Raw genomic sequence first — 72,089 nt, 5'->3', positions numbered from 1 at the left:
TTATAACTATATTAGGAAATATATTTCACACTTAGCAGTTAATTACGTAAAAGGCACGTCGTAAAACTCCCACTCTAATACGTTGTCGTATCTACATTTGATGCAATTAAATGTATTCGTGATATATATAAATTCATTTTACGTGTTGCCCGGAATTATTCCACGGTGTTGTCTTGTTGTTTATGGGGATAATTCAAATGGAAATTGTTTTTACAGAGGGAATAACATACGGATACTAAACGTTTTATATTATACGAACAAAAAATCTAAGACGATTTATCTCAGCAACAAAAAAAATGTCAATTTTCATCAAATTTTGTCTTTTGTTTTGTTAAATCTGCTTCCCTGCTGAAATATAAAATAGGTGTTTCTAGAAAATGTTACAGGTCTTAGTGCTGAATCTAGATTAGGATATAGGTCTATATATATTAGAAAAGCCAACAAATCATACCATGGGCCATTTTAGTGCCAACTGTTAAATGTTCTTGTGTAATTTTTGGGTATAGAATCCAAAATAGCTGTTAGATTTCAACTATTGGATCTACTTTGAGAGATTTAGGTTATGTTCTTGATAATTAAAACGTTGAAGCATTGTTAAATTTGCTTCAAACTCTTCTGGCAGTACCGGAAGACTGCTGAAATATAAAATAGGTGTTTCTAGAAAATGATACAGGTCTTAGAGCTAAATCTAGATTAGGATATAGGTCTATATTTACTAGAAAAGCCAACAAATTATAGCACAGGCCATTTTGGTGCCAACTGTTAACTGAACCTGTGTAATTTTTGGGTTTAGAATCCAAAATAGCTGTTAGATTTCAACTATTGGATCTACTTTGAGAGATTTAGGTTATGTTCTTGATAATTAAAACGTTGAAGCATTGTTAAATTTGCTTCAAACTCTTCTGGCAGTACCGGAAGACTGCTGAAATATAAAATAGGTGTTTCTAGAAAATGTTGAAGGTCTTAGTGTTGAATTTAGATTAGGATATAGGTCTATATATACTAGAAAAGTCTAAAAATTATAGCACAGGCCATTTTGGTGCCAACTGTTAACTGAACCTGTATAATTTTTGGGTATAGAATCCAAAATAGCTGTTAGATTTCAACTATCGGGTCTACATTGAGAGATTCAGATTATGTTCTTGCTAATTAAAACGTTGAGGCATTGTTAAATCTGCTTCAAATTCTTTTGGCAGTACAGAAAGACTGCTGAAATATAAAATAGTTGTTTCTAGAAAATGATACAGGTCTTAGAGCTGAATCTAGATTAGGATACAGGTCTATATATACTAGAAAAGCCAACAAATTATAGCACAGGCTATTTTGGTGCCAACTGTTAACTGAACCTGTGTAATTTTTGGGTTTAGAATCCAAAATAGCTGTTAGATTTCAACTATTGGATCTACTTTGAGAGATTTAGGTTATGTTCTTGCTAATTAAAACGCTGAGGCATTGTTAAATCTGCTTCAAAGTCTTCTGGCAGTACAGGAAGACTGCTGAAATATAAAATAGTTGTTTCTAGAAAATGATACAGGTCTTAGAGCTGAATCTAGATTAGGATATAGGTCTATATATACTAGAAAAGCCAACAAATTATAGCACAGGCCACTTTGGTGCCAACTGTTAACTGAACCTGTGTAATTTTTGGGTTTAGAATCCAAAATAGCTGTTAGATTTCAACTATTGGATCTACTTTGAGAGATTTAGGTTATGTTCTTGATAATTAAAACGTTGAGGCATTGTTAAATCTGCTTCAAAGTCTTCTGGCAGTACAGGAAGACTGCTGAAATATAAAATAGTTGTTTCTAGAAAATGATACAGGTCTTAGAGCTGAATCTAGATTAGGATATAGGTCTATATATACTAGAAAAGCCAACAAATTATAGCACAGGCTATTTTGGTGCCAACTGTTAACTGAACCTGTGTAATTTTTGGGTATAGAATCCAAAATAGCTGTTAGATTTCAACTATTGGATCTACTTTGAGAGATTTAGGTTATGTTCTTGATAATTAAAACGTTGAAGCATTGTTAAATTTGCTTCAAACTCTTCTGGCAGTACCGGAAGACTGCTGAAATATAAAATAGGTGTTTCTAGAAAATGTTGAAGGTCTTAGTGTTGAATTTAGATTAGGATATAGGTCTATATATACTAGAAAAGTCTAAAAATTATAGCACAGGCCATTTTGGTGCCAACTGTTAACTGAACCTGTATAATTTTTGGGTATAGAATCCAAAATAGCTGTTAGATTTCAACTATCGGATCTACATTGAGAGATTCAGATTATGTTCTTGCTAATTAAAACGTTGAGGCATTGTTAAATCTGCTTCAAATTCTTTTGGCAGTACAGAAAGACTGCTGAAATATAAAATAGTTGTTTCTAGAAAATGATACAGGTCTTAGAGCTGAATCTAGATTAGGATACAGGTCTATATATACTAGAAAAGCCAACAAATTATAGCACAGGCTATTTTGGTGCCAACTGTTAACTGAACCTGTGTAATTTTTGGGTTTAGAATCCAAAATGGCTGTTAGATTTCAACTATTGGATCTACTTTGAGAGATTTAGGTTATGTTCTTGCTAATTAAAACGCTGAGGCATTGTTAAATCTGCTTCAAAGTCTTCTGGCAGTACAGGAAGACTGCTGAAATATAAAATAGTTGTTTCTAGAAAATGATACAGGTCTTAGAGCTGAATCTAGATTAGGATATAGGTCTATATATACTAGAAAAGCCAACAAATTATAGCACAGGCCACTTTGGTGCCAACTGTTAACTGAACCTGTGTAATTTTTGGGTTTAGAATCCAAAATAGCTGTTAGATTTCAACTATTGGATCTACTTTGAGAGATTTAGGTTATGTTCTTGATAATTAAAACGTTGAGGCATTGTTAAATCTGCTTCAAAGTCTTCTGGCAGTACAGGAAGACTGCTGAAATATAAAATAGTTGTTTCTAGAAAATGATACAGGTCTTAGAGCTGAATCTAGATTAGGATATAGGTCTATATATACTAGAAAAGCCAACAAATTATAGCACAGGCTATTTTGGTGCCAACTGTTAACTGAACCTGTGTAATTTTTGGGTATAGAATCCAAAATAGCTGTTAGATTTCAACTATTGGATCTACTTTGAGAGATTTAGGTTATGTTCTTGATAATTAAAACGTTGAAGCATTGTTAAATTTGCTTCAAACTCTTCTGGCAGTACCGGAAGACTGCTGAAATATAAAATAGGTGTTTCTAGAAAATGTTGAAGGTCTTAGTGTTGAATTTAGATTAGGATATAGGTCTATATATACTAGAAAAGTCTAAAAATTATAGCACAGGCCATTTTGGTGCCAACTGTTAACTGAACCTGTATAATTTTTGGGTATAGAATCCAAAATAGCTGTTAGATTTCAACTATCGGATCTACATTGAGAGATTCAGATTATGTTCTTGCTAATTAAAACGTTGAGGCATTGTTAAATCTGCTTCAAATTCTTTTGGCAGTACAGAAAGACTGCTGAAATATAAAATAGTTGTTTCTAGAAAATGATACAGGTCTTAGAGCTGAATCTAGATTAGGATACAGGTCTATATATACTAGAAAAGCCAACAAATTATAGCACAGGCTATTTTGGTGCCAACTGTTAACTGAACCTGTGTAATTTTTGGGTTTAGAATCCAAAATGGCTGTTAGATTTCAACTATTGGATCTACTTTGAGAGATTTAGGTTATGTTCTTGCTAATTAAAACGCTGAGGCATTGTTAAATCTGCTTCAAAGTCTTCTGGCAGTACAGGAAGACTGCTGAAATATAAAATAGTTGTTTCTAGAAAATGATACAGGTCTTAGAGCTGAATCTAGATTAGGATATAGGTCTATATATACTAGAAAAGCCAACAAATTATAGCACAGGCCACTTTGGTGCCAACTGTTAACTGAACCTGTGTAATTTTTGGGTTTAGAATCCAAAATAGCTGTTAGATTTCAACTATTGGATCTACTTTGAGAGATTTAGGTTATGTTCTTGATAATTAAAACGTTGAGGCATTGTTAAATCTGCTTCAAAGTCTTCTGGCAGTACAGGAAGACTGCTGAAATATAAAATAGTTGTTTCTAGAAAATGATACAGGTCTTAGAGCTGAATCTAGATTAGGATATAGGTCTATATATACTAGAAAAGCCAACAAATTATAGCACAGGCTATTTTGGTGCCAACTGTTAACTGAACCTGTGTAATTTTTGGGTATAGAATCCAAAATAGCTGTTAGATTTCAACTATTGGATCTACTTTGAGAGATTTAGGTTATGTTCTTGATAATTAAAACGTTGAAGCATTGTTAAATTTGCTTCAAACTCTTCTGGCAGTACCGGAAGACTGCTGAAATATAAAATAGGTGTTTCTAGAAAATGTTGAAGGTCTTAGTGTTGAATTTAGATTAGGATATAGGTCTATATATACTAGAAAAGTCTAAAAATTATAGCACAGGCCATTTTGGTGCCAACTGTTAACTGAACCTGTATAATTTTTGGGTATAGAATCCAAAATAGCTGTTAGATTTCAACTATCGGATCTACATTGAGAGATTCAGATTATGTTCTTGCTAATTAAAACGTTGAGGCATTGTTAAATCTGCTTCAAATTCTTTTGGCAGTACAGAAAGACTGCTGAAATATAAAATAGTTGTTTCTAGAAAATGATACAGGTCTTAGAGCTGAATCTAGATTAGGATACAGGTCTATATATACTAGAAAAGCCAACAAATTATAGCACAGGCTATTTTGGTGCCAACTGTTAACTGAACCTGTGTAATTTTTGGGTTTAGAATCCAAAATGGCTGTTAGATTTCAACTATTGGATCTACTTTGAGAGATTTAGGTTATGTTCTTGCTAATTAAAACGCTGAGGCATTGTTAAATCTGCTTCAAAGTCTTCTGGCAGTACAGGAAGACTGCTGAAATATAAAATAGTTGTTTCTAGAAAATGATACAGGTCTTAGAGCTGAATCTAGATTAGGATATAGGTCTATATATACTAGAAAAGCCAACAAATTATAGCACAGGCCACTTTGGTGCCAACTGTTAACTGAACCTGTGTAATTTTTGGGTTTAGAATCCAAAATAGCTGTTAGATTTCAACTATTGGATCTACTTTGAGAGATTTAGGTTATGTTCTTGATAATTAAAATGTTGAGGCATTGTTAAATCTGCTTCAAAGTCTTCTGGCAGTACAGGAAGACTGCTGAAATATAAAATAGTTGTTTCTAGAAAATGATACAGGTCTTAGAGCTGAATCTAGATTAGGATATAGGTCTATATATACTAGAAAAGCCAACAAATTATAGCACAGGCTATTTTGGTGCCAACTGTTAACTGAACCTGTGTAATTTTTGGGTATAGAATCCAAAATAGCTGTTAGATTTCAACTATTGGATCTACTTTGAGAGATTTAGGTTATGTTCTTGCTAATTAAAACGTTGAGGCATTGTTAAATCTGCTTCAAACTCTTCTGGCAGTACAGGAAGACTGCTGAAATATAAAATAGGTGTTTCTAGAAAATGATACAGGTCTTAGAGCTGAATCTAGATTAAGGTATAGGTCTATATATAATAGAAAAGCTATTTTCACATAGTCACCAATAGATTTTCTCATTTCCTAAGACAGGTAAGGCTGCAGATATAAAGTTAGTTGAATTATGAGCAATTCTCAGTATATGTAGCTAATTAGATTTTAATTTTAGGTATCAAATTTCTATTTAAACTTCAAAAGGTATCACCAGTAAAACATCAGTTCTTTGTCTTTGCCTCTTTTCCACAATTTCTCCCCTCACAATTTCCCTCACCGCCATGCAAAACACCCCCAGCCAAAGGCCATCAAGATTTCAAATAAAAATCCGAAACGTTTCCGAAGGTTTTAATAATAAAGGCCCATAACGCAGTAAAACTAAAAAACATAAACCGACATTAGGTATGCGGTGCGCCGACCAAATCGCCATTCAAAGTGCTTATTTTCCGGGCGCAACACACGCTCGAGGTGAGTCGAAAGTTGGGCCGCCGTTACTCCGGGGACGGGCCGTAAAGCGTATAAAACAAATTTCGTAAAATGACGAATCCGGCGTCGGATGTTGTGCATCTCATCAGGGGGGCGGTGATATGTTTCAATCATCGGCGGGTTTACATCGTCGTGCATCTGTCAAATACAAACACACCCCGAATGTCACTTCGGATATTGAATCTAGTTAAATATGTAGGTTTTTGTGCGTACTTTTTTTTGTAATACTTATTACACGATGGCAAAATTTCGAGTAATGTAAATCCAATTTAATAAAATATTTTCAAGTAATACGACATGGGCACTTTACTGAATTTTATTGGTAAAGTTGACATTTATGGTCAATATATTGGGCCACAAAATTTTTATCTAATATCATATCTTGTGCTTTGGCTACAGATACATCATAATTTAATATTTCGGAAGTAAATACGACCGCATAAAAACCAACACGTTCATATGGGCATCAATTTTATTGGTGCAATCGTTATACGTTTTTTAAATTCGCCATAATGCCTTTCTGCAAATTAAACTTGAGATTTTGACAATAATATTATGAACGTATTTATCAACGTGTATTTTTTGTAAATAACAGTACTACAGAGAATTTTCTTAACATCAAAGTTCAAAGTTAAGTCCATTAATATATAAATTATTAAACTATTCGAATATTTTATTCTATTATTTGAATAATCAATTTTGTATTCGAAAGAAACTTTGTTAATATGTGAACTGGAGTATAAAATTCAGAAATAAAAATATTTAAAAATTCATTGAATTTTCATTTATTCTAAGATTTATTCAAATGAATGAATAATTATTTAAATAATCAAATGGTATTTGAAGATTTATACAAACGAATGAATATTAAAACATTTGAATAATTTTCCTGTAATAAATTATTGTATTAATACTTAAACTATATAGTATTATATTATTCGAATAATCAAATTGTTATTCAATTCTCAGATATTCAAAAGAAACTTTGTTAATATATGGAGTGGAGTATAAAATTCAGAAACAAAAATATTTAAATATATAATGACTGAATATTCAAATTATTGAATTTTCAAATATTCTAAGATTTATTCAAATGAATGAATATATAAATATTCATTCATTTATTTAAATAAAATAATCAAATGGTATTTCAAGATTTATTCAAATGAATGAATATTAAAATTCTTAAATATTTTTATATTCCTGCAATATATTATTGTGTTAATATTTAAACTAAATAGTATTAAACTATTTGAGTATTCTATTATTCGAATAATCAAATTTGTATTCGAATTCTCAGATATTCAAAAAAATTTTAGTTAATATGTGGACTGGAGTGTAAAATTCAGAAATAAAAATATTTAAATATTTAATGACTGAATATTCCAATTATTGAATTTTCAAATATTCTAAGATTTATTCAAATGAATGAATATTTATTTAAATAAACAAAGTTTATTTGAAGATTTATTCAATTGAATGAATAGTAAAACATTTTATATTTCTGGAAAAAAATATTGTATTAACACTTAAACTAAATAGTATTAAACTATTTGAGTATTCTATTATTCGAATAATCAAATTTGTATTCGAATTCTCAGATATTCAAAAAAACTTATATAATATGTGGACTGGAGTGTAAAATTCAGAAATTAAAATATTTAAATATTCAATGACTGAATATTCCAATTATTGAATTTTCAAATGAATGAATATTTATTTAAATATTCAAAGGATATTTGAAGATTTATTCAAATGAATGAATATTTATTTAAATATTCAAAGGATATTTAAAGATTTATTTAAATGAACGAATATTAAAATATTTTATATTCCTGCAATACATTATTGTATTAACACTTAAAGTAAATAGTATTAAACTATTTGAGTATTCTATTATTCGAATAATCAAATTTTTATTCGAAATCTTGATCAAATATTCAAAAGAAAGTTTGTTAATATATGGTGTGGAGTATAAAATTTAGAAAAAAAGATTTTTAAATATTCAATAACTGAATATTCCAACTATTGAATTTTCAAATATTCTATTTATTCAAATGAATTAATAATTATTTAAATAACCAAATGGTATTCGAAGATTTATTCAATTGAATGAATATTAAAATATTTAAATAAATTTATATTCCTGCAATAAATTATTGTATTCATACTTAAACAAAATAGTATTAAACTATTGGAGTATTCTACTATTATAATAAATAAACTTGGTTTTATCGGTTTTAAAGTAGCAATGAATGCAGTACAGATGAGGAAGTTTAAAAATAGGCCAGTCAATAAATATCCTTTCAGTTAACTGCATTCTGCTTCTTATTCCAAAATATATGTCCCATAAGGTACCCAAAAAGAGCTTTAGAATGTTATTTTAAAGAAAAGTAAGATAAAAACTTGAAGCATATCTTGGACAATTAAGTGAATTTTTCACTATCCTGTAAGGAAATACTTGTAAGAGACAAAATTCACCAGTTTGGTACAGAATCTACAGATTTGAATACCTTATTCAGTAAATAATTATATTGGGCATAGATTAATTAAACAAAATGAGTTATTCAAGTGAAATTAAGTCAGGGATCCGTTGAAAAAGCGTCATCATCCAAAACACCGTTGCGCATTAATCTCTCCACTTGACAAATAAGAGAGAGCCCAAGCGCCGGGATTAAAGCACCGGCGTGGAAAATTTAACAGATTGAAATGAATAATTAAGTCGGCCGCACACGGCCGTAGAGCGGCGGAGACACAAAGCGAAGAATAAGTATGAAAACTCATATGGAAAAATGTCCGGGAGCCGGAGGAAAGCGTTTTACGACAAATCCCGGGTGCTTTTGGGCGAGGCGGCGCCGCCCCCTCCGACGGCCCGGGTCCGACGTCTTTTTTGCATAAGCGGTTACGTAATGCCGCTCCCGCTATGCGAACGTGTGTGTGTGTGTGTCGCGTAGCTGCATGAATAAATGATGGCGGTTTTTGGGCGGCCCGACGTCGCCGAAGCTTTAAATTATTTTAATAATACATTGTTTTTGGCTTCGCTGCCTCCAAATCTGGTTGTGCTGTCTTTGTGTTTGACTCTTTGTTCTTTAAAATAACGCCATTTATGAAAAGCACTGCTAATGGTATTAATAAAGGAGACAGGCGACTTTTTAAGCGCCCTTTGTTAAAATTTGATTAAATGAATAATTAACTTAACTTAAATATTTAAGGCAACCTCATTATAGTACATCAATTACTCAGTCTTTTATTTAAAGATTTATAAGTTACTCATAAACTAATAAATTAAACTTTGATCAGTATTTTTTGAAACTCAAATATCATTTGATTATTTTAAAATTCCTTCATATGGATCAATCTTAAAACAATGGGAATATTCAGTCAAAGAATATTTATTTCTTCCATTTCAGCCAATTGGGACTCCCTATATTTAAGAAGTGTTTGTGTACTTTTATTTGGGTTGTATTTATTTATTTGAAACCAATAATATATTCTGGAAGGATATTCATGTAACATAAATAATAAATGGTCATTCTGAGGATTGACACAAACCGTGAGTTGTAGCACATCAATTCGGGACGCGTAAAACTCCCAACTCAGGAGAACATTCCGATAAACCGAACTGAACTAGTCAAACATTCAAAAGTAAAATGCGGGACAAAAAGCAAACGGTAATAAACGTGTGGTATCACGAAGACCGGTTAAAATTTTTACTCCTGCCGAACCGTTCACACGGGACATTAATAATCCATAATAATATTTCAAAATAAAGGTGACGTGGGGCAAAACAGTTTAGATGCTGGACGTGGATCCCGCGGGTGCGATATTGGCATGGAGTCGCGATCGGAAAATTGTCATATCTTTGTATCGCCGGGCGCTTATCTGTTTCGATGTTGGCTCCCAGAACGGCCGTTGCGAACCGGTGCTACAGACATGTGGCGCACACGGCGAAAGTTTTAAGAAAATAATATAAAACGTAATTTATGTTGTTGGGAATCAATTTCTTTGTTTCTTTGGCAATTTTACAGGTGACAAATAAAGTAAAGAAATTATAAAAGACTATAAAACTTATTTAAAAGTTCATAAAATTGCAAAGTCTGAAATGACTAAGTAATATACCTTTTTATACTCTTTTATTCTTATAATTTTTAAATTTTAGAATGTTGGAGTTTTTTTTATAATTTTAATATTTTTATAAATTCATTCATTAACGATTTTTTAAATTTTGGAGCATTTTTTAATTTTTATTTCTAGGATAAATATTTAGACTTTTAATAACCTAAAAATGTAAGTATTATTTATTATAGACAAATGAAAAAATGTTTATTATCTAAAATATTAGAAGAAGAATAGTCCTTTAAACAATTTTAATATCATATTATTATTTCATAATATATTTTAAATAAAATATTCTTTATGTTGAGTTGTTATGAATTTTGTTTTTTTAGTATTTTTATTATTATTATTATTATTATTATTATTATTATTATTATTATTATTATTTTACTAGTTTATTTTTTTTTAATTTTTGGATTCTTTAGATTTTTTATTATTAGTTTAGGTTAGATATTATATTGTTTTCTTTGATTTTCTGGTTTAATTGGTTTATTTTACTAATAATTGTTTTCTTCTTTAAATAGTACATTTATATTCTAAAATTATTTGAATATTTCAAATTTTATATTTTTGTCTTTTATATTTTTTAATTATTTATTGTTTTCAAATTTTAGATTCAAATTGAAATTTTTGAATTCTATATATTTTTATTTATTTTGATATTTTGAGTTGAGTACATTATTAATTAATATTATTTTAATATAATTCTTGTAAAATTTTGTATTTTTTATTTTTTTTTTTTAATTTTAGGATTATTTTGCTTTTATAATTTGTATATTTTATTTCTTTTATATTCTAAAATTATTTGAATATTTCAAACTACATTTTTGATTATTAATAGTAACAAAAAGAAATAAATTTTAATTTTTTATTTTTTATGTTTTTATTTTTTTTTATATTCTAAAATTATTTGAATATTTCAAACTACATTTTTGATTATTAATAGTAACAAAAAGAAATGAATTTTAATTTTTTATTTTTTATGTTGTATATTTTTTATACGTCTTATTTTGACATTTTATTTTATTATTCTTATATGTACTTTCAAATTACTATATTTTTTTAAAATTCACTAAATTTATTATATATAAAAAAGGTTAAATTTATATTTTAAAAATTTTTTAGATTATTTTGAATTTTGTAAATATTTTTCAATTACATATTATTAAAATATATTTTCATAAATTTTTTATTTTTTTTAGGAATTTGATAGTGTGAGTTTTTGGAATATTTATAATTAATTAAATGTTTAGTTATTAAGTTTTGTTTATTTAATATTTTTATTATTATTATTTATTTTATTAGTTTACTTTGTATTTTTTTTTTTTTTAATTTTCAGATTCTTTAGATTTTTTATTACTTCTACTATTATAATTTTTTTCTTTGGATTTCTGGTTTTATTAAATTATTTAAAATTTTATTATAGTTTATAATAATAAATTAATAATAATTTGATAATTGTTTTCTTTTTCTATATATTTTGTATATTTTTTATATTCTATAATTATTTGAATATTTCAAATTTTGTATTTAGAAATTTCGGAATTTTAAAAATATTTGGATTCTATATATTTCTATTTATTTTTTAAATTATTTAGAAATTTTATTTATATTTTAATTTTTGCATTATTTATATTTTTTATAATTTCAATAATTAGAATATTTTATTTCTTTTATCATTTGAATATTTCAAATTTTGTATTTTACATTTTTTAGATTATTAATATTAAAAAAAATAATAAATTTTTATTTATTATCTTATTGTTATACGTTTTTTATATTTTATTATTTTTTGTCATAATTTTATTTACTCAAATTTTTTAAAATTTCTATATTTTTTATAATTTTCTAAATTTTAAAATTAAAATTATAAATAAGGTTAAATTTTTACATTTATAGAACTAAAAAAGATTAAAGAATCTGAAGAGAAATAAAAAAGATAATATATATTTATTAATTAATATTTTTTATATTTATAAGAATTATTTATATATATATTTATTTAAGTTTAGATTAATATTAAATATTTTAAGTTATTATTTTTATTTTAAATAATTTGTATTCTTTTTTTTTAATATTAATGTTTTTTATAATATTTTAAAGTAAATAACAAATTATTTTTTAATTTAATGATTCACTTTTTAGATTTTTTCATAAAATCTTGAATCCCGAAATCATAAATCCTTAAATTCTAAAATCCTGAATACTGAAATTTTTGCTTCTTCAGCAATCTCTAAATTTTTTTACATTTTAGGGTACTTTATTATTTAAAATTTAGGTATAAGGTATTTTTTTTTTAAATTTTCAGAGTTTTAGGACTGTAAATCACTGATTATTTTACTAATTATAAATATACAACATTTCACTGATGTCTCAAAATAAAATATGTAACATTTTTGACGAACTTTTGCGGTGTGCGAGTGGATTTGCCGTCTACCCTACCTCCAACTGTTCTGAATATGTCATGAAGCGGTTCGACGCCGACTTACAGCCCCGGTCCGCACTTAACCCGACGACGATGTGACGTGATCCATATCTGGGATGGAAAATTGATGTGTGAGATATGATATCGTGCATGTATCGAGAATTTTAAATCATAATAAAACACGCCCTCCCACCAGACACACATCCCAAAGATCATCCCTTGTCCAGAATTTAAATTATTTATACATCAACTTTGATCTTTTACTTTAAAACCTTAATTCTTAAGTGTTTTTAATGCTGTTCTAAATATTCAATTGTGATTGTTCTGCTGCTGATTATTTTTGTATTGTAATTGAAGTATAATAATTGTGTGACACGCATATTTAGATTGATGGAGGAGGAGTAAGTGGGAGACAATATATCGACAAACAGGCGGACTGTATGACAGGAAAACGGGTCCAGCCCTGAGCCTAACCCTTCACCCGTCTCCCAGAGGTGTCGTCCTGTTGACATGAAATACCGCGTGGTAATTTGTCTCTATGCGATTTATTAATTAGAGGTTTCGGTAATGAGCCGCTTGATTAATACAGACGTCCCGTTCGTTTGCCTTGTTTTTTTATTAATTTAAGTGACTTTCGATGTTTGACTGTCACGTGTCCGACCGTTCGGAACGATGTAAACTGATGTTTAGCATTATCGCGATACATAAATTTACCGTGTTATTATATGAATTTTAATTCGCTTTATTTTTTAATACGCACACACCTCGTCTCTCCTGATGAAGCTTTTATTAAAATTATCTCAGCCACAATCTTTCATTACGCCCGGTTCGGACGCATAAAAAATTATACATTATGACTGTTACATGAATTGAATTAATCACTATAAATTTTATTTTCATTCGTACTTTTTATACGAAAACTCACATTACAGGCAATGGTTAATTACTTTTCAGCCATATTGAAATTTTTCACAATAATTTTCACTGAAAAATCTAAAAAAAAAAATTAATTTTCAGATTTTTAGTTTATACTCAATTTATTGAATTATTAAGGTTTGACATAATTTTTAAATTAAAATTTTAAGATATTCAAATTTCATTTAAATTTAAAAAATAAAATTATTAAATTCGTTTTCAGCTAAACTATTGGGAAAATCTAAAAAATTTAAAGAGCAGAAAAAAGTATGTGATTGTATAATTTAAAGAAAATAAAAAGATTCAGGAAATTACAAAAAATTATATTTATATGTTTATTTTTTTATGTATTTATATGAATTACTTATATATTTTACCAAAAAATTAATATTTTAAAATAAGATTAGATATTTTAATTTATTTTTGGGTTCTTTATTTATTAATAAATTTGTTAGAAATAATAAAATATTTACATTATACATTTTTTTTAATTTAATGATTAAATTTTTAGTTTTATTCAAAAAATCCTGAATCCTGAAATCCTGAAATTTTAAAACTGAAATTCTAAAATATATAATTCTGAAATCTGAAATAATTTTGAGATTCTAAAATAGTTCTGAAATTTTGAAAATCTCAAATAATCTTAAAATTCTGAAATAATTATGAAATTCTGAAATAATTATGAAATTCTGAAATATATAATTTTGAAAATCTGAAATAATTTTGAAGTTCTGAAATAATTTGGAAATTCTGAAATAATTTTGAAATTCTGAAATACTAAAATAATTCTGAAATAATTCTGAGATTCTAAAATAATTCTGAAATTTTTATTCTATACTTATTGTGAAATTTTAAAATTCTGAAATAATTTTGAAATTCATAAATTTGCTTTTTTATGAAGAATCAAAGAACCTAAAATAATATATAAATAAAATATATTTAAAAGATTTACTTATATATTTTTTATTTTTCAAAAAATTAATATTTTAAAATAAGATTGGATATTTAAATATAGATATTTAATTTTTTAAAGAACCCAAAATTGTTTATTTATTTATTATTTAATATTAGTGTATTTTGTAAAAATTATGAAAATTTAAATATCTTAGAAATAATAAAATATTCACATTAAATTATAATTTATTTTTTAATTTAATGATTTCATTTTCAGTTTTTTTTTCAAAAAATCATTGAATTCTGAAATTCTGAATCCAGAAATGCTGAAATTTTGAAATATATAATTATAAAAATTTGAAATAATTTTGAAATTCTGAAATAATTACGAAATTCTGAAATATACACTTTTGAATGTCTGAAATTCTAAAATAATTTTGAATTCTGAAATATTGTATACTTCTGAAGATCTGAAATAATTCTGGGATTCTAAAATTATTCTGATTTTCTGAAATAATTTTAAAATTCTGAAATAATTAATTCTGAAATACTGGAATAATTTTAAAATATTGACATAGTTCAGAAACTTTTAAATAGTTCAGAAATTCTGAAAAAATTCAAGAATTCTGAAATAATTCTGAGATTCTAAAATAATTATGAAATTCTGAAATAAATAATTCTGAAATAATTCTAAACTTCTGAAATAATTTTGAAATTCTGAAATAATTATGAAATTCTAAAATAATTCTGTGATGTTTTTGAAATTCTTAAATAATTCTGAAATTTTGTTATAATTCTAAAATTGTGAAATAACTTTGAAATTCTGAAATAATTCAGAAATTTTTAAATAATTTAGAAATTCTGAAATAATTCTAAAATTCTGAAATAATTTTGAAATTCTGAAATAATTATGAAATACTGAAATAATTATGAAATTTTGAAATAATTATGAAATTCTAAAATAATTCTGTGATGTTTTTGAAATTCTTAAATAATTCTGAAATTCTGTTATAATTCTAAAATTGTGAAAAAACTTTGAAATTTTGAAATAGTTCAGAAATTTTTAAATAATTCAGAAATTCTGAAATAATTCAAGAATTCTGAAATAAATCTGAGATTCTAAAGTAATTATGAAATTCTGAAATAAATAATTCTGAAATAATTCTAAAACTGTGAAATAATTTTGAAATTCTGAAATAATCTTGAAATTCAGAAATAATTCTAAAATTCTTAAATAATTATGAAATTCGGAAATAATTCAGAAATTCTGAAATTCCTGAATCCTCAAATGCTTTGGATTGTTTAGTTTTTTATGTTCATTGTTAAAATTCTGAATGTTTAAAATATGTTAAAAAAATATTGAAATTTTAAAATTTTTAGTTTTCTCATTATTTTAGGATATTAGAATATTCACATAAATTTTTATTTCTAATTTTACATTTTTATATATTTAGACTATTTTTTGTTTGTGGGTTTGTAAATTTTTCTTTTTTAAATCTCTAAAAAAAAATCTAATTTATTTAAAAAGTACAAAGAAAAGTTTTGACCTAGACTAATATAAACATAATCTGGGCCCAGAAAATCGATGAATACTGAATTAGCACCCGAAACTTTTTTTCCATATCGGAAACCACTAAAAATCCCGAAGATTGAAGTTTGGCGCGCGAGAGCAAAATCACGAACTTTTTGCCGGCTTTTAGCGTTATTAAAAAGTAAAACACGTGGAATAAAGGCGTGTGTGCAAGCACGGCCAATTTTAAAGTTTCGGAGATTGAGTTAAAGAAGATAAATGGCCGTGTGCCCGCAGCCGGCCCATGTTTTTATAATGTTTCAATCAGTTTGATGGGAAAGTAGCAAGTGGGGCCACATCAGGTTCAGATTTTTTCCTTGAACGATTCCTCGTGAAATAAATGAGAAGTAATATCCCCCGACCCACGTTCGCGGCATTTCAGACGTTCGATCTTCCTTGATGATGCCCCTACCAAATCTTTCTTGCACACTTTTATCCCTGCGTGGCGGGTTTTACGTCATTTTTTAACCGCCATTGCTTTCCGGTATTCCGGGCTTTATTTTCTTTATGGCGGCCATTCAAATTTATACGTCAACATTTTTGTATGGAACTTTTATAATCGTTTCCTGCAAAACTAAATTTACTACTAATATATTCATCGCACATAAGGCATTAAGTAAAAGTTTTGATCATCTTGTCTTTGGCATTAAAAGCTGGAGCTTTATTGGGCCATTTTAGTACTTAGAAAGCTCCTTTTTGTGTTATGATAAATGTCCATCGTAGATCCAAATCGAAAACACCATATATCATAATATAAGTTGTTTGTCGGATGAACACGTCCGGCGGATCTCCTCCTTGGGGTTCCCCCAAGAACGGTTTCGGGTCCCAGCGGAGATTTTGTCACGTTTCAAGGGGCCCAACTCGCCGTCGATCTAATGTATGCATTCGCAGACCGACACTGTCCGTCCTACGTCCTTCTTTTGAATTTATTATGGCCCGCTATTTTCCAAATGGAAATTTTACATATTTTATGTATATGAGTGCGGCACGTCGGTTTTGTTTTCCGGCCGCTTAACAAACCGGCATTTACGGGACCCGGTCTCCTTTGGCCTGGCGGGTTTTTCCCCTGGATTTCGAATCAGTAATTTACCTGTCTACTTGCCTGAATATTGCACAACTGCGGCAATCCTGTGCGAGTTTAAAATTTAAAAAATGTTTAGCTCGTGCATTTTTTATCGGGGGTGGAAACAAACAAATTGTCGCTGTAACGTCGGCGACGTGGAAATGTGGATGGTTTCGTGAGCATGAAGTTGCGTTTTCCTCCTCGTTAATTGATCTATAAATGTGGCGGTCGTTAAGTTTACTGCTGTAACTGAAGGACCATACGTCAACTTATCGTCCCTTATTGACAGCGATGCTTTATTTAAAACTGCGGAATCCCCCTCGCAACTATCTCTACGGGGGGCACAATATATAATACTATACATAGATTTTTAATTTTATATACTTATACTATGAATTAGAAAGAAGAACGAGGAGAAGAGGGGAAACCTCCAAAATCTAATTTGAATTTTAAAATCACTCAACTAAATAATATATCAAAATATATTTAAAAATAGTTTAAAAAACTATTTTTGTTTTTTCTATTTTTTTTTTTAAATCGTCTTTATTTAATGTATTTGAAATATTTGTTTAAATTTTGCTCAACATAATTATTAAATATTAATTATTATATTATATATTTTATATATATATATATATATATATATATATATATATATATATATATATATATATAATATTCTGAAATTTCTTTCTCATATTTCTGTATCTTTTGGTTCAATCGTATTTAAATGTGATATGTATTATCCCAAAATCTGTACCTCTTTTCTCTAAGGGGGTCTTCTTTTTCTTCTCGACATATTTTTTACATCACTGTATATTTTTTAAAACTATTAATTTTTTTATATTCTTTGTATAATTAGGAAGAAAAAGATGCTCTTGAGTAATTTTGATTAAGACAGCAGTTTTTGACATATTTCATTTTTAATGTTTACTTTAATTTTCTTCAAACATTATAATTGAAATATCTCTAAAACAGATAAGTTTATCAAAATTAACCAAGAACACTTTTTTCTTCCAAATTATACAAGCAATATAAAAAGTTTAATACATTTAAAAAATATTCAGTGGTGTATAAAATAGGGCGGCAAGTAGAGGGGAATCCCTATAATCTACGCTACTGTATCGTTATGGATAAAACTTTTTATATTGAATTGTAGGTACGCATTTTAGGATAATACATACCAAATTTGAACGCGATCGGACAAAAAGTTACGGAAATACGAGAAAAAAACAATTTTTGACATTCAAATTTGAGGGGCTGTATCTTCTTCAGGAGAAAGTTTAGAAAAAAAATTTATTTAGATTTTCTTCATAATTTAACGTGTTCTAATAGATCTCAACTTTTAACCATCTATTTTAGAAACACCTTAAATATACGTACAGTGGTGGAAAAAAGTATGGATTATTTATTTACTTGTTACAAATGTTACTTAATATTTTTCTAATTTGTTGTAAATTTGGACAAACCTAATTTACTGCAAGATTAATCACAACGGTCATTATATTTTTCCATATTGTTACAGTGGCGTAAATTCGGAGGGGTTTTCTTTTGTTTTCTTGCCCTATATTGAATATTTTTTAAAACTATTAATTTTTTATATTCTTTGATTAATTTGGAATAAAAAGGTGCTCTTGAGTAATTTTAATTAAGACAGTCGTTTTTGACATATTTAATTTTTAATGTTGATTTTAATTTTCTTCAAACATTGTAACTGAAATATCTTAAAAACAGATAAGTTTATCAAAATTAACCAAGAACACTTTTTTCTTCCAAATTGTACAAACAATATAAAAAGTTTAATACATTTAAAAAATATTCAGTGGTGTAGAAAATAACGCTGCAAGAAGGGGTGAATCCCAGAATCTACGCTAATGTGTAATTATGGATAAAGTTTATTGTACTAAATTATAGGCATATATTTTAGGATAATACATACCAAATTTAAACACAATTGGGCCAAAAGTAACGGAAATATGAGGAAAAAACAAGATTTCAAATTTAAATTTGAGGGGCTGTATTTTCTTCAGGAGACTTTAGAAAAAAATTTTATTTAGATTTTCTTCATTATTGGACGTGTTTTAACTTCTTCCAAATTTTGACCACCTTTTTTAAAAACACCTTGTATGTACAGTGGTGGAAAAAAGTAGGGAATATTAATTTACTTGTTACAAATGTTATTTGAGATTTCCTTATCTGTTGCAAATCTGAACAAATTTAATTTTTTAAATAAAAAATTAATGGCGTTTGGAAATAAGTATGGAATATTTTATTAATATTAATAAAAACTTAACAATAACCCAAATATTTCAATATTTTGTGACGTAAACTTCGGTTTCCATACTTTTTTCCAACCACTGTATATGGTATATACACCCAATTAAAAAAAAATGAAAATTTAACTAAATTTGCATAATTAATTTTTCATTTTTGTTGCTGTATAACAAGCGAGACTATTTAAACTGAGTAACTTAGAACATCCCCCGTATGTGACGGCGTGCGATATAGATTACGAGCTGTAAACGTTGCTTCCAATTTCCCACATAATGACCGTTTTAATGTTGCCTCTAACTTGTGGGATTTGTAAATAAATTATTTTTATAACTGTTCGGTTATGTTAACGGCACTCGGCGGTGGCTAACCGATGTCTTGCAGCGCACACCCCCGGGTCGCCGTCGCCGACCCGCCATCCCCCGAATTATTCAGCATCCCCGTCTAGTTTCGTTTTCGGTTTAACGGAAATTCGTCGATATAAAGCTGAATAAACTCGACCGTTTTTATCCGATCTACTAATATATTTATGGGATACGGCTCCGGACCGGATGGCATCTGTGCGATGTGCGCTTAATAAAAACACACATAAGTACGGACGAATTGAAATTACAAGAGATTACAATCAAATGACGATCCGTCAGCCCTCCACCGCCTCCACCTTTCGCAATTGTCGACTCACCCCTGCACGTATGGTTTAGTGCTCGGGGGCAATAAAACATATATGAACTTTGACAAAATTTTTAACTGCAAATGAATAACTTCAACTCTTCGTAACGAGGATTATTTTTTGAAAATGATTAAAAACTGTTATATTTATTGTTTTATGGCAACTAAATTGTATTTAATTGGTTCCTAATACTGTTTAATCAACTAATAATTGGTAGATAAATCTTCCTATTCTTTCTCTAATATATTTTGTGCTTTTCTAAAGCTTTGTAGTTTGTGCTTGTTCTATCTTGTAATTCTAAGAATTTAATATCATATAATTAATATACAATTTAATTACATAGAAAAATATTTTTTAAAACTATATTTGAATAATTTCTAAAGCTTTTAACTGTAAAGCTTTAAGGCTATCTGTTTTTTAATAAATATTTAACTTCATACTATAGATCAAGTTCTGTGCAAGGATAAACACAAGCACAAGTTCTATCATGTAATCTCTAAATTTTTTCTCCTTGGCAATGGTTCCAAATTTAAAAATTTATAGAATCTCATTTACAATACAAGATATAAGAATTTTTTATATTTAAATAATTTCAAAAGCTTTGTAGTTTGTGCTTGTTTTATCTTGTAATTCTAAGAATTTAATTTCATACATTTACATTACAATTTAATTATATAGAAAATATTTTTTAAAACTATATTTGAATAATTTCTAAAGCTTTTAACTATAAAGCATCAAGGCTTAAATCTTTAACTTCTTACTATAGATCAAGTTTTCTGCAAGGATAAGCATAAGCACATGTTCTGTCATGTAATCTCTAATTTTTTATTCTTGTCAATGATTTCAAATTTAAAAATTTGTCAAATGTTAATTTACAACACAAGATACAAGATAATCTTTTAAAATGATATTTAAATAATTTCAAAGCTTTATAGTTTGTGCTTGTTCTATCTTGTAATTTGAAGAATTTAATTTCCTTCGATTACATTACAATTTAATTACATAGAAGAATATTTTTTAAAACTATATTTAATTAACTTATAAAGCTATAACTATAAAGCTTCAGGACTAACTGTTGTCTGATAAATCTTCAATTTCTTTCTGTAGATCAAGTTTTGTGCAAGGATAAGCATAAGCACATGTTCTATCTTGTATTCTCTAATTTTTTCTTCTTGTCAATGGTTTCAAATTTAAAAATTTGAAAAAATCAATTTCTTAAACCTTCCAGTTGACTAACTATTGTTTAGTAAATCTTTTACTTATTTCTATAGATGAACTTGGTGATATTTTGGTGATTAATTTAAAAAGTTTGGTTTCAATATAAATAATTAAGAATCATATAATTAGTATTTTATTATTCATTATTGGTGGCCTTGGTTTTATCAACGACATTTTTTTTTTTTTTATTTATTTCAGACAATTTCAACAATTACATACATTCCGATTAAGCAATTTTCGTGTTGGTCTTATCCTGTATATGTCTTGTTCCCGTGCAAACGACGAAGGCAAACAAAAATTGACTTAAATAAAAATCTATGTCATTGCGTGACCAGAGGCTCTTTATTCCATCCTGCAAAAGTTGGACTTGGCCACTTGAAACAGTCATGTAAAATGTCCGACTGAAGTTGCCGCATAATCTGTGTTCATTTTTTAAACATACCAATACATCACGGAGAAACTAACGAAATTTCACGTAACGGGGCCAATAGAATTTAAATAAAAGTTGTTCGCAAACCAACATACAGAAGATAATCTGGTTAGGAAAATTTTTTTGTTGTTGATAGGGATGTGCCTTTTGGTATTCGTGAGACGGGAGGGAATCGATGCCCATTTTCCATACTGAATTAAACGGGACCTTTGTATCTATTATGTTCGCAGCGTTGGAATTTGCCAAGTAAACGACTTGCAAATCAAATTTCTGGAAATTGCATCAAAAGTTTCAGATCAATATTCATAGCCGCGTCTGAGACGACGTTCTCACTCGCCCCGTCTCAGATTCAATTTGCCTCTTTTTGAATACAATAACTGCTACCGACTACGTTCACTAACACTTCACTAACTTTATTACCGGCGAGCCGACCCCGAATTAATACAAAGTCGGGGATGTTTCAGTGTTTTCAGCCGTGTGATACGAAATCATCTGAACACTTCCATCAACTAACCAGAAAAAAATGTAGAAAAATGAATTAATCGGACGCAATATAGGAAATTCCTTTGAACGGATTCGTACCGGAATAAATTTCCATCCCGGATAAATCCAACGGCGGTGAATAATGGGCCGACATTACAATCGTCAAATCATCCATAATAAATAGGAGCCGGCAGCGAACGTGGCGCGAGTTAAATCAAATGCCAGGCACCGCAGCTCCTCCAGTGCATATTTCAAGAGTGTAGCATGTGGGGCGGCCGCCACCGCCCCGCCGCACCGGCCGTATGACGCGTCTCCTGAAATATGGCGTCATAATCTTGCCGGAATATGGCCGCATATTTATAAGGTCGCCACTTTGTCATCCCCGGTGAAGTTTAGATTGGATTTTATAATGTATGTACCGGCAATGTGGATGCCGCACTCCGCATACCGTTCTGCGGCCGAACACGATTTACTGGCCTGCAGCCGTCGAGTGATTCACCACGTGCAGCCAGCCACCAGGTCGGGATGATCTCGTTTACCGGACGATTTTAATTTAGACATTTGGTTTCTCACCAATGAAAGTAAAACCATAGGATAATTAACAAATTAATTACTTCTTAACTTAGTTTCGTTCCATCAAGTCTCTTAATAACTCACCAATGAGAAGGAACTGAAAGGGACAATTCAAGAAGGATAAAATTATCATGACAAACATGGGGGTTCTCTGTGGAATACATAAGGGAATTTGAAGTTAATATTATATACTTTAATATAGTACATTTTGACGTTTTTTTAACTGAAGCTTTTCAATTATGAAAGCTTTTCTATTCGAAATCGTGATTTTCTCTACCAATAATATTCAAAATACTAAAATTTGTCTTGAAGATACTTAAATGAATTACTTCTTAACTTAATTTGATTCCTTTCCAATTCCTTCTATTCTCCTGGAAACTCACCAATGAGAAGGAACAGTAAAGGACAATTGAAGAAGGATAAAACTACCATGACAATCATGGGTGTTTTCTGTAGAATACATAAGGAAATTTGAAGGTAATATTAAATATTTTAAAATAGTAATTTTGACGTTTTTTAACTGAAGCTTTTCAGTTATTAAATATTTTATATTCAAAATCGTGATTTTCTCTACCAATAATATCCAAAGTACTAAAAATTGTTTTGAAGATACTTAAATGAATTACTTCTTAACTTAATTTGATTCCTTTCCAATTCCTTGTATTCTCCTGGAAACTCACCAATGAGAAGGAACTGTAAAGGACAATTGAAGAAGGATAAAACTACCATGACAATCATGGGTGTTTTCTGTAGAATATATAAGGAAATTTGGAGGTAATATTAAATACTTTAAAATAGTACATTTTGAAGTTTTTTAATTGAAGCTTTTCAGTTATTAAAGATTTTATATTCAAAATGGTGATATTCTCTACCAATAATATATAAAATACTAAAAATTGTCTTGAAGATACTTAAATGAATTACTTCTTAACTTAATTTGATTCCTTTCCAATTCCTTCTATTCTCCTGGAAACTCACCAATGAGAAGGAACTGTAAAGGACAATTGAAGAAGGATAAAACTACCATGACAATCATGGGTGTTTTCTGTAGAATATATAAGGAAATTTGGAGGTAATATTAAATACTTTAAAATAGTACATTTTGAAGTTTTTTAATTGAAGCTTTTCAGTTATTAAAGATTTTATATTCAAAATGGTGATATTCTCTACCAATAATATACAAAATACTAAAAATTGTCTTGAAGATACTTAAATGAATTACTTCTTAACTTAATTTGATTCCTTTCCAATTCCTTCTATTCTCCTGGAAACTCACCAATGAGAAAGAACAGTAAAGGACAATTGAAGAAGGATAAAACTACCATGACAATCATGGGTGTTTTCTGTAGAATACATAAGGAAATTTGAAGGTAATATTAAATACTTTAAAATAGTAATTTTGAAGTTTTTTAATTGAAGCTTTTCAGTTATTAAAGATTTTATATTCAAAATGGTGATATTCTCTACCAATAATATACAAAATACTAAAAATTGTCTTGAAGATACTTAAATGAATTACTTCTTAACTTAATTTGATTCCTTTCCAATTCCTTCTATTCTCCTGGAAACTCACCAATGAGAAAGAACAGTAAAGGACAATTGAAGAAGGATAAAACTACCATGACAATCATGGGTGTTTTCTGTAGAATACATAAGGAAATTTGAAGGTAATATTAAATACTTTAAAATAGTAATTTTGACGTTTTTTAACTGAAGCTTTTCAGTTATTAAATATTTTATATTCAAAATCGTGATTTTCTCTACCAATAATATCCAAAGTACTAAAAATTGTTTTGAAGATACTTAAATGAATTACTTCTTAACTTAATTTGATTCCTTTCCAATTCCTTGTATTCTCCTGGAAACTCACCAATGAGAAGGAACTGTAAAGGACAATTGAAGAAGGATAAAACTACCATGACAATCATGGGTGTTTTCTGTAGAACACATAAGGAAATTTGAAGGTAATATTAAATACTTTAAAATAGTAATTTTGACGTTTTTTAACTGAAGCTTTTCAGTTATTAAATATTTTATATTCAAAATCGTGATTTTCTCTACCAATAATATCCAAAGTACTAAAAATTGTTTTGAAGATACTTAAATGAATTACTTCTTAACTTAATTTGATTCCTTTCCAATTCCTTGTATTCTCCTGGAAACTCCCCAATGAGAAGGAACTGTAAAGGACAATTGAAGAAGGATAGAACTACCATGACAATCATGGGTGTTTTCTGTAGAATACATAAGGAAATTTGAAGGTAATATTAAATACTTTAAAATAGTAATTTTGACGTTTTTTAACTGAAGCTTTTCAGTTATTAAATATTTTATATTCAAAATCGTGATTTTCTCTACCAATAATATCCAAAGTACTAAAAATTGTTTTGAAGATACTTAAATGAATTACTTCTTAACTTAATTTGATTCCTTTCCAATTCCTTCTATTCTCCTGGAAACTCACCAATGAGAAGGAACTGTAAAGGACAATTGAAGAAGGATAAAACTACCATGACAATCATGGGTGTTTTCTGTAGAATATATAAGGAAATTTGGAGGTAATATTAAATACTTTAAAATAGTACATTTTGAAGTTTTTTAATTGAAGCTTTTCAGTTATTAAAGATTTTATATTCAAAATGGTGATATTCTCTACCAATAATATACAAAATACTAAAAATTGTCTTGAAGATACTTAAATGAATTACTTCTTAACTTAATTTGATTCCTTTCCAATTCCTTCTATTCTCCTGGAAACTCACCAATGAGAAAGAACAGTAAAGGACAATTGAAGAAGGATAAAACTACCATGACAATCATGGGTGTTTTCTGTAGAATACATAAGGAAATTTGAAGGTAATATTAAATACTTTAAAATAGTAATTTTGAAGTTTTTTAATTGAAGCTTTTCAGTTATTAAAGATTTTATATTCAAAATGGTGATATTCTCTACCAATAATATACAAAATACTAAAAATTGTCTTGAAGATACTTAAATGAATTACTTCTTAACTTAATTTGATTCCTTTCCAATTCCTTCTATTCTCCTGGAAACTCACCAATGAGAAAGAACAGTAAAGGACAATTGAAGAAGGATAAAACTACCATGACAATCATGGGTGTTTTCTGTAGAATACATAAGGAAATTTGAAGGTAATATTAAATACTTTAAAATAGTAATTTTGACGTTTTTTAACTGAAGCTTTTCAGTTATTAAATATTTTATATTCAAAATCGTGATTTTCTCTACCAATAATATCCAAAATACTAAAAATTGTCTTGAAGATACTTAAATTCATCATTTCTTAACTTAATTAGTAAGTCACCAATGAATAGGAACTATGAAGTTACAAATTTTAAATAAACTGAGTTTATTTTTTATGACTTGTTTTTCTTCTATAACTGCTTCCTTCTTAGGAATAATTTAAGGTTAGCAAATTGAGGGTTACAAATATATATTTTTTTGTACAAAACAGCGAATCGCAAACCTAATAAAGCCAAAGTACCCAGTAAAAAAATGTCGGCAAAACGTGATGATTGAATTCCGTTCCGTCGGTCCGTCCGTCCGTCCGTTCGTCGGTCAGATTGAAAGTCCGGCGTGTGGAGGGCCCCCGAACACTCGCTGATTGTATTTCCCTCGGGATTCCGCTTGGCCAGTGGCCGGTTACCGACTGCGGGCTTCGCTTTGTGCAACCTTCGATGATATGATTTGGAAAATCCTGACGAATTACCAGACTCGCCCGTTTCCCTCCCCCATTCGTGGCCCCAGGTTCTCTATTTCTGCGGCCCTTTGACGTGGTTCAATCCCGATTCTTCGGGCCGATGCTCTGAAATCATACTTTCAATCATTATCATTTGTATTTGGCTATTTTTCTTCACTTTTTTGTGTAGTATTGTACTTTTATTTAATGGAATTATTAGTTTGATAGTTTAATTACATTTATAAATAGTTATAGTTGACAACAAACAGTTGTTATGGAATAAAATTCATCGAGATCCGATCCTGATTGCGCCACATTAGTAAAACGAGGGTGGAACACAGTGGAACGGGATACGAAGATCGCCGTTCAGAATACTCAAATTATATTACCGCAACTCCGTCTGTGTACGTGAGCCTATTGTCAAATAAATAAATAAAATTTGTATAATGTTACGTTTTAAAATATACTTTGCATAATGCACTCACTCCACCCCGGGCCCGACAACACGAACAGCCCCACCGTCTCGGGCTGACGTCGTCCGACTATCTACGTCGACATTTTATTGAGAATGTGATCTGCCTCCGCAAACTCTCTTAATGTACCCACTCTCGCAAAAAAAGATTATAATACGGGATACGGCTCACCACTACTTTAAATATTTCTTGAGTAGTTGCCGCACGTGGGGTTTTTAAGGGAGGGGTAGAATGGGACCGAAAAGGTGTAAATTCAAAACTATTTGGCTGGATTAAGGGGTGTAATAGAAGATAACACGTAACTAGGTGTGAAGCTAAAGGAGTAAATAGAGTTGGAGAGGAATAAATTTATGATTTTAAATAGAAAAATAAGAATTTTGAGTAGAAAAGCTTCAGTATTTCATCATTGTTATGATAATTTTATCCTCCTCCTTTACAGTTATTTCTCAATTGTGTGTTGCCAGGAGAATAGAGGGAATTGGAAAGCAATCAAATTAAGTTAAGAAGTAATTCATTTAAGTATCTCCAGCTTTAATAACTGAAAAGCTTCAGTAAAAAACGTCAAAATGTACTATATTAAAGTAAATAATATTAGCTTCAAATTTCCTTATGTATTCCACAAAGAACACCCATGATTGTCATGGTAGTTTTATCCTTCTTCAATTCTCCTTTACAGTTCCTTCTCATTGGTGAGTTGCCAGGAGAATAGATGGAATTGGAAAGCAATCAAATTAAGTTAAGAAGTAATTCATTTAAGTATCTCCAGGACAATTTTTAGTATTTTGGATACTATTGGTAGAGAAAATCACGATTTCGAATAGAAAAGCTTTAATAACTGAAAAGTTTCAGTGAAAAAGACGTCAAAATATACTATATTAAAGTAAATAATATTAGCTTCAAATTTCCTTATGTATTCCACAAAGAACACCCATGATTGTCATGGTAGTTTTATCCTTCTTCAATTGTCCTTTACGGTTCCTTCTCATTGGTGAGTTGCCAGGAGAATAAATGGAATTGGAAAGGAATCAAATTAAGTTAAGAAGTAATTCATTGAAGTATCTTCAAGACAATTTTTAGTATTTTGGATATTATTGGTAGAGAAAATTACGATTTCGAATAGAAAAGCTTTAATAACTGAAAAGTTTCAGTGAAAAAGACGTCAAAATATACTATATTAAAGTAAATAATATTAGCTTCAAATTTCCTTATGTATTCCACATTCAACACCCATGATTGTTATGGTAGGTTTATCCTTCTTCAATTGTCCTTTACAGTTTCTTCTCATAGGTGAGTTGCCAGGAGAATAAATGGAATTGGAAAGGAATCAAATTAAGTTAAGAAGTAATTCATTTAAGTATCTTCAAGACAATTTTTAGTATTTTGAATATTATTAGAAAAGAAAATTACGATTTTGAATAGAAAAGCTTTAATAACTGAAAAGCTTCAGTTAAAAGACATCAAAATGTACTATATTAAAGTATATAAAATTAGCTTCAAATTTTCTTTTGTATTCCACAAAGACCATCCATGATTCTTATGACAATTTGATCTTCAATTGTCTTTAATAGTTTCTTAATAACTGAAAAGCTTCAATTATATATAATATAAAAAATGTTTAGAGATTTTTTTATTTTCCTTTGATTTTAATAATATTTCAAAGCTGTAGACTACAAAATTTACTGTTTGATTTAAGTACGTTGCTTATAAAAAAACGAACAAATCGAACAGTGTCCGACCGGATGGCAAATTATCTCACCCTTAAATATCTCCTCGTTTCCAACGTTCGTGGAATAAATTCAATTTGTAAAACCTTTGGCTGTTATGCACTGAATTTTTCCAATCTACGTTCGTTCGACGCTCAAGTGATTTAATAGCTGCGTGTTACAATTTCACCTCTAATTCCTTCGACTAAATAAAAAATAAAAGTAAACCTAAATAGCTAACCAACCGAAAAAGCTCAATATTCAGGAATATTTTTATAAAGGTATTGTATTGGTTCAAATTGTAATGTTTTTTTTTTTTATTTTCTGTAATATTTTTGAAGGAATGTTTTAACTTTACTAAACCTTTTTAGTTTCATGAAGCTTTACACTAGCAAAGTTTGTTTATAGTACCATCATTAAAACTTATATAAATAAATAAAAGTACTTTATCTATCCCAATGATATATTATTATGTATAATACATATCAAAAAGTGATGAAATGCATGTGCTAATGGGCCGTAAACAATTTACAGCAGTCCATTAATAATTTGAAACGAGCCCCGCAACGAAACAATACCCGTCATAATCCGGGGACGTCTCGTTAGCGGCAAGACGCAAAACGTTAGATCTTCCCAGGACGACGATAAGGAGTACGCGATCCCGGAATGAGGACAATTACGCATCACGTGACCCATAATTATCACTCAACGTTCGCAGAACGTTATGGGGCCCTGGAGAGCGGGACCGCTCCGCATCAGGATCGGTGGGACACGCGATCTGACGTGCCCGACTCCTCTTCTCTTGGTCGGCGACCGATCCATTGTTCCACCTACGAGGCAACGGGCTGCTGATGGAGTCGCCAATTGCGATGTTAATCACTTCAGTCAACTATCTTGTTTCAAGGTTTTCTTGATGTTATGGAACATTTTACTTTTCTTCTTTATTTTTGTATAACATGACTAAAATAAAGTAACCTAATAAAGAAGAGTAAACAAAAATTCTTTACATGAGGTTACAAAATATTTTTAAAAATTTAATAATTTATTCAATTCTGTGTATGAACAGAAATTATTAAAATTTTATACGTTTATATTTATGGATAATTATTTAAACATTAAAGATAATATAATAAAAAAATAAATAATTTAAAATTTATACAATTAAATAATTACTTAAAAATATTTATGAATGTTTTTGATAAATATGTAACAATTTTAACGTTGAGTTCAGTAAGTTATTTATTATTAAATATTCATCATGCATAAATATTAATATAACTTTATTTTTGTGGATTTATTTTATTTTTCTTTTCTAAATATTTATTAATTTCTAGAAATAATTATTTAATATATGGAAAACTAATATTTTAAAAATTTCTCGATCAAAAATTTGGTTTAGTTTTAAAATTTATTCATTTTATTATTTTCTGGGAATGCTTTTGTAATAATTTAATACATAGTAATTACTTAATATATTAGTTTTCTTTAAAATTATATTTTGTCAGACATATTTACATATTTTTTCTGGAAAACCGATGTGTTGAAATTTTTTTTGTCTGAAAATTTAGTTTAGTTTTAATTTTTTTATTTTTCTAAATTTTATTTTATTATTTTCTAGAAATGTTTATCAGTTTTCTTTAAAATTATTTTTCTTACATACACATGTAATATACATGTTTTGGAAAAAAACAATATTTTAAAAATATCTTGGTTAAAAATTTGGTTTGGTTTCAAATTGTTTACTTTTCTGTGGTACTTATTTATTTTATTAGTTTCTAGATATTGCTCTTGTATATCTTACTTAATACATTAGTTTTCTTTAAAATTTAATTATTTCCAATATTTTAAAGATTTTTTGGCTAAAAATATGGTTTAGTTTTATTTTTTTTTTACTTTTCTATATAATTTATTTATTTTATTATTTTTTAAAAAGATAATTTTTTTGTAGAAAACAAATATTTTAAAAATGTTTTTGCTAAAAATTTGGTTTAGTTTTAAATTCTTTACTTTTTTTTAGAATTTATTTATTTTATTATTTTCTAGAAATGCTCGTGTAATATTTTAATATATAATAATTGCTTAATAATAATAATAATTCTAGTAGTAATTATTAATTATTTATTTAATTTATTAGTTTTCTTTAAAATTATTTTTTTTAATTTTAGATATTTATGTTTTTTTTTATAGAAAACCAATATTTTAAAAATTTCTTTGCTAAAAATTTAGTTTAGTTTTAAATATTTCACTTTTCTATAAAATTTATTTATTTTATTATTTTCTAGAAATGCTCTTGTAGTAATTTAATATATATTAATTATTTAATTTATAAGTTTTATTTAGAATTATATTTTGTAATTTGTAATATTTATAATATTTTTAGCTGGAAAACCAATATTTTAAAAATTTCTTGCCCAAAAATTTTTAGTTTTAAATTTTTTATTTTTCTATGAAAATTATTTATTTTATTATTTTCTAGATATGCTTTTGTATTAATTAAATATATAATAATTACTTAATATATTAGTTTTTTTTTTTTTAAAATTATTTTTCTCAGACATGTTTATATTTTTTTATAGAAAACCAATATTTAAAAAAAAAATTGGTTAAACATTTGATTTAGTTTTAAAATTTTTATTTTTCTATATAATTTATTATTAATAATAATTATTTAATATAACAGCTTTCTTTAAAATTATTTTTTTGTTATAGTTATCTATATGTATATATATATATATATATATATATATATATATATTTTTGCAGAATACCAAAAAAATTAAAAATTTCTTGGCTAAAAATTCTTTACTTTTCTGTGGTATTTATTTTTTTTTTATTTTCTAGAAACTTTTGTAGTAATTTAATATAATAATTATCTAATAAATTATTTTTTTGTCTTACAGAAAATCAAAATTGTTGGTTAAAAATTTGGTTTAGTTTTAAATTTTTTACTTTTCTATAGAATTTATTTATTTTATTATTTTCTAGAAATGTTCTTGCAGTAATTTAATTCATAATAATTGTTTAATTAATCAAGTTTTTTAGAATTATATTTTGTCATACATATTTATATCATAAACAATTATTTTAAAAATTCCTTGTCCAAAAATTTCTTTTAGTTTAAATTTTTTTATTTTTCTAAAGTATTTATTTATTTTATTATTTTTTAGTAATTTAACACATAATAATACTAAATAAGTTTTCTTAAAATTTTTTTTTATTGTAGATATTTATATTTTTTTTTTTTTATGAAAAGTCAATATTTTAAAAATGTCTTGGCTAAATATTTGGTTTAATTTTAAATTGTTTACTTTACTGTGCTAATTATTTATTTTATTATTTTCTAGATATGCTCTTGTAGTAATTAAATATATAATATTTACTTAATATATTAGTTTTCTTTAAAATTATTAATCTCAGACATATTTATAACGTTTTTTTTCTAGAAAATCACTATTTTAAAAATTTAATTTTTTTACTTTTTTATAGAATTTATTTATTATTTTCTAGAAACGTAATACATAATTAATTAATATATTAGTTGTGGTAATTTAATAAATAACAAATATTTTAAAAATGTTTTTGCTAAAAATTTGGTTTAGTTTTAAATTCTTTACTTTTTTTTAGAATTTATTTATTTTATTATTTTCTAGAAATGCTCGTGTAATATTTTAATATATAATAATTGCTTAATAATAATAATAATTCTAGTAGTAATTATTAATTATTTATTTAATTTATTAGTTTTCTTTAAAATTATTTTTTTTAATTTTAGATATTTATGTTTTTTTTTATAGAAAACCAATATTTTAAAAATTTCTTTGCTAAAAATTTAGTTTAGTTTTAAATATTTCACTTTTCTATAAAATTTATTTATTTTATTATTTTCTAGAAATGCTCTTGTAGTAATTTAATATATATTAATTATTTAATTTATAAGTTTTATTTAGAATTATATTTTGTAATTTGTAATATTTATAATATTTTTAGCTGGAAAACCAATATTTTAAAAATTTCTTGCCCAAAAATTTTTAGTTTTAAATTTTTTATTTTTCTATGAAAATTATTTATTTTATTATTTTCTAGATATGCTTTTGTATTAATTAAATATATAATAATTACTTAATATATTAGTTTTTTTTTTTTAAAATTATTTTTCTCAGACATGTTTATATTTTTTTATAGAAAACCAATATTTAAAAAAAAAATTGGTTAAACATTTGATTTAGTTTTAAAATTTTTATTTTTCTATATAATTTATTATTAATAATAATTATTTAATATAACAGCTTTCTTTAAAATTATTTTTTTGTTATAGTTATCTATATGTATATATATATATATATATATATATATATATATATATATATATATATATTTTTGCAGAATACCAAAAAAATTAAAAATTTCTTGGCTAAAAATTCTTTACTTTTCTGTGGTATTTATTTTTTTTTTATTTTCTAGAAACTTTTGTAGTAATTTAATATAATAATTATCTAATAAATTATTTTTTTGTCTTACAGAAAATCAAAATTGTTGGTTAAAAATTTGGTTTAGTTTTAAATTTTTTACTTTTCTATAGAATTTATTTATTTTATTATTTTCTAGAAATGTTCTTGCAGTAATTTAATTCATAATAATTGTTTAATTAATCAAGTTTTTTAGAATTATATTTTGTCATACATATTTATATCATAAACAATTATTTTAAAAATTCCTTGTCCAAAAATTTCTTTTAGTTTAAATTTTTTTATTTTTCTAAAGTATTTATTTATTTTATTATTTTTTAGTAATTTAACACATAATAATACTAAATAAGTTTTCTTAAAATTTTTTTTTATTGTAGATATTTATATTTTTTTTTTTTATGAAAAGTCAATATTTTAAAAATGTCTTGGCTAAATATTTGGTTTAATTTTAAATTGTTTACTTTACTGTGCTAATTATTTATTTTATTATTTTCTAGATATGCTCTTGTAGTAATTAAATATATAATATTTACTTAATATATTAGTTTTCTTTAAAATTATTAATCTCAGACATATTTATAACGTTTTTTTTCTAGAAAATCACTATTTTAAAAATTTAATTTTTTTACTTTTTTATAGAATTTATTTATTATTTTCTAGAAACGTAATACATAATTAATTAATATATTAGTTGTGGTAATTTAATAAATTATTATTTAATATTATATTTTTGTATACTTTTAAATGTAATAATATATATTTATCATTAAATATTTCAGATTTCTTTAAAATTTATATTAGTTACACAAGTTTCTACTATTTTGTTTGTGTCTTTAATTTTTTATAGTATTATTTTACAATTAATTACACTTACATACAAAATTGTATGTACAAGAATAAATAATAATAATTCAATTGCCATTGTATATATTAATATATATTATTAAATTTATATTTATCAGACAATTGTTTTTATTTACTTTTTATTCTCATTAAAGTAAGTTAAACTTACCTTAAAAATTTCATGGTATATAAAAATTGAGGAGGGATCATAAAAACATCAAATATGATCACAATTCGTTTAATTTCTTTGTGTGGTAGAATAAAGTTTGTGTGTTGAAACATTCACAAGCTTAGGTACAGGTATTTTACTAGGTCTAATACATACAAAGTGCTTATAAATATTTAAAATTTTCATTAATTTACATTTTTTCGTTTCATATACATCCAACATTGACTAAGAACTATACAAAACAAAAATCAAATAATAATATAACAATGTCTTTTTTTTAATTAAATATAAAATATGTACAATTTGGTAATATCAAAAGCTGGTTAATATAAACAAGGAACGAAAATCGTATCAATGTACAAAATATTTGAATTGTAACTATAATCTGCTCTGGTAACAAAAAGTTTAAAATAAAATCAGTTACGTCATCCTAATAACATTTATCAGGAGTATATTCAAGTAAGTATCACCGTAGAACAATGACGAAATCGAAGCCGAAACGATTGATTTTCCAAAGCCCGAAATTAATCCACCCGAGTCACGGTCCCGCTTCATGAACAATATTCCGGGGCTGCGGCTGCCGGTATTTAAACAGAAACATTAAGATTATCGCCCCCCGATTAAATTAAGGCCCCGGTGTCGTCGTGTCGCGTAACTCCATACTCCCGACGCGACGGCCAGAAAGCTCGGTTTTCGGTTACACGGCCGCGTTCTGTAACTCCCCAGAAAATCCTCCCTCTCCGTAACCGGGAACTGTCAGATCCGTTTCGGCGCTACCCCCGTGTGATTTTGCGGGCGTGGATTTGCCTCTTGTCCTTCGCGTAAAGCCCAAGTTTTGACAAGAACTGTCACGGGAGGTTCAATTTTTCGTGTTTGTTGATGTTAAACCCCATAAAACATCAATGGAACATCAAGGTGACAATTAAAGTGATTGAGCCCTCCTGCAACGCACGAAACTCCTGCAGATTGTTACAATAAAATCAGTGAAAAATCGAATACTCGCCGGTTTTCCCAATCGCGAATTTACAGGGCGTCCGGAAAGCGAGGATATCTTTATTTACGACGGCGCCCGGAACGACGGCCTGAATATAAAGCAGGAAAGGAAGTGCTTGATTGAGCGGCTTGATTTTTAACCGGAACCGCGTAAACGCGAGATTTCGCCGGCGGCTCCTGATGTAAATTCGAATGCCCCAGCTTTTATTATTGCTTTACGCCACCATGAATTATGCATCCGGGTCTGAAGTCGCCGTCCGGCTTTTATTCGTCATTGATCCGTGGTTACCTCTATTTAAAATTGCACTGATGGATAAAAAATAATTGCACATGTATAGACTTAAAGTATTAACACTTAGTACACTGATAAATTTCGGGGGTGCACCCCCCAAACATGAATTAAGCCTAAGTTAGCACCATATTTAATATGATGACTATAATCACAGATGATACATCAAAAAATTGGACAGGCACATCCAGAAATACCAACAAACTCATTATTATTATTACTATTATATTACATTAAAAAATTAATTTCTTCAACTTTGGTATTTTTGGAGGCGCTGCGTTTTGGTTTTAGTCTTTGGTATGCCTTCTCTATTGGTTGGGCCAACTGACGTTGGCGAACACGGCCCCAATGGGTGGCAAACTGACGCCACCCAAGCCCCCAAGTCTACCATCCTGACTCCCCAAAGTGGACGGCTGCTCCATGGCCATGCCAGGTGCGGCCTCCTCCTTGGCACTGAACGTGGTCACCGGAAGCTGCGGCAGACTTCCGGCGTTCTGGCACTATGTGACGATTGGCCGCAGTTCGGTGTGCTGGGTCTCCTTGTGGCGGCGCAGGTCCACTTTCCTTTGGAACGCACGGCCGCACAGGTCGCAGGCGAAGGGCTTGAAGCCCGTGTGCTTCCTCGAGTGGGTGATCAGGTTCGACGACTGGCTGAAGGCCTTGCCGCACACCGTGCACTTGTGGGGCTTCTCGCCTGGAAAGAAGAAGCAATAATTAACCAAAATCATAATGATAAAGTAGGCTAAGATAAGGAAGTGATGTGCGGGGGAAGGTTAATGAGGTGGAGACGCGATGGAGACGACGACGACCCGATACGGCGTTTGTTATCGATTGGTATCAGTTTGCGGCCGACTGTGATTCGTTGGGCGCGCGTGTCACGGCCCCGCCCGGACCCTCGCGTTGCCCTGGAAACGGCGCGGGAAGACGGGGGCGGCCGCCCGACAAGGACGAGCGGCTCGGGTGTACGGCAAGTCGGAGCGAGACGGCACGGTGGAAATCCGCGAGATTTGGAGCGAAGTGGAGGAGGCCGTTCGATGAATAGCGACCGTAAAGAACTTTGCGTTGATTGATAAGAAATTGCCGAACGGATTCCGCTTCCCAAGATTTTTACACAAGTTTCGGTCGGACGAGATTTAGACGTTCCACCCTCATCCTCATTCCCGTCGTTTCTCTTTCACATTAACATTTGTCCTTAAATCCAATATGTACGAAGAGGAGGAACACTCCTTCCTCAACTTCCTCATTAGCCTTTGAAGCTGCGAAGGACTTAATCGAGTCAATCGAAGGCATCACCTTCCTCGCTGTGCCCGACGAAAAATCCCCGAGCCAGCAAGGTGGAAAACGGAGGGGTGGGACGAAGGGGAGAAGCAATCCAGCTAGGAAAACACTTCGACGGCCGATACTCGCGGCCAATCAGACCGGTACACTTACGTCACCGAATTTAGATTGCCCCCAGGCCAAATATTTTCTTAACTAACCCGACGGGATTAAAGTTTGCACAAGGCCCGCCGGCACAGCCGCCGCCACAGTTGGATTTGTTATTCTTTTTCACCGCCGCAATTTCCGACGATCGACACTCTAATATCCCCGGCTGTTTATTGTTCTGCTTTAACGCCGTTTTTTGCCACCTCTGATCGGTTTGATCCTAATTTTTGTTGTAAATTGGGATGTTACATTACTCCCCTGGTGAACAAAATTAATTACCTAATGTCATTATCCTGGAAGGAAGGATTTTTATTGGGCACAGCATGGCTGGAAACTTGTTGTCACGTTGGACGAAATATGATTTCCTCCCGGACGTTAATAATCTGTTCAGGTCCGGATGCGAAACAAGGAACTTCCGGGATAAATGCGAGCCTTCAGGGACGGTCCTTCCGAGACTCCTGTCTCCACTCCCTGATTTATTAAAAATCTCTGTGTATTTGACCGAAACTGATTTCCTCTCGGATGCATCGCTCCTGCCGGAATTCAAACCAATCCGCAGGAAACTCCTCCAGCTCAAGATTATCAAACTGCACACTTGGAGGGGCCATCAATCATTTCGGCCCCCGCGGCCGATGTTCGTGGGGAAGTCCAATAATGCGTCGGCGTGAGCAGTTAAAATTCAGCCAGAGTAAATCCAGGATTCATATGTTTGAATAATGTCCTGTTCGGCACGGAGCCGGGACACATTCCGGCCGAGTGAGTGAGCCCGCATAGTTCCAGGATTGCGGGCAGTGGACAGGACACGACGGAATGCGGGCATTCCCGGCGTTATTGCCACCCCCGGACGGCAACCGAAATTAATAACGCCATCCATCCTGCGAGTTCGCCATCCTCAAGTTCAATTCCTGCCGGCTTTTCAGTCAGTGTACTTTCAGTTCGGTCAATTCGGGCTTCTTGGGAGAGAAGGACGGAAGCGAGGTATCGTGTCGGGATTGTCAAATCAGCCGTAAATTTTATTCGTCCTGCGGGAAGGTTAAGGAACTGCTGATTTTGGATTATGGTGCTCCTAGGACAGTGATTGCAAGTTTGCGAGATTTGAAACTGAAAAATTTACGAGTTTGTCCGTTGTCTGCGACAACCTTTTTTTTTATTTGTTCATTTCAGGAAATCACCAGTTTTTGTTGCTCCTGTTTCGACCATTAAAGAAAGAGACGTGGCGTTGTAATTAAAGCAATTTGGAAAGTTGCGACCTTATAAAACAGTAATTAAGACAATTTTTAAAACGGGTCTGAAATCTTGCCTGAAACTTCGACGGAGGAGGCCGTCGAAATAGCCCCTTAATGGATGTAAGTGGCGGCTGGAGTGTTGCTGGGAAGTTGTAAGCGCGGCGTCGGGACATAAACCAGATGAGTGCGGAAGCATGGCCGTAATGGCGGCAGATTTCGCGCCGTGGTTATGTTTTAATAGAATTTACGGTTATGAGGCGTAAGAGGGTTGAGCGGCCTGGGAGTCTGCGAAAGGGCGACACCAAGATTTCAGCTCGTTTCGCCGAGATGCACTCAGCGAAATGATTTTACTCGCGGCGTAGCCGAACGCCTTCTGCGAGTGCTTAACGGTTTAAACACTTGTTCCCCAGATGACGCTAAATAATAAACCGGGAGACATTATAATTGCTTTACAACTGGCATCAAATCACTATAAATATCGTGTCGAGACGATTTTATCACCGGGCCTCCGTTTTCATCATCTCCATTATTAATGTCATCCACTTAAACTCGATGGAAGTCACCGTCACCTTCAATGATTACATTAAATCACCTCAATCTTTTTTAATACCCTTCTAAATCAGTAACAGTAATTTAAGTATTTCCTCTGTACAAGAATGAACCACTCAAATCAATACCAGTCATTGGAAGCTAATCCACCACCACTGTCAGTGATTGACGTTCTTCAATGATTACATTAAATCACCTCAATTTTTGTTTCAATACTAGATCAGTATCAGTAATTTAAGTATTTCCTCTGTCCAAGAATGAACCACTCTGTCAAAGATGGACAATGATTGACGTTCTTCAATGATTACACTAAATCACGTCAATTTTTGTTTCAATATTTTGTTAGATCAGTATCAGTAATTTAAGTATTTCTTCTGTTTAAGAATGAGCCACTCTGTCAAAGATAGACAAGGTTAAAAATTGAAGAAATCAATACCAGTCATTGGGAGCTAATCCACCACCACAGTCAGTGATTGGCGTTCTTCAATGATTACATTAAATCACCTCAATTTTTATTTCAATATTTTGCTAGATTAGTATCAGTAATTTAAGTATATCCTCTGTCCAAGAATGAACCACTCTGTCAAAGATGGGCAAGGTTAAAAATTGATGAAATCAATACCAATCATTGGGAGCTAGTCCACCTCTACAGTCAGTGATAGACGTTCTTCAATGATTACATTAAATCACCTCAATGTTTGTTTCAATATTTTGTTAGATCAGTATCAGTAATTTAAGTATTTCTTCTGTCCAAGAATGAACCACTCTGTCAAAGATGGACAAGATTAAAATTTGAAGAAATCAAATCCAGTCATTGGGAGCTAATCCACCACCACAGTCAGTGATTGACGTTCTTCAATGATTACATTAAATCACCTCAATGTTTGTTTCAATACTTTGCTAGATCAGTATAAGTAATTTAAGTACTTCCTCTGTCCAAAAATGAACCACTCTGTCAAAGATGGACAAGGTTAAAAATTGAAGAAATTAATACCAATCATTGGAAGCTGTCTCTCTGTCACCACTGTCAGTGATTGACGTTATTCAATGATTTCATTAAATCACCTCAATTTTTGTTTCAATATTTTGCTAGATCAGTATCAGTAATTTAAGTATTTCTTCTGTTCAAGAATGAACCACTCTGTCAAAGATGGGCAAGGTTAAAAATTGAAGAAATTAATACCAGTCATTGGGAGCTAATCCACCACCACAGTCAGTGATTGACTTTCTTCAATGATTACATTAAATCACCTCAATTTTTGTTTCAATATTTTGCTAGATCAGTATCAGTAATTTAAGTATTTACTCTGTCCAAGAATGAACCACTCTGTCAAAGACGGACAAGGTTAAAAATTGAAGAAATCAATACCAGTCATTGGAAGCTAATCCACCACCACTGTCAGTGATTGACGTTCTTCAACAATTACATTAGATCACCTCAATGTTTGTTTCAATATTAGATCAGTATCAGTAATTTAAGTATTTCCTCTGTCCAAAAATGAACCACTCTGTCAAAGATGGACAAAGTTAAAAATTGAAGAAATTAATACCAGTCATTGGAAGCTAATCCACCACCACTGTCAGTGATTGACGTTATTCAATGATTTCATTAAATCAACTCAATGTTTGTTTCAATACTTTGCTAGATCAGTATCAGTAACTTAAGTATTTCCTCTGTCCAAGAATGAATCACTCTGTCAAAGATGGACAAGGTTAAAACTTGAAGAAATCAATACCAGTCATTGGAAGCTAATCCACCACCACAGTCAGTGATTGACGTTCTTCAATAATTACATTAAATCACCTCAATGTTTGTTTCAATACTTTGCTAGATCAGTATCAGTAATTTAAGTATTTCCTCTGTCCAAGAATGAACCACTCTGTCAAAGATGCACAAGGTTAAAAATTGAAGAAATCAATATCAGTCATTGGAAGCTAATCCACCACCACTGTCAGTGATTGATATTATTCAATGATTTCATTAAATCACCTCAATTTTTGTTTCAATACTAGATCAGTATCAGTAATTTAAGTATTTCCTCTGTCCAAGAATGAACCACTCTATCAAAGATGGACAAGGTTAAAAATTGAAGAAATCAGTACCAGTCATTGGAAGCTAATCCACCACCACTGTCAGTGATTGACGTTATTCAATGATTTCATTAAATCACCTCAATTTTTGTTTCAATATTTTGTTAGATCAGTATCAGTAATTTAAGTGTTTCCTCTGTCCAAGAATGAACCACTCTGTCAAAAATGGACAAGGTTAAAAATTGAAGAAATCAATACCAGTCATTGGGAGCTAATCCACCATCACAGTCACTGATTGACGTTCTTCAATGATTACATTAAATCACCTCAATGTTTGTTTCAATATTTTGCTACATCAGTATCAGTAATTAAAGTATTTCCTCTGTCCAAGAATGAACCACTCCGTGAAAGATGGACAAGGTTAAAAATTGAAGAAATCAACACCAGTCATTGGGAGCTAATCCACCACCACAGTCAGTGATTGATGTTCTTCAATGATTACATTAAATCACCTCAATGTTTGTTTCAATATTTTGCTAGATCATTATAAGTAATTTAAGAATTTCCTCTGTCCAAGAATGAACCACTCTGTCAAAAATGGACAAGGTTAAAAATTGAAGAAATCAATACCAGCCATTGGGAGCTAATCCACCACCACAATCAGTGATTGACGTTCCGGAGTCTAATTCTCACGCTTCCACAGTATCGCCGGTTCGGCTGCTAATGCAATTATGATTATTGGCCCCGTTCATCGGGGGGTAACACGACACCGGTCCGGACCCCCGGGGACGCCGACGCTGCTCTTTTGTCGCCCCCTAATAGGCTGGAGGACTCCGCTATCGTGTCCCGTCGTTTGAGTGTGTGTTGGCTCGGACGTAACGAACCGGAAACACCAACATACACAAAACACTTCCCATACAGCCATCCGACTTCCTGGTTAATTGATTGATTTGATCCAATCAACAACGGGGCTTCAATTAATTTTTCTTCGAGATTATTTTGCTCAGCTGAGTTAATGTTAGCCTCACCACAAGCACAAGAAAAACCTCAAACAAACAACGTGACTCAATTAAAAATAGTTGTACAACCCTCCCCAAGTCACAGATGTGCACTTGTGCACTTTGAAGAGCACTTGTCCATCGGTTTGTTGTTGGATTGCAGGTTTAATCAGAAACTAAGAATAACAAAAAAACGAGGGTGCGCCACACTGATAATGATTTCCCCGTGCTTTCTCACGTACCGTCCTCCATAAATATTTTGGACGACTCCCCGAACGGATCTCTAATTGTCAGAGGTCCCTCGGGTCGGGCAACGTCACATGTGAAATAATACGAGGAGGAACGGTGTCATGTGTCGTTGCGGCACATATCGTTGCTCAAAAGCTTTTTGCTTTGATTAAAATTTAGATAAGACTCGTGATTTGGCGGTGGAGAGAATTCGGTGGGAAGAAAAATGGGCTAGGACGGGGAATGGAGGAATGAAGAGGTCGCACACCAGACAGGATAATATATCTGTTGATTTCAATTTCAGTTTTATGGCCCTTAATAAACAGTTGGCAATAAATCTCGTAAACAACAGCCGGGGAAGCCAACCTAAAAACGACGAAAATCAAAAATACATTCGGGGGATGGGCGCAATCATTTCTAAAAAACGACTTATATGAGCTATAGAGCTTAATAATTGAACATTATGGCTTTTGGGAAAGCTTTCAAAGAGATTGAGTTGGCGTTTTGTATGCGGTAATGGCTGTTTTAACTTTGCTCCGGCCTCCACTCAGCCACGTTTCCTTGTCTTGCCACCCCTTTTATTAACAATTGATCTCGCTAATAGCCCCCTAAATAATATCAACCGCACCGCCGCAATTTTAACACTTTTATTTATATTTCCTCTTAGAGGTTCTTCAGCCACTGAAATTTATATCGAATAGTTAAGATCTCGTGACTGAGCTCAATTTGGAGCTGGAGAAACTTTGACGGCCCAATTGCCCGAATGATAATAAAACGTTATAATTGTTAAGTGGAGTGTATGGTTCGGAAAGGAGGGTAATTTTTGTTGGTAGCATGTGGCGTGATGCTGGTGTAGTGGCCCATTTGTCGTCTTAATTTTATTAGCACCCCCATGCACACACACGCTCCCACTCCCCCTCTACACGTTTCGGTTATCCGGCGTCGGATGCGCTTTCCCTGCCTACGGACCTACGGACGACCGCCGTTTAATAGGATTTAAAAATATTATACCCGAAATCATTATTTAATAAGGGTTTTATTGCACGAGTCCCGTTACCGTTGGCTGCGACTTTCGCCTTGTGGCAGCGGTGTCACGTTTCAGATGAATCATTATGCGAGTGAGATAATTAAATTTGGAGATTGTGATTGAATGTGATTGAATCATCTGTGAATGGTGTGACGAACAAATGTTTTTCTGATCTTCATATATAACTTTCAATCTGTACTATTTTTTTGTATCTGTAATATTTCATAAAATTCTGTATTAAAGTTAATGTTTCTAATAAAAAATAAGGATTTCATCATAAATTGAAAAGTTGGTAACTAAATACAAATGAAAATACACATTTTCATCTTCAAGAAATTCTTAAATAATTTTGTTTAGACAAATCTTCTAAAAATCTCATAAAAAACTTTATTTAAAGTATGTTGAATTAATGTTTCTAATAACAAAAATAAGGATTTCTTCGCAAATTGAAAAGTAGGTAACTAAATACTGGTGAAAGTACAAATTTTGATCTTCAAAAAACTTTTAAATAATTTTGTGTTGACAAATCTTCTGAAATATTTATTTATATCTGTAATATTTCATAAAAAATAAGTATTTAAAATTTGTTAAATTAATGTTTTTAATAAAAAATAACGATTTTATCATAAAATAAAAAGTAGGCAACTAAATACATGTGAAGTACAAGTTTTGATCTTCAAGAAACTCTTAAATAATTTTGGACAAACAAATCTATAATATTTATTTGTATCAGTAATATTTCTTAAAAAAATCTGTACTTAAAGTGTGTTAAAAATAACGATTTTATCATAAAATGATAAGCAAGTAAATAAATACGTGTGTTAGTATAAATTTTGAATTTCAAGGAAGTCTTAAATAATTTTTTCTAGGCACATCTTCTGAAACATTTATTGTAATATTACATAAACGATTTTATTACAAAATAAAAAGTAGGTAACTAAATACATGAGTAAGTACAAACTTTGAACTTCAAAAAACTCTTAAATATTTTTGTTCAGACAAATCTTCTATAATATTTATTTGTATCTATAATATTTCATAAAAAATATTTATTTAAAATATGTTAAATTAAAGTTTTTAATAAAAAATAATAATTTTATCACAAAATGAAAAATAGAAACCTAAATACATGTACAAGTTTTGATCTTTAAAAAACTCTTAAATAATTTTATATTGACAAGTCTCCTGAAATATTTATTTATATCTGTAATATTTTATAAAAAATTTGTATCTAAAGTGTGTTAAATTAACGTTTTTAATAAGAAAATAACGATTTTATAGCAAAATAAAAAGTGGGTAACTAAATACATGAGTAAGTACAAACTTTGAACTTTAAAAAACTCTTAAATATTTTTGTTCAGGCAAATCTTCTATAATATTTATTTGTATCTATAATATTTCATAAAAAATATTTATTTAAAATATGTTAAATTAACGTTTTTAATAAAAAAATAATGATTTTATCACAAAATGAAAAATAAAAAACTAAATACATGTACAAGTTTTGATCTTTAAAAAACTTTTAAATAATTTTATATTGACAAGTCTCCTGAAATATTTATTTATATCTGTAATATTTTATAAAAAATCTGTATTTAAAGTGTGTTAAATTGACATTTTTAATAAAAAATAACGATTTTATTACAAAATGGAAAGTAGGCAACTAAATACAAGTACAAATTTTGAACTTGAAGAAACTCTTAAATAATTTTGTGTAGACGAACCTTCTGTATTTGTATCTGTAATATTCCAAAAAAAATTGTATATAAAGTGTTTTTAAAACAAAAATAAAGTTTTAATCACAAAATGAAAATTAGGTAAATAAATATATGTGTGAGTACAAATTTTGATCCTTAACAAACACTTAAATAATTTTATCTGGATAAATCTTATGTAAGATTTATTTGTATCTGTAATATTTCATAAAAAAATTGTATTTAAAGTGTGATAAATTAATGTTTTTAATAAAAAAATAAAGATTAAATGACAATAATATAATAATTAATAAAAAATAAATATTTCAAAATTTCTAAATATTTACCCTCATAAATATTAATTATTAAGTGTACAGACATAATTTATGGATGATTATGAACACATACGCAGCTACCCTTGCAGAATTCTGCCAAGAGGTGTGTGAGGTCTTAAACGGGTGGCATTGTGTTCACAACATTGGAAAGTTGGGGAGCTTCCGCCTTGTCTAATTAGTAAATAATTCACTGGTAAGCCACGCCGGCAATTAATAACCGGCTTAAGGGCTAAGACGTTGCAGCTTTCAAAGGGTTAAAGCGGCAGCCGGAAGGGGTGAATATCATCGTCTCTCCCCTGTCGCAGCTTCTTCGTTTGTCGAATTAACGCGGATGAATATTAAAATGCTATTCATACAATACCGTCTTAATTCATCACGACCGTCGCTTTTGTCCCGGATGGTTTTTCGGTGTTTTTAATTGTGTCTCTTTCGATTTGATCGTCGAGTAAACACGGTTAAATTATTAAAGTTGCGAGCGAGGTTTTATGTACGGCATTTTAGCAGTTTCAAATTCAAATAAAGCTCGCTCAAGCTCGCCTCTTCACTGCTTTCCGTATCCGTTTGCTCGTTCATGAAGTATTCATCGTTTCCGTTAACTATCGGACTCTTTAGGGCTGTAAGTCTTGCGCCAAAGCAAAGCTGGCTCTAAAACAAAGTGGTCTGGGGTTCGGGGGGTAAAACCTGGGGGTATTATACGTATTATACGACGTAGCGGTGGTGTATACCGACGGTGTTTACGGCCTCTTTGGAACTGTGGAACGAACAGTAAAACGGGGATTTTTGTGGCAGACACACAAAAAAACGAATACCTGCAAGGATTCCGGGAAATGAAACGGGATATGTGCAAATCCTGTGTCGAATTAATAATAAATCATCGGGGCCTCCACTTATCGATTTACCTACCAATGATGGACGATAATGACAATCAGTGGCTCTAATCGTTAGGATTGGAGGAGGACGAGATCTGGAGTGCACCATTATTAACGGAGAATATTGAGAACCGTGAGTTCCGGAATTCCAATTTGACTGGCGGACGAAATCCCGACCGCCGTTTAGCAGGACCCGGTTTCCTTAATGACGGCCTTTTGATTTATAGTCATCGGACGGGCTTTATTGCGTTCGCCCAACTATTTTATTTAATCACTCCCGTCGAGCTTTAATCGGTGCGCATAAGTACATTGATGGGGGATGCAACGTTTATTGCTGGGGCAAATGAATTTCGGACTACAGTGCTTTATTGTTATTATGAGCTAAGAAAAAGTCGGATCTCAATATATTTATTGGTGATTAATATGTCTAAAATTGAAAATTTTGAAGAATTTTATATCATGTTTTTAGGTATTTGTGATAAGAATTTTATCTATTTATTTATTTTAAAAAATTAGTAATATTACTATAAAAATTATTGTCCCATTTTTCAGATTTAAAAATAACTTATCATTGTTTTGTCATATTATAAATACAATAAATGTATATCTAAAAAAATATATATTTAAAATTTTTTAAATGTTACAGTTGATTTGTCTGTACAAAATTATTTAAACCCTTATTTGAACCCTTCATAATTAATTTCTATGATGATGACGTGATGTTAACATAAATAATTATATATTTATAATAAATAATATATTTTAAAGTTAATATTAAAAGAATATTCAGAAAAACTGAAACAAATTATTTATTTGTATGTGGAACATCTATAAATTATATTTGAAAGCTTAATAGATGATGAAGAGATGTCAACATAAATAATTATAATTTGTAATAAATAAAATATTTTAAAATGAATATTAAAAAAATATATTAAGAAAAACTGAAACAAATCATTTATTTGTGTGTGAAACATCTATAAATTATGTTTGAACACTTAACAGTTAATATCTATGATGATGTTAACATAAATAATTATAATTTGTAATAAATAAAATATTTTAAAATGAATATTAAAAAATATATTTATAATAAATAATATATTTTAAAATGAATATTAAAAGAATATTAAGAAAAACTGAAACAAATCATTTACTTGTGTGTGGAACATCTATAAATTATGTTTGAACCTTTAATGGTTAATATCTATGATGATGACGAGATGTTAACATAAATAATTATACATATGTATTAAATAAAATATTTTAAAATAAATATTAAAAAAAAAAAATAATAAGAAAAACTGAAACAAACCATATTTTTGTGTGTGGAACATCTATAAATTATGTTTGAACACTTAATAGTTAATATCTATGACGATGAAGAGATGTTAACATAAATAATTATAATTTGTAATAAATAAAATATTTTAAAATGAATATTAAAAAATATATTAAGAAAAACTGAAATAAATCATTTATTTGTGTGTGAAACATCTATAAATTATGTTTGAACACTTAACAGTTAATATCTATGATTATGACGAGATTTTGACATAAATAATTATATATTTGTAATAAATAATATATTTTAAAACGAATATTAAAAGAACATTAAGAGAAACTGAAACAAATCATTTATTTGAGTGTGGAACATCTATAAATTATGTTTGAACACTTAACAGTTAATATCTATGAGTATGATGAGATTTTAACATAAATAATTATATATTTGTAATAAATAATATATTTTAAAATGAATGTTGAAAGAACATTAAGAAAACATCTATAAATTATGTTTGAACCTTTAATGGTTAATATCTATGATGATGACGAGATGTTAACATAAATAATTATACATATGTATTAAATAAAATATTTTAAAATAAATATTAAAAAAAAAAATAAGAAAAACTGAAACAAACCATATTTTTGTGTGTGGAACATCTATAAATTATGTTTGAACACTTAATAGTTAATATCTATGACGATAACGAGATGTTAACATAAATAATTATACATATGTATTAAATAAAATATTTTAAAAAAAATATTAAAAAAAAAAAATAAGAAAAACTGAAACAAATCATTTATTTGTGTGTGAAACATCTATAAATTATGTTTGAACACTTAACAGTTAATATCTATGAGTATGATGAGATTTTAACATAAATAATTATATATTTGTAATAAATAATATATTTTAAAATGAATGTTGAAAGAACATTAAGAAAACATCTATAAATTATGTTTGAACCTTTAATGGTTAATATCTATGATGATGACGAGATGTTAATATAAATAATTATATACTTGTAATAAATAAAATATTTTAAAATGAATATTAAAAATTCTTAAGAAAACCTGAAACAAATCATGTATTTGTGTGTGGATCATCTATAAATTGTTAACTTAATACTTATGATAATGACATAAAATATTATAATTTTTAAATTAATTTTAATATAATATTAATAAAAATTGAAACCAGTCATTTATAGTGGAAGAAACTTTCATAAATTATATTTGAACTTTTAATACTTAATATTTATGATGAATAAATAAATAATGTTTGGAGTAACATATTTTTCCAAGTTGAGAAGGAATGAATTAATCAACAGACGAGAGTATTTTAAAAAATAAAAATACGATTATTTAAAAACCATTAGATAATTAGGAATCCCTCAAAGATGAATTTTAAACAGATGAAATATTTAATCGTACTTAAACACAAACTGTAATTACACCGAAATAATTAGAACCGTTTGATTGTCGCAGCCAATTAGTCCGGGGGTTTGGAATCTCTAGCAAAAAAAAAAAAATAAAATTGAAATTCAGCAGCGCCAGACAGATTTCGCAGGCAATCCGGCCCTCCCGGCCCGCAATAAAACAACACCGCGGCAGAAAATGAACAGAAACAAGATCCGGGGGAACAAAAGAACCGCCACCCCCTCCGTCCGGCTACTTAAGTTTCCGTACGTGGTGCGAAAGCAATTAGCGAAATAAAAATCCACGGAGACCGAGCGAAAGTCACCCTCCCGACGTATAATTGGTCGCGGAAAAAAAGTGACACTTCCCCGGCAATTAAAAAAAATAAAGGCGCGTGGAATTCCGGAGGCCTGGGAATCTTCACCCTCTCATTTAGGAGAAAAAAAAAAACGCTGTTTTTCGGGGACACAATCAAAATTACCCTTCGGGCCGACGCCCCGGGGCAATTTTTAAAATGGCGTTTTTCTTAATTGCGAAAAAGTCTAATTATAAGAAACGGAGCGGGCCGGGACGTTAATTGATTTGGTAACGAGAAAAGAATGCCCCGCGCCACGCTCCCAAACAATTATTATTGGACACGGAACGCGGCCCTTATTTATTATTTTGATGAGCGGGACTAAACAGCTACGTGATCCTCGGACGCCCGGAAAAAGTTCACGGCGACGGATTAAGCGACTCGCCTCCCCCCTTTTTTTAACCACTCAAATTAAAACCGGCCTCAATTGATTGGAATTATTCGTCCGACAAGTTGATTAAAGGTTCAGAGGACGAAATACTCACCAGTGTGTATGTAGGTGTGCTTCTTCATGTCTGACTTCTGGTGGAACCTCTTCCCGCAGTACTGGCAAGGGTAAGGTCTCGTGTCGGAGTGGATGAGGAGATGTGTGGACAACGTCGAGGACCTCTTGAACGATTTGCCGCACTGTTTGCATTCGAATACTTTTTCCACGTTGTGCACAGCCCTGAAAAACTCCAATAGAGTGCCTGAAACTTAATACTGAGGAAGAGTATTACCTGTGTTGACTTAAGCTGATTTCATGTCCGAATGTTTTGTTGCACAGCTCGCAGGCGAAAGGTCTTTTGCCGTTGTGCGACCTCCTGGCGTGCACCTCCAAGCCGTGGGGCGTGGAGAACATCTTCTCGCACTTGATGCACGAGTAGACGTCTCCGATGGGCATCATGCCGGGTCTCATTAGTAAATGATGGTGATGTGGGTGCATGCCTGGAGGATTATTTAGTAGGTGGTGCCGGAAGCGATATAAATCCTCTCCGGAGCTTGGAGGTGGGTACTGACTGGCTTGTCCCTGGCCTGAAGCCATGGCTGCAGCCATGGCGCTGAAGTACAGTGACGTGGTGGCGGGGAAGAAGTTCCGCTCTTCGCCCTCCTTGGGAGGGTACAGTCCTGGCGGGAAGAAGCTAGGATGCACAAAGTTCCTGGGTAACAACTGCTGGTTGTAGTCCTGAACCGATTTTAGTTGGGCGTCTTTCACCAAATCGACAAAAGGTGGATAAAGGTACGACCTGGTGAAGGATATCGTCTCTTGGTAACAGGGCGAACTGTCCGATTTGATTTTGGGCAGGTCGGGACGCAACAACGCACTCACCGAAAAAGTCTCGGATTTTTTTAAGGGCGAGTCACTCTTTTGGATTTCCGTCACCGGCGACGGTGAATTAGTCCTGGAGTGGACCGGAGAGTCCACCTCCAATTCGGGTGACGTGCTGGGGGACACCCTCGGCGGGGTGCTTTCCCAGCGGGTTTCTGAATTGATTTGTGGCGACAACATTTCGTCGCCGCTGTTGTAGCTGACACTATTCGTTTTTTCTCTTTGTAGGCATTTGGAGTTGTTGTTGTTGGTGTGCTCGTCCTCGTCGTCCGACGACTTGGACACCAACCGATGGATCCCGAACTTGATGGGCTCTGCAACAATAAAACACATTTCAAAACCACCTCGAAATAAATAATAATAATATTCCAGTACAACGCCAAATAAATCGTCCAATTCCCAAGCTGATTTGAATATTCCAGATTGTTTTCAGCGACTGAATTAAATTATTCGGCGTGTGACATTTCGCACCGTTATTTATCAGTGTTTTCATAAATGGGCGTAATAATCGGAGGCAGGGGGGTCGGTCCTGCTTTAATTGTTGGGGCAGACCCTGGGGATCGACTCCCTCCCGACAATTTGCAAAACACGACACGATTCATCGACCAATCGGTCACACTGCACTGATACGCCGATTGTCAGCTTCGTAGATTGAGTTTTGTGTGTTGGAGGGTGCTTTTTATCTGCCTTTCATTGGCATTCATGTAACGTTCATCAAAATGTTTTTAAATATGACAGAAAAAATAATGTTAGGTTACGTTAAATTAAAAAGAAGACTAGTTATCGTACTTTCCAAGTATATCCCCCAATCAATCAGCAACCCTTACTTGAAATTACCACAATGGAGTTTAACGGTGGCATATTCCCTTTCCTTAATCCTCTAATCCTCAATTTGGCCATTTTCCGTGTTCACAACCCATTTTTACCAGCACAAGACTAACACGTGCACCTTGTTAACCCCTTGATAGTTTCGATAATCTTAAAATTACAACCCTCTTTCATGCAGCATTTACATATCCGATGGGGTCCTAATAGAAATCTTCGAATTAAGTCGCACCCACTTTTAAACTTGGCTCTTTGCCTCTAATTTCCTGGATCATTACCATAAAAATGAGGGGCCTATTGTCAGGGTTAACACTTTGATTTGCATATTTTTATATGTGTAAGATCTAATATTAATTAAACTGAAATAGAATTTATCTGTTTAATTAGAAATTGAAGAGATCAAATATGTTTCTTTGGAAATTCAATATTTTAGTCATCATTGGTGATTTCTTGGTGGGAATTATACTATTTAGGGGTTGTACACCTAACCTAACAACACCATATTCATTGCGTTTTGGAAGTAACTTGCCTGTTTTTGAATTTAAAACACCTTCTAAGTCCATATCAGCTTTCTCGAAGACTACTTCATAAAAAATTAATACATTTAGCATCTATGCCAATTTCAAATAAGTTTCTGTGCCTTTTCTCAGCTTAATTATGTTCTTAATAGTTTTTTTTATTGAACTTGATACGACAATTATTTGGACTTGAATGACACCACACTTCAGGAACAAATGAATATATTCTGGAAGATTACTAAGATGACAGTTAGGTAGAAAAATATGGCCACCAAGATCCCCGGATTTGACTCCTCTGGACCATTAACCATTAATAAGTTATTTAACAGAACAAGAGTAAATATAATTAATCTGTTGGTATTATTACCATTTTTGAAATGTAAAATACATAACCAGAAACGTCAAAAGTGGTATTCTCTGATGTGAAGTTGGATACAGTGATGTGTTTGGACCACTATGTATATTTGTAATTTATATTTTTGTTAAAAAAATCCAGTAATTAAGCTTTATTATGATTAATGGGTTCCTGATGAATAAATATTTCCTAATCAAAGATAATATTTACAAACTATAGGTTATATTTTTAGCATATGACCGTACTTGATGGTGGTTCAATAAATAGACCATCGAAAAAACAGTTCAAAAATCCCACATTTGATTGATGCCCCGAGAAAAACGTGATCAATAACACCTCCCAAATAGTGTCCTATTATCTCAACGTACGTACTGGTGCTATCAAACAAGAAAGGGAGATACGTGATGCCGAAAGGTGGTTTTAAAATCAACATTTAAACAATAATTTGCCTTAGATTAAATGTGATTTACAATCCGTGAAGCGATCAATCATCGTGACATCGATATCATCAGAAATCCCTGCATTATCCGCCCTTTCATATGCCGCTGATATGGAAAAACGTCTGTCGGTGTAATCCGTGTTCACACAAAATGTGCGTAGACCAACGATGTCGACGACACACAACAATGATACGCTCTAATGTTGTAGTTTTTTATGCTTTTGTCACACATGGACATGCAAAAATGTTCCAGATGCTTCCTGGGATTGTACTCAGATAATATTATCTGGTTTTACTTCCTCATGAGATGTGGACAACATTAAATATTAAAATATTAAAATTTGTTAATTTGTTGAAGCAGCACACAGGTGCTACTTTCGTAAGTATTTATAAAATCCAGTAAAATAAATAAATCGATTTCAATATCTATCAATAAATCTAGACGTTGTGTACTCAAAATCAAAGATGTGTCCAACTGAATATAATCTATTACAACATTGTTTGCGACTAAATGCGTGGCGACACATGAATCATGGTGCATGTTCAAACAGGAAAATTATTGGTTGAGCCGACAAATCAAATATTCCGTATTGCCAACGAACAATGTTTATTTTTACGTTCATGTTTATGTCCAATTTCGTAATCAAAAATTCCCAGTGTTAGGACAAACAAACAATACATGGCGGAATAAAAAGGGAACTTACTGCTATTTGATATTTGGATCTCACAAATAAATATGATTGTGTGCATAATTTGGTCTATTTTTTTATTCAATCATTTTATATCAGCTTAATTTACAGAGAAAATATTTCAAATTTCACCTCAACTTAATCATTCATTAATTAATTATAATTTTAACCCTTTAACAGGTTTATTTATTACATTAAAAATGATTATTTCCATATTTAACAGATTTAATATAATTTTTCTGAAATCAATAAGAAATAATGAAAAAATCAATAATCTTTAACAAATTACTAAAAATGATTCAATTTTTATGTTTTTCTGAATGAAATCTGTAAGAAAATCTAACCAAAATAATTATCATTTTTTTAGAAAATGCTCAATAATTGTTCTATAATCTATTTAATAATAAATAATTTGAATAGTTGTCTCTCCTGAAAATAAAGATAATGACATATTTATTCTTCCACAATTAATGATAAATATTATAATAGAATATGTTAATTATTATTTATTTTAACAATATAAATACAACAATCTTCTAAAAATGGAGGAGACACCAAATAATACCCTTATATATTATAATTCTTACTGATATTGATATTTGGATCTCACAAATAATTATAATTGTGTCCATAATTTGGTGATTTTTTTTATTATTTTATATCAGTTTAATTTCTTAGAGAAATATTTTATATTAATCTACTTCACCTCATTATACAATTTTCAAAGAAGAATTTGGCCAATTAATTTATTCATTCATTAATTACAATTTTAAACCAACTTTAACAGGTTGATTTATTAGATCAAAAATGATTATAATGGGTATTATAAATTGATTAATCATTTTTTACTGATTAAATAGTCCAATTATTTCCATATTTAACAAATCTTATACAAATCCTCAGGAATCAATAAGTAATCATGGAAAAATCAATAATTTTTATCAAATTAACAAAAATGCTTCAATTTTTGTATTTTTCTTCGAATTCAATTTCTAAATAAGTACCATATTAAATAAAAATGAATATGTAAGAAAATCCAACCAAAATAATTATCGTTTTTTTTTAAATTGCTCAATAATTGCTCTATAGTCTATTTAATAATAAATAATTTGAATAGCTGTCTCATCTAAAAATAAAGATAATGATATTCTTCCACAACTAATAATAAATATTACAATGGAATATGTCAATTATTATTTGAATATAAATACAACAACCCTCTAAAAATGGATGTGAAACCAAGAAATACCCTTATATATCATAATTTTTACTGTTATTGATATTTGGATCTCACAAATAATTATAATTGTGTCCATAATTTGGTGAATTTTTTATTGTTTTTATTTTATATCAGTTTAATTTCTTAGAGAAATATTTTATATTAATATTATACAATTTTCAAAGAAGAATTTGGTCAATTAATTTATTCATTTATTAATTACAATTTTAAACAGGTTAATTTATTAGATTTAAAATGATTATAATCGTTATTATAAATTGATTAATCATTTTTTACTAATTAAATAGTCCAATTATTTCCATATTTAACAAATCTAATATATATCCTCAGGAATCAATAAGTAATAATGAAAAAATCAATAATTTTTATCATAAATACCAAAAATGATTCAATTTTTATGTTTTTTTTTTTCGTATTCAATGACTAAATAAGTATTATATTAAATAAAAATAAATCTGTAAGAAAATCCAACCAAAATAATTATCATTTTTTTAGAAATTGCTCAATAATTACTCTACAATCTATTTAATAATAAATATACAACTCTCTAAAAATTGACTAATTACAATTTTAAACAACTTTGACAGATTGATATATAAAATCAAACATGTTTTTAAATGGTTATTATAAATTAAATAATCATCTAATAGAAATCTTCAGGAAAATTATAATTGTGTCCATAATTTGGGGAATTTTTTATTATATTATTTTATACCAGTTCAATTTCCTGAAGAAATATTTTCAATTAAACTATTTCAACTGATTATACTAAGTTATTAATAATTAATCAACCATTTTTTATTGATAAAATTCTGTTATTACGTCCATAATTAACAGATCCAATAGAAAACTAGATCAAGAATGGTTATTATAAATTGATTAATTATTTATTACTTATTAAATAGTTTAATTATTTTCATTTTTAACAAATCTAATAGAAATCTTCATAAATAATTGAAAAAATAAAAGAATTTTTATCAAATATATTAAAAATGATTCAATTTAAATATTTTTCTTGGTATTCAATGACTAAATAAGTATTAATTTAAGAAGAATCAACCATAGGAAATTCCAATATAGATCATTTTGATTTTTCTTAGATATTAAGATGGCACACGTGTTCTATAAATGCTCCATAATATATTTAATAATAATTTAAATAGATTTTTTCTTCTGAAAATAAGATGATGACACACTTATTCTTTCACAACTAATGATAAATTAAACAATACAAATGTATCAGCCCCTTAAAAACGGATGAGAAACCAATTAATACCCTTAAATAGCATAATTCTTGGCCAATATTAAAAATAGAGCCCTAAATGATTAATACTTGCGTAACACGGGCGCCTCTATTTGTTGTTCAATTATAGACAAGTTCACTTGATTGATTATATTTGCTTAATTGCGGGACACGAATCGGCCTGAACGAAACGAACGCGGCGAGGGAAAAAAAATAATAATAAAGCCATTTGTAATAACTGCGACCTTATTTGTTCTATATAATTGTGACTGGCGGAACGGTGCAAATAAAAATACACCGTTGAAGGGTTCATGTATCATTACCCTCTGACCGAGGCCGGGAGGGTGATCCCGACCCCTCCGTATCCACTAAATAGTTTCAATGTTCATTTACGACACGACCGTGAAGAATGGCATCGGTGTAATACTCTGTGTCGGTCTCTTTCGCTCCCGCTTTCGTTCCGGTGCGGAGGGGCAAATTGAATAATTCATGACGTTTAACTTGACATCTGTTACTGCGAATACACTCTCCACCGCCCCCGCACCCGTGCTACTGAACTTGTGTACCGCCAAATTGAGACAGCAGGATTTTCGACTGAGCCATCAGGCTCAATTGATCACTGAGTTTGGACTTGATCTTATCAGATCGTCGCCATTATCTTTGCGATGTTTTTGAAGTGATCAGATAGTAATTCGAATAAAAACCTGAAATAACGAAATCCATTAAACCCCCCCCTGAACAAATTAACGTGGATTCAATCTTTTTTGTTCCAGTTACATGAACGGCCAATCAATTTGAACAAACGATAGACAAACAATTAGCCGTGGCTCAAATAAATGTTTTTCATTCATCAGAGGGCTCAATAAAATCACACTAAACAAAAACGAATCAGGGTAAATAGCGTTTGTGTTGTTTAGAAAAACAACCGGACAAAAATCTGTAGTGGCAGGTGTTCAAGTTTTAAATTGGAATCGCACCGTCGATGTTGTTGCACAAAAAGGGCAAACACTCACGTCGACAAACATTGGTAAATTGCTCAGCATAAGGGCTGACGTGGCGGGGGTTTGAAAAACTGCATTTATCCGCCGGCTAATAAAATATGTGGACACTTTATAAAATAAAATACCTCGTACATTTTATCAACGGCTAAAATATAATATCAAAGGCAAACATTGTACTTGTTTGTATTTCTTTCGTGCGTCGGAGTGATTGTCATCAATTCCGGACAAACACAAACATTCAAGGAAATAATATTGTGACCACTGTGGCTCTATTTCCTGCTCATAAATACTGAAATGCGCCGCGATGACTAATAAATTATTCCTCTGGAGGATTTACAGATTGTTGTGGAGGCAGTAAAAACGTGGATGGCGACGACACGTTCGAATTGTTCGTACTCACCGTTGATTTGAGACGGCATTGGCACAAAAATCACTTTTTCGAATAAAACTCCGCACATGAATCGATCTATTGACACTTTTTCTAAAGTAAATCTTGACTTAGTTTACATTTATCTGCAGGGATTTAGATTAGAAACGGTCCGATTACGGTGTTACGGATATGTGAGCAGATTCTTATCAAATGCTTAGTAATAGTTATTGCTTTAAGAGATTTATTTATTTCTACAAATAGAATTTAAACGTTGCTATTGATAAAAATTGATTTATTGGAAACGTGTTAATCTCTTTAATAAGGCCGGCGCAATTTATAATTGAGAAAAACATTATCAAGGTAATAAAATGGAACTATTAGAAAGTTCTAGCAAAAATAAACAAAATATAAATTCATATTTTTCATTTTGTATAAAAATTGATTTACTTTCCAGAAATAATCCTATCTAATATTACAAGATTAATTTTCAGGATAAGATTGTATAGTCACACAACTAGATTACTAATCCCAATTTTCTATTAAAGTGTTCAAAAATTTAAAATGTAAATTTGCAGTCTAGGAACAATCAAAACTTCAAAAAGTAGATGTTATCTTTTATATTAATATTGTACTTGTACACATCTCTTAATTAGTCACAGATTGAATTAAAAATGGAACAGTTTTAAGTTGTTTTTTTGTTAGCTACAATAAATAAATAATAAAATAAATAAATGAGTTAAAAAAATTATTAGTTTCTCATTTATCTTCCCCATTTTCTTAATCAAAGAATAATAAATCTGTTTAAGAATTCAGAAAAAAATGTCAAATATCATAAATTTATTGAACTGAATTGAGCAACTTTAAAAACTTGGGTATAGATGGTTTTTTACATTAATATGACATCTAATTAGATTTTTAAATTGAATTACAAGTAATTCATAGTTTTAATTTAAGTGTTCAATCTTTGGATATTGTGAGAGATTTTATTGTATCTAATTAAATTTCTAAATTGAAAAAAAAAATCATAGTTTTTATTGAAGTTATTAAGCTTTCAATATTGTAAGAGCTTTTAATTTAAAAATTGTTCAAAATCTAAAAATTAATAATACATTAGTTTTTTAATAGTTCACTAGAAAATAGTCAAATTGAACTTTTTTTGTATATTAATTTTTATAATAACAAGTTCATACATTTGAGTACTTATATTACTATTGTATTTAATTATATTTTAAATTGAATTAAACATAATATTGTGAGAGTTTTAAATTTTAAAATTGTTCCAAATTCATTATTTGAAAATAAAGTTATATAAACTAATAATACGTTAGTTTTTTAATAATTCACTAGAAAATAGTTAAATTGAACTTTTTATTTGTAAATTGATTTTTAAAATAATAAAAATTTGAGTATTTATCATATATAAATATTGTATTTAATTAGATTTTAAATTGAATTAAACATAAATTATAGTTTTAAATTAAGTATTTAAGCTTTCAATATTGTGAGAGTTTTTAAATTTAAAATTGTTCAAAATCGATTATTTGAAAATAAAGTTATATAAACTAATAATACATTATTTTATTAATAGTTCTAGAAATTAATTAAGTTGAACTTTTTATTTGTAAATTGATTCAATAATTCAAATATTTCAGTATTTATATTAATATTGTACATCATTAAATTTTTAAAATGAATTTAAAATAAATAATACTTTTAATTTAAGTATTTAAGCTTTCAATATTGTGAAAACTTTTAATTTCCAAAATTGTTCACTAGAAAACAGTTCAACTGAACCTTTTATTTGTAAATTGATTCAAAAATTCAAAAATTTTGAGTATTTATATTAATATTGTACATAATTAGATTTTTAAATTGATTTAAAAATAAATAATACTTTTAATTTAACTATTTAAGCTTTCAATATTGTGAAAATTTTTAATTTCCAAAATTGTTCACTAGAAAATAGTTCAACTGAACTTATTATTTGTAAATTGATTCAAAAATTCAAAAATTTGAGTATTTATTATATCTAATTAGATTTTTAAATTGAATTAAAAATAAATCATATTTTTAATTTAAATATTTAAGCTTTATTTAAGCTTTCAATGCTGTGAGAGCTTTTAATTTCAAAATTGTTCATTTTTCAGTTGTTCATTTATTTGAAAAATAAGTTTATAAACTAATAAAAATTAGTTTTTTAATAGTTCACTAGAAATTAGTTAAATTGAAATTTTTATTTGTAAATTAATTTTTAAGTTCAAAAACTTAAGTATTTACAATGAATTAAACCTAAATTAATTTAAGTATTTAAACTTTCCATGTTGTGGGAGTTTTAAATTTAATATTGTTCAAAAATAATATAAACTAATAATAAATTAGTTTTTTAATGGTTTATTAGAAAATAGTTAAAATTCAATTCTTACGTTTTCTGAGAATATCAAATTTGCTAAAAAGTTAGTGGTTTTCAAAAATAGAGAAAATTTAACAAAATAATAATAATAACAATTTTCTTTAAAATCATTTTAAAAGTAATAAGTAAACAAAAAATATCAAAATATATTTGATTCTTATCTTTCAAATTAATATCGGATTTGATCAGATTATTTAATTCGTCACGTTTTGGATTAAAAATAAGGCGCAATTTAATTGTTTGAATATTTTCAATAAAAATTAAACTCTTTCAAGCTTTTCACTAAAAAATTACTCAAAATTTTTATTCTTTATCATTTAGAATTAGTCAAAAATGATTAATTCAATGTGTTAGATTACGTTAGTTTTAAAACAAAAAGTAATCAAAAATATATTAAATTCTAAATATTTGATTACAATAATAATATTTGATCACAATACTCAAGATTTTTAAAGAATTACTTTCTTTCTTCTTCTTATTTTCACTTTTGAAAGAAAAATTTGAGATATTTAAAAATAAATACCGCCAAATTTTCTAATCTTATCATTTGTAATATTAATCATGACCCAGCAAATCTTTTCATTCATTACATTTCGTTCCAAAGTACACGTGGGTAAAAATGAGACGTAAACGATAAACCACAAACTCAGCTGGATTACCAGGATCAGTTTTTTCGGCGAAGGTGATAAGAACTGATCAAAAAGAAACACATGAATTTTGCCCAAGATTGCCATCAATATAGATAAACCGCTTTTAATTAATACCGTCAGCCCCAAAACGGTTTTGCATTTGACCCGATGCGATTTATTAAATCGACTAATGGCACTAATTGCGAAGTTGATTTAATCCCGTCCGCAGTGGCCGTTTCCTGAAAATCATATAATAATTTCCCCGACAAAGGGCCCCGTACTATAAACCAGTAATTGGTTCGGACGCACGACACAACGGACCCCACAAGTCGCAAATTGCGTCATATCCGAACCGGGGCGCACTCACTAATTGATTGTTTGAACAGTGACCTAACTACTTATGTATAAAAGCCTCTTCGTCCAACGGACGCAACAAGGGGGGCCATGACTTCGGTGTTTACCTGGCGATTTTTCCTTCGGGGCGTCGGTCTGCTGCTGCATTACGGTCGGCAGGAATCTGGGTCCGGGCAGCAGGGGCGAGCCCCACAGGCTCCGGCAGAACGTGGGGAAGACTCCGGTGGTCGGCGGGAAGTGCACCGGAGACACGTTCTCCTCTGATATGTTAACTGCAACAAAAATAATAACTGTTTTAATTGTTTGCCTTGACGTGCCAGATTGGTGGTTCAACCGCATCTATCACAAAATCAATAAACTCCCATGAATAATTAATAAAAAAAGCTTTGGGAAATCGACGAAACTGAATCATGGAGCATTTCCTAGATGAGATTATATATCTCGATAAATCCCATAAGAGCATTAAAGGGCAACTTTAATCAAATTTCTTATAAATACTTAAGCGGTGTCTTTTTCGCTGTACTTTTATCTGGTAAACGTTTATGTGGTTGATAAAACGGTTATTGGCAGTCGATAAGTCAAATAAAATATTGATTTACAATTCGAATAAAATGGTTGCTGTAATTTTACGACCAATAAATCTAGGTAATAAAAGAATTAGGCTTGATAAGAATTTATTATATTTATAGAAGGGCGAATAATTAGCTAATTCCTTAAACAAATATTCGCAAATCAAACAATTCGTACTTCGGCATATTGTTTATCAGATAAAATGCTAAAAGAACAACCACAAAATAAAAATAAATCTCACTCCGTAAGCCTCCACATGTTGATTCAAACTCATTTTTTACGAGGCATTCTCTCACACATGCCTGAGAGTATTACTTACAATAAATGTATCAAAAAAGATTGAAGATGTCATTACGGTACAGATGTTGAACATAAGTCATTGTTCTTGCTTTACACACACTCACATAACACAAAATGTAACGTGAAACCGCAACTGAAAAACTGAAAAAAGATTTGGATTTTTAAATGTACGTCACAGGATACAGTACTAAGCTTTTTGTCGTGGTTCACATTCACAATCATTTTTTTTTTTTTTTGTTGGACGATTCGAAATCAGGAAGTTAATGTCGCCGTTAAAATTGATATTAATTTGTCTGTTTTTCGGACCTAGGTTCATTAAGAATCATCGGTTTCAGGTTACACAGTTTCAATTGAAGGATTTTTAAATAACTTTTTGCTCTGCATGTTCTAGTTTTCACAGGAAAATACGGATAGAATTACATGGCTAATTATGATTTATTTTTGTTGTTGGTTTTATTGCACAATTATGAGGAAAGAGTCTATTGAGTAATTTAGTAATTTGCTATTCTTGACTATGGACACGAGGAACATGATTTAAATTGAGCATAAGCTAACTTATATTAAATTTTATAGAATAATAATATAGTAGTTTTTGTTTAGTTTAGTTTAGTAATATATAGTTATGGTCAAAATATTTAGCATTTTAAAAAGTTGCTGTTATTTTGTCCACTACTGTATATTTATTTACGGAATTATCAAAATTCTTTAATTCAAATTGTGATAGATATTCTTTTTCCAGTTTTATGTAATTTTATACAACTCTTTTGCCACTTTAGAACTGGAATAATAAATAACAAAAAATACATTATTATTTTTCCCTTTATATCATCATTCCAACCCAATTCTGTATGTATAATATATATTAAATTTTATAGAATAATAATATAGTAGATTTTGTTTAGTTTAGTTTAGATGTATATAGTGATGGCTAAAATATTTAGCATTTTAAAAAGTTGCTGTAATTTTGTCCAGTACTGTACATTTATTTAAGGAATTATTAAAATTTTGGAACTAGAATAATAAATAATAAAAAATACAAATTATTTTTCCCTTTGTATCATAAAAAAAATGTGTAAACTCACTGAAAGTAATTCATAAAACGACACAACACAAATTGAGCATAAACTGACCTAGACCAACCCAATACTGTATGTAAAATATGTATTAAATTTTGTAGAATAATAATATAGTAGTTTTTGTTTAGTTTAATTCATTAATATATATTTATGGCTAAAATATTTAGTATTTTAATAAGTTGCTGTAATTTTGTCCAGTATTGTACATTTATTTAAGGAATTATCAAAATTCTTTAATTCAAATTGTGAGAGATATTCTTTTTCCAGTATTATGTAATTTTATACAACTCTTTTGCAATTTTAGAACTAGAATATTAAATAATAAAAAAATACATTATTATTTTTCCCTTTGTATCATAAAAAAAATGTTTAAACTCACTGAAAGTAATTCATAAAACAACACAATACAATTTGAGCATAAACTGTCCTAGCCCAACTCAATACTGTATGTATAATATGCATTAAAGTTTATAGAATAATAATATAGTAGTTTTTGTTTAGTTTAGTCTATTAATATATAGTTATGGCTAAAATATTTAGCATTTTAAAAAGTTGCTATAATTTTGTCCACTACAGTATATTTATTTAAGGAATTATCAAAATACATTAATTCAAATTGTGAAGAATATTCTTTTTCCAGTATTATATAATTTTATACAACAAATTTTAAACTAGAATAATAAATAAATAATACATTATTATTTTTCCCTTTGTATCATAAAAAAGAAATGTTTAAACTCACTGAAAGTAATTCCTAAAACGGTCTTCATAATCCATCTTAAACGGAAATAGTCTTTAATACTAACAATGAGGTTTTTAATCTGAAATTTAATTTTAGTGACAGGTTTACCATATTTATTTGAGAGATTATCAACTTTCAAAATTCTTTGATTCAAATAATAAATATATGTAGAGCAACTTTAGAAACTTCTGGAGTGTCAAAAGTGGAGCAACTATAAAATAAAACAATTTTACGTACATTAGTTTCTAAACTTCTGAACAACTTTTGTTTATTGATTTCAGTAGCTTTTCAGTATAATCGTCCAATATTTCTTTCCACTGATTTTGAACTTCTTCGTAGAAAAATCAGGGTTTTTACATGGATTTTTCTACCAAATTCATCCCAATGGTTTCCAATTGGATTCAGGTCTGGGCTTTATGCTGGCCAGAAGTGAACCACTCTTTACCTAACTTAGACGTGTGTTTTGGATCATTTTCATGTTGGAAGATCCGCATTAAACTCATGTTATCTTGGGTAAATGGAAGTATATGATTCTCCATATTATGACAATAAATGAAACGATTCATTACCCCGTCTATCTTAACCAACAGACCCATGCCAAACCCAGAAAAACATCCCCAAACCGGCTCCTTCACCATGATTCTCAGTAGGTCTAGTATACTTGAGATTATACCCTTCATTAATTGGTTTTTTCACCCATGAAATGCCATCAGATTTGAATAATTGGAGCTGACTTTCATCTGAAAATTGTTGTCCTTTGCCCATCTGTCCAGTTCTCTTGCAAAAAGTAGCTGTATTTCTTGCTTTTAGTCTTCGTTTTATAGTACTAACCGACACACTTAATTAATTTAAATTAAAAATAATCGTCCTTTTAATAAAATGATAAAGTTTTTAAATGTGCTGCTCCACTTATGAGCACCAGTGTATTTAATTAGAGTAACAAAATAAAAAATTGAACGTTGTAATGGCGAGGTAAAAGTATATTAGACACATATCAAATCTCTAGCGTTGATATCGAGTCCGGGTTATATCTGGGATTCCGGGGAAAAGATATCCTGTAACTCCGGGCAAATCCAATATAGAGAAAATTCAGCCGAAGTCTCAGCTAATGTCCTCGGGGATCACGTATCATCCGACACAAAATCATAATTACCATCGACTGCGCCGTCGGAAATCGAATAACCGCCGAATCAGTGAGAAAAACCCCGCCGCAAAGATTTCCTCGTACGTATCGATTTTCGTCGTTTTGTTTTTTATCTAATTAAGGCAACAATTTAATTTTTATTATTACAGTTATTGCTCCGCCACGTGACGTCGTGCGCAAACCGAAAATCCGACATAAATCAGATAAAATCGTAAAAGTCCATAAACATTAGGAGGCAGCGATTTGTATTAATTTTACGAGCGCTTCGACTTTGATTTGCGTAAATCACTACATGGCGTGTGTGGGTGGTATGCAAATGCTAAACCGTCGGTCAGCGATCGGAAATAACAAATTTATGTGACCGCTGCAAAGAACGATTTGATCTATTAAGGGAAATTATGATGTCATTACGAGGCGCCGGCATGACTCCACTCGTTCCATGTTCCAAGACCGAGACGCATTGATTTAACGCTGGTTTTATGGCTTTAAAACATCTTCTCGTCTTACATTGTCATCTGAACCATCAAAGGGTAATGCATAATGAAGGTCAATGTTCTTCAACAGCATCATAATTGATTAAAAACTAGTAAAATTAAATAGGAGAAACTACAAAACAACTGAAGAAGATATTAAATAAGTGAGAACATTTCCTCCAGTAGAAGTAGAAGATTTACTTTGACAATAAGGTTTAAATTTTACTACAATATTGCCTTAACTGTATCTTGAAGATCAAATGAAGTTCAGTAAAAGGTTTGGTGTGTAGGTGATTTAATTGAAATGGATACTTTGACGATGTAACTCTCTCTGTAGTTTTAATGAATAGGATATTGCCTCAACTATATCTTACAGATAAAATGAATAATAACAATCGAAGATGTGAAACTAATCAAAATGATGATGAAGCAACTTCAAAAGGTTTAAGAAATGTTTGATGTGTAGTTGATTTAATTAAAATTGATACTCTGACGATGTAACTCTTTAATCCTCAAAAATTGTGTATTTTTGTCTTAAATCATTGGAAACGTTTAGTTTTAACGAATAGAATATTGTCTAAACTATATCTTACAGATAAAATGAATAATAACAATCGAAGATGTGAAACTAATCAAAATGATGATGAAGCAACTTCAGTAAAAGGTTTAAGAAATGTTTGATGTGTAGTTGATTTAATTGAAATTGATACTCTGACGATGTAACTCTCTAATCCTCAAAAATTGTGTATTTTTGTCATAAATCATTGGAAACGTTTAGTTTTAACGAATAGAATATTGTCTAAACTATATCTTACAGATAAAATGAATAATAACAATCGAAGATGTGAAACTAATCAAAATGATGATGAAGCAACTTCAGTAAAAGGTTTAAGAAATGTTTGATGTGTAGTTGATTTAATTAAAATTGATATTCTGACGATGTAACCATCTAATCTTCAAAAATTGTGTATTTTTGTCATAAATCTTTGGAAACGTTTAGTTTTAATGAATAGAATATTGTCTAAACTATATCTTACAGATAAAATGAATAATAACAAACAAAGATGTGAAACTAATCAAAATGATGATGAAGCAACTTTAGTAAAAGGTTTAAGAAATGTTTGATGTGTAGTTGATTTAATTGAAATTGATATTCTGACGATGTAACTCTTTAATCTTCAAAAATTGTGTGTTTTTGTCATAAATCATTGGAAATGTTTAGTTTTAATGAATAGGATATTGCCTCAACTATATCTTAAAAATAAAATGGATAATAACAAACAAAGATGTGAAACTAATCCAAATGATGATAAAGCAACTTCAATAAAAGATTTAAGAAATGTTTGATGTGTGGGTGATTTATTTGAAATTGATACTCTGACGATGTAACTCTTTAATCCTCAAAAATTGTGTATTTTTGTCATAAATCATTGGAAACGTTTAGTTTTAATGAATAGAATATTGTCTAAACTATATCTTACAGATAAAATGAATAATAACAATCGAAGATGTGAAACTAATCAAAATGATGATGAAGCAACTTCAGTAAAAGGTTTAAGAAATGTTTGATGTGTAGTTGATTTAATTGAAATTGATACTCTGACGATGTAACTCTCTAATCTTCAAAAATTGTATATTTTTGTCATAAATCATTGGAAAAGTTTAGTTTTAATGAATAGAATATAGCCTCAACTATATCTTAAAGATAAAATGGATAATAAGAAACAAAGATGTGAAACTAATCCAAATGATGATGAAGCAACTTCAGTAAAAGGTTTAAGAAATGTTTGATGTGTAGTTTATTTAATTGAAATTGATACTCTGACGACTTACCTCTTTAATCTTCAAAAATCGTGTAGTTTTGTCACAAACCATTGGAAAAGTTTAGTTTTAATGAATAGAATATTGCCTCAACTATATCTTAAAGATAAAATGGATAATAACAAACAAAGATGGGAAACTAATCCAAATCATGATGAAGCAACTTCAGTAAAAAGTTTTAAGAAATGTTTGATGTGTAGGTGATTTAATTGAAGTTGATATTCTGACGATGAAACTCTTTAATCTTCAAAAAACGTGTATTTTTGTCATAAATCATTAGAAAAGTTTAGTTCTAATGAAAAGAATATTGCCTCAACTATATCTTAAAGATAAAATAGACAACAACAAACAAAGATGGGAAGCTAATTCAAATGATGATGAAGCAACTTCAGTAAAAGGTTAAAGGAATTTTTGGTGTGTAGGTGATTTAATTGAAATTGATACTCTGACGATGTAACTCTTTAATCTTCAGAAATCATGTATTTTTGTCATAAATCATTGGAAAAGTTTTGTTTTAATAAATAGAATATTGTCTTAACTGTACCTTAAAGATCAAATTAATGATAACAAGCTAATCCACATGATGATGAAGCAAATTCTTTGATGATTTAAGAAGTTTTTGATGTATCAGTTACTTAATAAATCTTTAGTCTTCATTTTAAAAGATTTAATTAAACAAAAAACGTATTGATTGTAAAATTCATGTTCTGAATCAATTGTTCTGATTTCAAAAATTGGAGGTGTGATTTTATAATTAAAATTGGTGTTGATTATCCTTATATACAAAAGAAATATGTCGGATTAATTTCCCACGTGATGCTTAAAACCGTTCATTGGCAATGCAATTGGTTAAAATATAAAATTAAACGGAAACCCTTTCGAACGCGAAAATTCCTGCCCGTGAAAAAAATGAAATATGCATGAAATTTCCAGTAACGAGACGGGCGTTCCGGAAAACTAATTATTTTTTAGTCAATTTCAATTAGCGCCAACTAAATGCAATCTAGCGCTTCACTTCAAACAGAATTCGATATAGAAATCAAATTATCGTCGGGGCTCAACTCTCGGTTGAGTGAGTGGAACACATCATCGGTCTCTCGCCCACTCTTCATTTATCATTATTTTTATAATCGCTGCCTCTCTATTCACCGCACTCCTCTCACCATCGGCGTGTTTTATTTGGTCCGTAATTGCGTTTTCCGACCAATCAAAATGATTAAATCAGATGGATAGGGATTTTCACGTCGCAAACATTCGTTCTCCCAGTTTGGGAAATTAATTTTCAGCAAAAATGCCCGCCACCGGTGATTGCCACTCCAAATCCCGCATCCATCGATTTCCTATTTAAATGTACGGCCGAATGAATTCACCAAACGGCCCAAGCTTTGGGTTATTTTTTGGAAGCGCCATATTGGATTTTGTCAATCATTGCCTGACCTCCTTACGGGCACTAATTAAACAAAGCGGGTGTACGTAGGTGATGGTGGAAGTTAAAAAATCTTCTGTGTGTGGATTTATGAAATTGAAACAAATGGGATTTGTCGGTACGGCCTCTGTACTAATTAAGAAGGTTCATGCCGTCAAACGATTTATTTGGGCAGTTATAAATTTCGGACAATTAACTTAAGTGGGTTGATTGCCGTTGTGCGATGTGTCATCCAGATAATTTTCGGGGAACCTTCAACGTCAGAACGACTAATTAAATGTATCTAATGATTTGATGGATCGAAATCACAACCGTCGAAAAGAGATGAATGACAGTCTTGTTCAACTGTGTTTTTTATTGATGCTTCCGCCAAATGAACAAGTTTTTAGCCACGTTTGAAGAAAAGCTTCATAACCAACGTCCTTTCTTTTATTTTATGACTTATTGATTATTCTCCCAAATTAAATCACTTCTTAGGTGACTATTTATAGTATCAACTCTTTCCAAAATTTTCAAAATTGCCTCTTCCAAAGAACATCTTCTTAAATACTATTCCAATGTATGGGTGAACAAGTAAGCAACACAATAGCAGTTGACTTTGTTGTGTTCCAGCCTAGTGCAAACATAGCAGCACAGATAACCAATATTTGAACAGGGCGGTCAATTCGTGGCATGAATCAATTTCGTGGGCCGGTGCCGCGATTGGCTGATAAATTACCAAACTAAATAAGTGTCGGTGCCTCCAAACAACCGGAGAGACATATGGCACAACCGGCAATCCCACAATTAATAACAATAACAGCAATATCTGGTACGTAATCTGGTCGTGGGCCCGGAACGTTTACGGTTATCAGCATCGGTATTATTGAGGTGTTAAATCATGGTTCTATACCATGATAACGGGTTTGAAATGAACCAGTAAAAAATTGGTGCGTTTATGGCGGTGCAAAGACGTGGATTTCGTGGCGGTAATTGGTGTGCTCCGTTTGTTTGATCAATTAATTTATTGCGCAGCATACTGGGCCGTCATATCTTCTAATTGCTTTTTAATTCGATTAACTAACTTTTTTTCAGTAACGGGGGTTGAATGACTGGAGGAACCTTTGATCGTTGGATACTGTAATTTTTGACTGATTGAAATTCATAGTGGGTGATTTTAGTACTTTAATTTGTATTGGTGATTAATGAAAATGCGTGTAATTAAATAAAATAATTAAACCAATAATTAAATTTCTATTGTTTCATCTTATCTTTCTAAGACCTTTTATTACTTTTATTTAAGCTCAAGAACAATTGTATTCAAATCAATGTTTTGAACAAATATGATTTACTACTGCTTATTTATTTTTACAAATTGGATTATACAGATATATATTACATTATATACATTTTTCTGTTATTAAATATTAAAACACAGTTTTATTTTAACATAATATCATAGATATTATGTTACGTCATCATATTTAATAATTATCTTTCCAGTTAAATGTATTTTAATTCTGTTATTGCTAATAATATTTTAATAAAATGTATAATTCTATTTTTGTCATATAAACAATTGTCTAAAAATAGTTATTATTAATAAATATCACGTATTGTGATTAAAGGAATAAATTTATATCTAGATTTTATCTAAAAAGTATTTAAATTATTTTATTATTAAAATATATTTATTTTCTCTGAATCTAAATCAACTTTTAATTAGAATTTGTTTAGTAAAAATATTTATACTTAAAAATATATTTAAATAACCAAAATTATATTTCAAATTATTTCTAAAATTATAATTTAAATCTCTGAAAAATTTATTCTAAATCATTAAAAAGCTTTTCAAAAGCTAAAGCTATTTCTTAAATGTTACATATATCTTTTAATATTTCATTTTTTGGTTTCATATCATATAATTTTGAAATTGAAGTTGACACAGCCAAATTTACAAATATAAACTGAAATTTTTATTATATGTTAGAATTTTTAGAAATAATATTATAATTAAAAATGTGTATTATATTGATGTGTCACTCAAATTTAGATTTATATCAATTTTTGATTAGATAAAACTTACAAATATAAACTGAAATTTTTATTAAATATTAGAATTTATTAGGAATATTAATTAAAAATTAATATTATATTGATCTGTCACTAAAATGTAAATATGTATTAATTTTTGATTAGAAATTGTTTAATAAAAATATTCCCACTCAAAAATATATTTAAATAACCAAAATTATATTTTAAATTATTTCCAAAAGTATAATTTAATTGTCTAAAAATCTTACTTTCAATTTTTATATTGTATCAACTTATGATTATAAATTTTTTAATAAAAAATAATTTTAAAATATATTTCTAAAAGTTAAATTGAAACATATTTTACTTTGAAAAATAAAACATTAATTTTTAAAGCTTTAAAAGCTTTATGTTCACATTAAACTGATGTGATCTAATTAATATAAATTAATTAATTATAAAAATATTTTTATTTTGCATTCCCATATATATTTTTTTAAAATTGGATAATATTCATTATGTTATTTTGTTTGTTAGTATTTCTTCTTTATTTTTTATTTTTAACAAGTAATTTGATTTAAAACTAGAAACAAAAATTAATAAACATTTTGTCCTTAAACCACATAATTATAATTTTTCCTTACTAAATTAATTTATTTTTTTTTAATATTTTATATAAATTTATATTTTTTATATATTTTAAACCATACATAGATTTATTATAATAAATAATAATTTATTAGTTATTTTTAAATAAACTCTTTAATTTTGGGTTTATCATTAAATTTTTTCGCCATTTACTCATTTTATTTTTATACATTATATCAAGATTATTTAAGGATAAATAAAAAGAGATATTAACTTTCAATATGACTTAGTTTTTTATTAAATTTGTTATATTTTAATAGTTGTTAATTTTAAAACAAAATTCTAAACATAATATTTAGAAATTAGTTTCTAAAATTTTTATTTTTTTATATTATCATTTTTCAAGTAGTAAAGTTACCGTAAGTAACAACTTAGAGGTTCAATTTTTTATCAATTCAGTATTTTAATTTTATTGTTATACAAACTGTTTTCGTCCTAATTTTTTATAATAACAGTAATCTTTTTTGAATTTTTATTTTTAATATTCAAATTATTTCCAATTTGGTGTGTTCAATTTTATGTAAAAACTACCCTTAATCGCAGATTACTCATTAAGGGTAGTTTATAAACAGTTTTCGTCCTAATTTTTTATAATAACAGTAATTTTTTAGTAATTATTATTTTTAATATTAAAATTATTTCCAATTTTGTGTGTTCAATATTATGTAAAAATTTGTAAAAATTGGTGCAAATACCCAGAAAATAAAATATTTTTAATTTATAAAATACTAATACTCAAAAACTTTGATAAAAATATTAGAAATACTACAATATTATTAAATATTATTAAATATTAATTTAAATTTAATTTTTTATTTAATAATAGTTTTGTTTTACGTAATTACTATTTAATAACCTATTTTCTGTACATTTTATAATTTAAATTTTTTAATTTTACTGATAAATTTTGTTCGCAAACTCTAAAAATAGCTTTTTCAAAAGCTTAACTTGTTTTGAAATTTTAATAATTGATATCAGTCAGTCGAAACGAATTAATTAGTTAATAATATTAATATATGGTATACAAATTATTTGTTTTAAAAAATTGATTCGGACTTACTTTCCCTTCCCTTCGGCGTGACCACCGTGAAGGCACTACTTCCCGGCGGACTGTTCGGCGCCGAGTCGGCCACGTTCACCGGACTCCCGGAGTTCTCCCTGTTCGAACTGTTGCTGTAGTCCAGCGGCATCGCCGTGTGGCTGCTCAGCTCCAGCGCCATTCCGGCACCGTCCCAACCAAAATAAATATAAAATCAAATTCGGAACCAATAGTCCCCCGAATCTCACGCGAACATCACACAAAACGTTCAAAAGGTCGCACACGTCGGAGGCAAGGTGGCGGAGATCACGGTCACCGTCTGCTGGACGCCTCCGGGTCACTTGTTGAGTGGCGGCTCTCGCGATTTTCGGCCAAGTGGTGCTTTCAGCCCGGACGCATGCAGACCAAGATGAAATCAACGGACAACTGTGTGATATTCCAGTTTGCCGGATGATAAGCTGGAATTCTCGTTGAGGGGCCGCCCACTTTTTAGAGCCGGGCTGTATGTCGGAGCTACATAAGGCTGGGGGCGGCCTGCGGACCCTTACGCTCCGCCCCTACCCGGCAATTGAATCAATGAATGAAATAGTAAACAGTTTATAGGGATTTTCAATTTTATAAATATCAACTATGATTATTGAGTGTGTGTGTGTGTGTGTGTAAATTATTATGGTTATGGCGTTTATGGTTTTGTGATTAGGACGATTC

General features: G+C 29.7%; 1 protein-coding gene across 3 annotated transcripts; it reads right to left on the bottom strand.

Moving 5' to 3' along the window:
- Nucleotides 1-34,084: 34,084 nt before the first annotated feature.
- On the bottom strand, nucleotides 34,085-71,756 carry LOC109601189 (zinc finger protein Gfi-1). Of its 3 annotated transcripts, none has more exons than XM_049966336.1 (5): nucleotides 71,403-71,756; nucleotides 60,237-60,401; nucleotides 49,467-50,370; nucleotides 49,233-49,414; nucleotides 34,085-35,995 (listed from the first exon to the last, which is right to left on the bottom strand). In XM_049966336.1, the coding sequence occupies exons 1-5, from the start codon at nucleotides 71,560-71,562 to the stop codon at nucleotides 35,802-35,804; spliced, it is 1,605 nt and encodes a 534-aa protein (XP_049822293.1). In that variant the 5' UTR covers nucleotides 71,563-71,756; the 3' UTR covers nucleotides 34,085-35,801. The 3 variants fall into 3 exon arrangements, with proteins under 3 accessions (XP_049822293.1, XP_049822294.1, XP_049822295.1); XM_049966337.1 differs by lacking the exon at nucleotides 71,403-71,756 and adding an exon at nucleotides 61,019-61,150; XM_049966338.1 differs by lacking the exons at nucleotides 60,237-60,401; nucleotides 71,403-71,756 and adding an exon at nucleotides 56,767-56,800.
- Nucleotides 71,757-72,089: the final 333 nt, after the last annotated feature.

This window comes from Aethina tumida, chromosome 4 (genome assembly GCF_024364675.1).
Source record: "Aethina tumida isolate Nest 87 chromosome 4, icAetTumi1.1, whole genome shotgun sequence".
Lineage (NCBI taxonomy): Eukaryota > Metazoa > Arthropoda > Insecta > Coleoptera > Nitidulidae > Aethina > Aethina tumida.
This window is presented reverse-complemented; position numbering and strand designations above follow the sequence as displayed.

Excerpts from the sequence above, each read along its gene's own strand:
- LOC109601189 (XM_049966336.1), bottom strand. The coding sequence starts at position 71,562 with ATGGCGCTGGAGCTGAGCAGCCACACGGCGATGCCGCTGGACTACAGC. Across the intron at positions 49,415-49,466 it reads ATCAGCTTAAGTCAACACAG|GGCTGTGCACAACGTGGAAA; the intron begins GTAATACTCTTC and ends GGAGTTTTTCAG. Across the intron at positions 35,996-49,232 it reads GCACACCTACATACACACTG|GCGAGAAGCCCCACAAGTGC; the intron begins GTGAGTATTTCG and ends TCTTCTTTCCAG.